Below are 71819 nucleotides of genomic sequence, written 5' to 3'. Positions count from 1 at the left end.
GCAGGCTTCACTCCTGTAGCAGCGTCTCCAGAGGGATGCGGAGGGAAATGTCCAGTGCATTACACTCACCTCTATGAACGTACACATGCATACCCTACCCTTATGAGCACCTCCGAGAGATTGAGCCGGCGTATCATCTTAAAATTTTACGAAGTCATCGTAGGCGCCTCGTAGTCGACGGGAACGTCTCCTCCCACTGAAAGCGTATCGCCAGAAAACCCTGAAATAAATCCAAGATAAATGCAAGCACCAAGAATTGAACCCTGGTGGGTTGGGAATACCACTGTCCACCTAACTATCTTAACCACAGGTTGGTTCGTGAAGATTATTGAATTATGAATATGTATTAGGGCCTCGAAGGGCTGTTTATATAAGATACAAAACTTGGGGGGCCAAGGATAGTAGAGATAGATTACAACTTGAACTACCAAATATACAAACCGAATATATACTCTAATACCCCCCCCCCCCTTGTCAACATCAGGTGTAATGATGTTGAGACTCAAGCGAATGCCAGTGAATGCTGCAGTGGGGAGCCCCTTGGTGAAAATATCAGCAAATTAAGCAGTGGTAGGAACATGAAGCACACGGACCTCGCCAAGAGCCACTTTTTCACGAACAAAATGAATATCAATCTCGATGTGTTTTGTGCGGTGATGCTGAACAGGATTGGATGCCATGTAGACTGCAGAAATATTGTCACAATAAACAATAGTTGCACGCTCGATTGGTCGATGGAGCTCAACCAGAAGCTGACGGAGCCACACCGCCTCGGCCACAGAATGAGCAACAGACCTATATTCAGCTTCTGCAGAAGATCTGGAAACTGTAACCTGCCTTTTAGAAGACCAAGAAACAAGATTGTCACCCAAATAAACACAAAAGCCGGATGTAGATCATCGAGTATCTGGACAACCCGTCCAGTCTACATCAGAATAAACTGTAAGCTTGTTGGAGAGAAAGAGTTAAGAAGAAGACCATGATCAATAGTACCTTTGAGATACCGAAGTATTCTCTTGACATGAGAAAAATGAGGAACACGGGGATCATGCATATATAAGCATGCTTGTTGAACAGAATAAGATATATCAGGACGAGTGAGAGTGGCATATTGGAGAGCACCAGTGATACTGCGATATAGAGTAGGATCAGAAAAAGGTTCACCGTCGGCCGACAACTTGGTACCAACGTCGACCGGCGTACGACAGGGTTGACAGTCAGTCATCCCCGCAAGAGAGAGCAAGTCAAGAAGGTACTGGCGTTGAGAGAGAAAGAGTGTAGATGAAGTGCGGGAGACAGTGATCCCAAGAAAGTGATGAAGAGGACTAAGATCAGTCATGGAAAATTCACGATTAAGAGAAGAGATAATATGTTGTAAAAAGGAATCAGAAGAGGCAGTGAGAATTATATCGTCAACATATAGGAGAAGATATGCAGTATGAGAGGAGGAACGAAAAATAAAGAGAGAGGAATCGGATTTAGATGAGGTAAAACCTAATGTGTGAATAAAGGTGGTGAAGCAATGAAACCAAGCACGAGGAGCTTGTTTAAAACCGTACAGAGATTTGTGAAGAAGACCAACAAAATCAGGAGAAGAGGAATTCTCAAAACCCGAAGGTTGTTGACAATAGACAGTTTCACTGAGAGTGCCATGTAGAAAAGCATTTTTAACATCTAATTGATGAATCGGCCAAGAGGAGGAGACAGCAAGACTGAGAACAACACGAATGGTACTAGGTTTTACAACCGGAGAAAAGGTCTCATCAAAATCAATACCGTGTTGCTGAGAAAAACCACGACATACCCAACGAGCTTTATAACGAGCAAGAGTACCATCAGCATGAAATTTGTGACGGAAAACCCATTTGCCGGAAACAACATTGACACCGGGTGGTTTGGGAACGGGAGTCCAGGTGTTATTTTGCTGAAGAGCATGAAACTCATCACGCATAGCAGAATGCCAGAGAGGATCGAGAAGAGCACGTTTATAAGAGGTAGGAATAGGGGAGACAGTGGGAATGGCTGTGAGATTAAGACGTCGTGTAGGGAGGTGAAAGCCACGCTTACCACGAGTGCACATGACATGATCGTTGGCCGGAGGTATTATAGGAACTGCATTGGACGGAAGAGGCGGTGTGGAGGAAGAAGAGGAAGAAGGAGAAGCGACAACAGGGGAGATAGGCGTGGGAGGAGAGGTAGCTGCCGTCAAGGGAGGAGTGGTGGGCGCGGAAGGCTGTGGTGAAGGAGGAGTGGGCGGCGCGGAAGGCTGCTGTGGAGTTATGGGAGGCTGCTATGGTGGCTGTTGCTCCGCGGCAATAGAGGTAGGAGTTAGACGAGGGAGGAGAGAAGATGAAGGATGGACAGGGTATGGTTGGGGCGTAGGTGATGATTTTGTGGCAGCGTAGGGAAAAGTGTGTTCGTCAAAGACAACGTGACGGGAAATAATGACACGACCGGATGAGGGATCGAAGCAGCGAGAGCCCTTATGATCATCGGAGAGACCAAGATAGATGCAGGGTAAAGATCGAGGCTCTAGTTTATGAGAGGTCGTAGAAGTGATGTTGGGAAAACAGAGACAACCAAAAACGCGGAGAGAAAGATAGTCGGGATGTGAAAGAAAGAGGGATTGAAAAGGAGTGTAGAGAGGACATGTTTTGGTTGGTCTAATATTTAGAAGAAGTGTGGCAGTACGTAGTGCTTCAACCCAAAAACGGGGAGGAAGAGAAGCTTGAATAAGCAAAGTGCGATGAATATCATTGATGGAGCAAAGAGAGCGTTCTGCTTTACCGTTTTGAGGGGATGTATAGGGGCAAGAAAAGCGAAGGAGTATGCCGTGAGAGAGAAAGAAAGTGCGATTGCGAGTATTATCAATTCACGTCCATTGTCACATTGAATAAAGCGTATTGGAAGACCAAAGTGGGTTAGAACATATTGCCAAAAATTGAGGAAAATTGGGTGTACGTCGGACTTGGCTCGTAGAGGAAAGGTCCAAACATAATGGGAATAATCATCAAGAATTACAAGATAGTATTTATAACCAGAAACACTAGGAATTGGAGAGGTCCATAGATCACAATGTAGTAATTCAAAAGGAAAAGTACTAATAGTAGAGGAGGTACCAAAAGGTAGTCTAACATGTTTGCCACATTGACAGGCATTACAAAGAGAGGAATCATGAGAGACACTAGAACTAGGGATACAAAATTCCTGTAGTAATGATGATAGTGTAGCTTTATGAGGATGACCAAGCCGACGATGCCATAGATCAACTGATGCAAGCATGGCGCGAGGAGTGGAAGTGGGGGCGCCATGAAGAGGATAAAGATCGCATGTGCTATTGTACCGAGCTAGAACCTCCCCTGTTTTCATATCCTTCACAGATAAACCAAAGGGGTCAAAGGCAAGAATAACTTGATTATCGATGGTAAACTGACGAACGGAGATAAGATTAGCAATTAAAGATGGGACTACAAGAATATTACGTAAAAGAAAATTGTTAGAAGAATAGGGGATGTAAGAGTCACCGGTGCAAGAGACAGGAATAGTGGAACCATCACCGATGGTGGAAGAAAAAGAAGAAGGAAAACAAGCTGACAAAAAATTCATATTTGAAGACATATGCGTGGATGCACCAGAATCGAAAATCCAATCCGTACCTTCGTTGTTGAGGGTGAAATTGTTCATGGCGGCGATGAAGTCAGCCTGATCCCAGCTTGGCGATGTTGTCGAAGGAGAGGGGGCAGGCACGTTCATTGGTGCATGCTGACCGTATGCATACGGTGACGGGGCCGAAAGAGCACCGGGCGCATAGGGAACCAGGGCGTAGCCGGGCGGAAGCACGGGGGCGCCGGGCGGGGTCGGTGTAGTGGTGGCGGTGTAGACGTGAGCCGGCGGTCGGGGTCCGAGGAGACCAGGAGAGCCGGTGGCAGGACGATGGCCCAGGCTCCAGGATCCCGTGTATGCTGGAGGAGCGCCGTAAGGAGATGGAGCAGACCAAGGCATGGGCCATGCCTGAACCAGCCCGGTCCAGGGATCTTGCTGCGGGTGCCATGTCGGTGGAGTAGATGCCGGTGTAGACGATGATGATGACGCTGAAGAGCTGGCGGAGCGAGGCTGGGGCGGCCGATAGACGGGATTCTTCCCGCGGTAGTTAGGGCTCGGGCGCCAGCCTGGAGGCGGCTGGGCAGGTGCCGGCGACAGAGTGGATGGAGCTGGCGCCGAAGACTTGGTGGTGGCGTGAAACACTTGCGGGCGAGTAGCCTTGCGAGCTTGGTTCTGAGCCTCGAGCTGAAGGAGAGAGCGGACCTCGCCGAAGGAAGGGTAGGGCCGCAACATGGGGATGAAGGCCACCTGTTTCTCAAACTGCTCACCGAGGCCGACGAGAAGAGCGTTTATGAGGACGCGGTCGTCGATGTGATCACCAAGCTGCCGGAGTTCATCACTGATCAACTTGATCCGCTGGCAGAAGACGGTGACCGGAGAGTCTCCTTGGGTGATGGTGCGGAGCTCGGTGTGGAGAGCGTTGATACGGGCGTCGGAGTTGTCTTGAAACAACTGTTGAAGAGAGGCCCAAAGCTCGGCTGCGGTGGCGTCGTCGTTGGAGACAAGATTGAAGAGCTCGGTTGAGATCCGAGTATAAATCCATTGGATGATCGTGAGATCGTCCTTCACCCAACGAGGATTGGCAGGCTGCGGGACAGAGGATGGATGTATATGGTGGCGTAGACCGCAACGACCAAGGTGGATGTGGAAGAGATGGCGCCAGTGGTAGAATTGTGGGCAGCGAGATCAAGTGAGATGGGTATGAACGGCGCAACATCGGCAATTGTATCTGCTAGAGAGATTTGTGGTGGCGGAAGGGTGTATTTGGTGGTGGGTAAGAGAACTAGGGTTGGAGGAGGAAGAAGAGACGGATGGCGATCTGGCGGCATTGAACTCAGCCGCGGTAAAGAGAGGCCACGCCGGGAGAGGTGGAGGGGCCGGCGGAGAGGCCATATCGAGGAGATAACCTAGGCGACGGATACCATGAAGATTTTTGAATTCTGAATATGTATTAGGGCCTCGAAGGGCTGTTTATATAAGATACAAAACTTAAGGGCCAAGGATAGTAGAGATAGATTACAACTTAAACTACCAAATATACCAACCGAATATATACTCTAATAGTTCGCCTGGCATTTTGTTCTGAGAGTACAAGTGTGTGTGTCTGGTACTTGCCAGGCGGCAGTGAAGAGGTAATGTCAATTCCATTGGGCAGGTTAGCTACTGAAGAAATCGGAGTCGTTAAGGCCCTTTGCGGAGACAAGCAGGACCTCTAGCTTCATGCATTGAATGAATAGAGCCTGGGGTAGGTGCACCCTTTAAAAAAATAAAAAGAAGTAATTGCAAATATTGTTGAAATCAAGATTATTTTAACAACAAACTTGGTCAAGTGTTACACTCGCGTGTTTCTTTACGAAGAAATGACTTACATGGTATTGTTGGCGGAAAATTGGTTTTCTCGCTCAGATTTTTCACGGGAGTTATTCTTGGTCGAAAGTTTTGTACGAGTGCACCAGTAGGACAAGTTTGTTTGAAAATGTTTCGAATATTTATTTACTTTTTCCTAAATTGCTAAAAAAAAATCTTGAAAACTCTTTTATCAGGTTCATCTACAATCAGGTGTATCAGGGTATTTTCAAATGTTTTACAACATTGTGCAAAGGACACCCAAAAAAGAGAACAATACATCCAAATCTAGCCATCTTGCAGAGGACCCCAAACCATACGAGTTAATTACATGGAAGTATCATAATTGGGGTATTACACGCAGATTGACACTAAGTTTCCTAATTTTTACATGTTAGTACCATATTTGAGGCGGTATGTTACAAAATAGTCTAAGCCGCGTATAACAACGCATTGACGGTGTATCCGACCGTCAGAGCCCGCCCATCGGGTGCTGATGTGGCATGTTCTTTTGCAGATAAGACCCTCATTTTTTTATTTAATCGCGCATCAAGGATTCGAACCCGCACATTGCGTTCGAGGCGTATGCGCGCTAATCACTGAGCCACTGCGGCCCTTGCTTTAATTTGCAGGCACATTGTTCTTATCCTCGCCAGAAAAAAATTGATAAAATTAAAAGCGCGTGGGCACACGCGAGTGGCGAGTAGCAACCCAAGACGTGGAGTTCACAGCGCAACGCCGCTGCCACCATGCTACCGTGTCGTTTGATTTACATAGCACGTGTATAAAATTTTATACTTTCAGTATTGTCGTTTTTTTATATGTTTTTTATGTATCTCTTTTATATTTTCTCAGATCCTGGGTATTCTTCGGACCTTACATAGTGTGCATATTGTATATAGAAAAATCACACACACACACACACACACACACACACACATACGCGAAAAAAGTTATAATACGAAAAAAGTTCCTCATATATTTAATAAATGTAATGCCGCAGTTGTGGTACTTCTATGCAATTAATTGAAACCATATGCATGCAACAAGAATGCAATTGGATCCTAACGGTAGAGACCTCGCCGGAGATGCGATGGCAACCGGGTGCGGCTATGTCTCGCTACAAACGAGACAGTGTCTGCTCTCGCTTGTCTCGCTACAAACGAGACAGAGTCTGCTCTCGCTTAAGCCACCGGCAATAAATGGGCCGGCCCAGCTCATGGGAGAAAATGGACTTTTTTTACCTTTTGTATTCTTTTTATAATTTCTTTTTGTAAACACTTCCAAAAATTCTATACATATATATTACAAAATATACTTTTCATAATGTTTTGAAAAATGTTAATCATGCATTTGAATTATTTTTAATGTGTATATAAATTTTTTTGATCATGTAAACGAAAAATGTATACAAAAAATATACAATGGGCGTGAAAAATGTTGATCATATATTTAAAATTAAACAAAAGTATTTGGAAAATGTTGACCATGTATTAGAAAATGATGAAATCTTTTGATCATGTGCATGAAAATATTAATAAATATTTTTAAAATGTTGAAAATTATTTCAAGAATGCTAATCAATCATTTAAAAGTGTTGTGTATAGAAAAAATGTTGGCCATGCATTAAAAAAAGTAAATCTTCTATTTGAAAAATGTTGATAAGCAATTGAAAAATGTGAAATGTTCATAGAAAAAATGTTGACTGTGTCTTAGAAAAATGTTAATCTTCTAGTTTAATTTTTTTGGAAATAGTTTAAAGTGTTTATAGAAGAAATGTTGACCATGCGTTCAAAAATATTAATCCTGTATTTCAAAAATGTTACTAAAGTATTTGAAAAATGTTAAAAGACGTGTATACAAAAATGTTGACTATTCATTAAAACAATGTTAAATTTGTATTGGAAAATGTTAAATGTGTATTAGAAAAATGTTGTTGACATATTAAAGAATGTAGAATAAAAACGAAATAATGAAAGAACACTGAAAAAATAAAACCCAAAAAAGAAACAAAATAAACAAGAAGAAAAAATAAAATGAAAATAAAATCAATGAAGCAAATGTAAGAAGAATTAAAAAAGGAGAAGAAAAAAGAAAAGAAACATCCTGGAGGAAACAAAAACCTGGGCTCCTTTCGCCTCAACTACATCCCGCCCTATTACATGATCAGAATCCCGACCCTATCTTGGTGGCTAGCACCATTGAAATCTATCTAAGCTCGCAGCGAGAGTTCCTACGGGATCACTTAATGCAAGAAATAGCATTCGCGATGGCACCCAGGGGCGGAGCCAGCCCAGCCCGGGCCACCTTTGTACACTGTAGCAGATGTGTACAGTAAATACTGAGTTTGGGCCTCACGCCCCAGGCCTGGGCCCTGGGGGCCTGGGCCTGGATCCGCCCCTGATGGCAACCATCTCAAGCCACGTCCATGCCATCGCATGGCAAAGCAAATAGGCCTCCCATCTGGAGGTTGAGGAATGTGATCAGAAGAACATGCCGGCAAAGCCACCGGAGGCTGGCTAACCACCAATCCACACGAACAGCTCCAATGTTGTTATAATATGAGGGGGCAATTTGTGCAGTTGTGCATCAGTGGATGATTCTATAAAGTCAATGAATCTTTTCATGGAATCTATTCATTTTAGCCAGCTTGGCGCGACAACATATTCTTTTTTTTTTGAACTGTACATTCTCTACCCGGTCTGTTAGTCATTATTCGAAAATTAGGAAGGATTAGTTGTCCTTGCGTGTCTAACTGATGGCCTAGCTAGAAATATGCACCTAAATATACTCCTTTGTTAAGCTCGCTGGAAGTAGTACACACATGATGCTCAAGGATAGGGAAAATATCAGGTCATAAAAGAGCTTTGGTGCTACCATGATATATGCTCAAGCGAGTCGTTGGATCTGAGATCTAAGGGTGCCAGTCATGCTCTTGGAGTTGCGTGTAGATATCAGATCCTTGGAGGGTTTTGCTGCAAGTTGCAGGAGCTCTGCCCTTGACCGTTGGATGTTGGATCTCAGATCCAACGGCTCGCGGGATCTCATATCACGAGAAAATCTAAGCTCTCGTATTACCTGATACTCACTCTTCCAGGATAGTCGCCGTGGCTGTTCCCGACAATCAATCAGTCAACACTGTATTCCCGAGCGTGGTCCGACCTTCTTGCAGCATGTGTGTTCCTGCTTGCGTCATGGTGTGTTTCGGTTGTTTGCTTGTCGTCGTTAGAGCTGATGTGAGAGCATTAACGACGGTTTCCCGCTTCATCGAGCTCAAGCACCGGAAAATCAACTGAGGCCTCAGGAGTTGGAGGGTAGGGAGTTTGTGAGGACGGCGGAGAGGAGTGGGTGGAAGAAACATGTGATGTTGGGCAGGTGGCGTCCCATCTCCAATAGGTCGAATGCCACTCTAACGGCTCGTCATAATCCGGACTGGACAGGCGAAGGCCGATGAAAAACTTGGGCACTGGAATGGGTGAACAATTCAAATAATGCAGACCAGTGTTAAGGGCAACGTCAAGGCGCCAACGTATTTTGTCCGCACGCGTCCGTTTGGGTCGAAACGGACAGAAATCACGGCCAACGAGCCGACACAAACGAACAACCGTTTTTCGTTCGCCCGTGACCCATTTCCGACCCAATTTGGGCCAGGTTTGCGTCGACGCGAACACTGCGTGAACACACACGACGCCCGCCCTTATCCTCCTACTGGCCTACCCGTCGGTGGCACAACACCCGTTCTTCCATCCCTCCTCCACACCCGCCACCTGCGGCCACATCGCCATCGCCCCCTGCCTCCCGCTTGGACACTGCACAGGCCGCCGCCCACATCGACACACTTCCCCCGCCTTGACGCCCCATCTGATGCCCACTCTTACCGTCGTTGGTGGTCTCCTTTCTCCGCCGTCATAGCACCTCCCCGGCCAACCTACCGCCTCGATTCCGCATGCCTCATTCCACGGCAGCCTCCACTTCGACAGTCCTGCTGCCTGTGCGGGGTTCTTCACTGGCCGACTTCTCCATCACATCCGCAAGATGTTAGACGCTTTGCCCGCAAGGTACCGTGGATAGTGGAGATGAGTTCTTTTTCAACAACTTTATGTGTTCATCGAACGATGAGGAATTTGTGGTTGTGACTATGGTTTGTCAGTGACCAAATTGCTAGGTAGCGGCGCTCCGGCTTTGAATCGCAATAGAGAGACCGGTCATTGCCTACTCTTCACCAATTACTTTCAGTGCACGTCACACTCTCCAATCCCAGGCTATTCCGGCGGCGATTCCGGATGGCTAGACATCTGTTCAACCATATTTTTATTTGGTTGTAAACTACTTGATTTATAAACTATGGGCAATGTTTATATTTAATGCAAAAAATATGTAAAAATATGGCCTCGCAGACGAAATGTGTTGGCCGGTTGGGTGCACTATAACTAGCAAAACGCGAACAGGCCCGGACGCCACCCCTACGGCTGACCCAAACAGACAAAAAAGAATCAAATCCATGTCATCTGCGACGACGCGTTGGACTTGCCTAAGGTCTACGTCACCAGCTACTTCTCCAGTTGAACTTGAATACAGGAGTGACTTATGTCCCTATCACTACTGATAAATATGACTGGAATTTTTATGTCACGTTATTCATATTACTGATCAAATTGATGATTAGGACTCACTCGTGAACCAAAAAACGTGAGCACCCATCACTCTTCCCGGCCGCCGTTGTTCTACTCGTCTTCTTTTCTCCGATGCAGCTGTTTTTGGAATAGTGGGAAATTTAAGAAAATAAATGGCAAGTGTGCTAGCAAAACTTACATGCCAAAATAACTAGACATGCAAGTCTATACCATGGAATATATTGTTAATACATATTGAATTTCATGCAAACACAAACACCAACGTGGAGATGATCAGAACACAAGAATTAAGTAACAAGAATGGGAAAAATATACTACCAACATCGAGATGATAAGAACATACTAAGAATTAAGAATATAAGGAATGAAAAAGCTAGATCATAATAAATATTATTAAGCCCCCGGTGAGGATCGAACTCACGACCTTTCCCTTACGAAGGGAACGCACTACCACTATGCTACGGAGGCATTGATGATGAGAATGAAAAATGCTTTAATTCAATTAAGAACACGGTCAACGTAGTGCGGCGAGGACTTGTAGTGGAGTTTGGTTTGTGCGATGTGGGTGAAAGAACGACCACAAATAACCAAAGGCAAAACGAAGATCAGAGGTACCCAAAGCAAATGGAAGTTGAAGTGCAGTAGCAGTAGCAGTACATATACATCTTTCTGTTTAGATATTGTCCGCGTGGATCGTAGGCGTTATCTACCCTACGGCTGTGCGACACGATAGCACGGCAACATTAACGTGTACACGTTATATAGTGTGACCTAGGAGGAGGGTAGGGTGCACGTTTGGGCCCTTTGACGTTGCGCGTCGGGCTCCTTCCCGTGGTTATCCATCGGCAGGGGTACATGCGCTGAACTGAAGCAACTAATGGAGTTGGCGCCGGTAGTTCCTCGATGGATGGTGATGAACACGACTTGGCCACTGGTATCGCGTGTTAGACGATTGTCTCTAGTGGGCATCAAATCGTATTAGGGTGATGGTTGAGGTGTGCCCCACATCAGTGCAGGCGTTAGAATGCTCGATCTTGTTTGTGATGGCAGATTTGGTGTCTTAGCAAACAGCCGATGTGTGGAATTCATCTTGATCTACGATTCCAGTGCTGATCGAGGCATTCTAGCTAAACTTCTTCTTCAACAAGTCGGTGACGAAAACAAAGAGGACTTCTTCTTTGGTGATGCTCTTGGAGTACTTGGTCCTGAGTTGTGGGGTGAAAACCCTAGGTTGTACATAGCAGTCACGGTTTACGCTCGCTAGTTGAAGACACTGTTAGAAGGGATAGAGAGGGATTGGTGGAATCCATGATTATTGTTTGAGCCTTGTGGGCATATATATAGCAGTACATGATCTACTTGGAGTACAAGACAGGGCAGAATACTTCCTAGTTTATCCTATGTTTCGAATACAATTGCGGTACTCAACATCCTCCCACAGTCACAACGGTAGCGACGCAAACGGTGAGACTGAAGAAGAATCCGAAGGCAAGCCGACGGACACCCCCTCACAGTCGTAACGGTTAATGCATCGCGGAAGTCGTGGCTGGAGTGTAAACCGACAAGGTTGCTTAAGCAAGGCGGTAGCCCTTTGTGCCGTTGTCGAGGTAGCCGAGAGCGTAGGGTGGTGTAGCCGTGGTCGAGGTAGCCATGCGAGCGACGCCATGGCCGATGTCGAGTCGGGATGGCCGGCATAAGAAAGGCTATGGGTGCCTTTTCTGCATGCAGTATTCGGTGTGTGAAGGGCCAGAGCAATTCCTTAGCGCATGAACTGGCTGCGTTAACCAGGAGCACAAGTGATCAGGTGGTAATCGCCGACGTCCCGCACAGCCTACGATCTCTGATGTTAGCTGAATGTAGTGTGTCCCCCTGAGCAGTTTTGCCCCACGTCGCCCCCGCTCGGGCGACTCGCACGGGATCGCAACCCTAGCCGCCGGGGGCTCCCAGTCCTTCCATCCCTCCCTCCGCCGCCGGCCTATAGCCCGGGGGCTGACGGCGGTGGCGGGGGTCTTCCCTCTCTCCTGCGCCATGGAGGCGGTGCGGAGCCCCGCGACGTGTGGTGGCACGGCCGATCTGGCCTTGGTGGCGTGGCGGGCCTGCCTTGACCGGCGGCGGCGCGGCGGCCGCCTCGGCCTAGGGCGGCGATGGTGGCGGGTGCGGCGGCCGGCCCTGCTTCGGGCAAGCGGCCTTGGCTGCGTTCGGCGCCGGCGACCGGGTCTGCGGCGACAGACCATCTGACCTCGGATCTGCGGTGGCGGCAATGGAGGGCCTGATGGTTGAGTCGGCGCCATGCGTGGTTTTCCCTCCGGACAGATCTGGCCTGGCCGGTGCGGCCTGCTCGATGTGCGGCGGCTCAGATCGGCGGCGACCTGTGCACATGATGCTTGATGGAGGTTCTTCGAGAGGATCTGGGTGAAAACCTCGTTCTCGGCTTGATGCCAAGACCGGTGTTGGCGGCACTCTTTTGTGTCATTACCTTTTTGAAGGCATCGCCATGGAGAAGCTCCAGACCTCTATCCGCTACCTACGGGGGAAACCCTAATCAGTAGATCGAATGACGGCGGCGCATTGGTGTCGTTTCCTCCTTGGGGGCGTCATTCTTGGAGGCGTACACAGGATCGAGGGACCAGTGGGCGGCTTTTTTGGCGGAGCGGTGCTTCATCCTACACATTGATGACGGCGGATCTTGGCGGCGTGGCGTAGTGGAGACTCGGCGCCCGATGCGCGGTGATGGACTCGCACAGGAGGAGGTAGTTGTCTAGCGTCATGGTAGCATCGATGACAGAGTGGCCTGACAAGGTAGAAGCCTCAATATGCTCTGAAGACGGACCTGTGGAAGATGGCGGCGACGACACATGTGAGTGCGTCAGACCAGTTTATGCCCTAGACCCGGTATGTGGCTCGGCTGGGGCTTCTGGCTTTTGATGATAGGCTTAGGTGAGTGGTCTGGGTATTTGGCCCAGCTAGCACCCCTTTATCATATGGATAGGAGTAGTGGCATATGTTGCCAAGATGGCGGATTCAGACATATTGTTGTAATACTTTGTAAGGTCCTCGAGAATAATCAATAAAGTGGCCGCATGCATTTCCTAGATGCAGAGGCCGGGGGTCATCCTCCTTTTTTTTAAAGAAGAAGAAAAAAGAAAGGGGAGAGATCGAGGAAGAGAAAGGAGGGGAGGGGCGACCCTTCTTGGCGACGTTGTAGGAGAACTATTCTTTAAGAAGGCCATCGTGGCTAGATTTATTGATTTAAGAAAGGCATTACATCATCCACAAGTGTCGAGACCAGGCAGCTCGGAGGCTTCCATTCCAACTAAGAGAGGTCTTATTACAATAAAAATAGTTAGCTAGAACATACGCTGCTTTATTAAAGGGCTGCTTTATTAAGGGGCAAATGACGTTTGGGCCTGGATAGACAAAGTGAGGCGAAATCTCAATTTATTGTATTTTATCCAACTATGAACAAAAGTTTGCTATTTAATCAAATAAAAAGAAAGATGTGCTGTAGGAGCAAACGGGGCAAAGTGCCAAGGAAAGTGTGGCATTTTCTCAAATTGTTCAATCTATAACATGCAAGTATAACCTCACACAGAAAATATCCATCACACGAACCTTAAGCCCTGAACAAGCAATTAAAGCTGCTATAGCTGACTCGCAGAAAACAATATTACAGATCTCTGAATGGTTTCTGGTGGGCTGACCTGAAGCAAAAGCTTTCATACACCCATAATAACAACGCTTGCTGGTCACAGTTCAGTTTGATGTATCAGTTCTCTCTTTCGAACCTGGCACTGGCTTGATTGAATCCCGCGTTGCTGGAACTGGCACACCGCTTTCTTGTTCCTCCAAATCTAAGCATGATCCATTTTCTCCGCTACCTCCTTGCTTGCAGAGAGCTACTTGCTCTATTCTCTTCCCCCAGAGAACATTGTACAGGCCAGCAACCATGAGCGCGCCACTTATTACACTGTTAATCAGTAGAAGAAAATATGAAGATATTCTTGGGTGTAATACTTCTGGCTAACAAGCAAACATTAAGAAATGCACCTTCCAAGGGTAACAGCTTCTCCTATGAGAAGTGATAGAATGATTGTGATAACCAAAGTTAGGGGTACTGTCATGGCCAGGAATACTGGGCCGCACCTACCAATCACCCAGATTTGCAGGTAGTTTGCCAATGTAGTAACAAGTACGCCCTACAATGTAAAGTAATTTCACAGGGTCAGGATTTTATGTTCTACTTCCACGCTACCATTCTTCTTAAAAACACCATGTATGGTTTTCGGGTCCGGTTTCCCTCATTAACTGGCCCAACTCTTTTCTTCTTAATGCAACGCGGCTGGTCCCTCCCCTTTGACAAGGTTCCGAAAAAAAAAATCAAGGATTTGCTGCTGCTGAGGGGCTTCTTATACTTACACAATAGATGATCGCCACAAGACCTACATCCAATCCCAACTTCCATCTTGAAAAGTCTCTCTCCATCACTAGAGCCATAAAAAATGATTGAACAGTCGCAAAGACAATCTGAAGGCTCGTGTTAAGCAGCATGGACGGATACTCCTCCAGCAAAGGGCCCTAGAAGCAACATGGAATAAATAAGCATCTGAACATGCACACACACCTGAATCTGTAACCTGTGCACACAGCAAGATGCATACCTGAAACACTGTCCAAAGGGCAAACATTACAGTCGCAAGAGACTGCAGGAGAATTCCCAATATCCAGCTCCTTGAGGGATGTGTATCAACTCGACTTGGGTGACGAAAAATAGGGTGATGGACGATAGATTTGAGCTCCGGTCCTTGGTATAACGCTAGTACAGTAACACCAGCCGCACAAATCACTATACCAGAAACTTTCACAATCCCATGGAAGCTCTTTAATTGCAAAGACTCCATTCTATCATAAGTAGAACAATAAATCACTCACTTATCCACCACTTTTTTATCATAATATTGTGTATAAAGCAAGTTTAACCTATTTTCAGTCCCACTGTCGTTACTACACTATGTTCATCAAAGCACTCACATCTACACAAAAGTAGGTTTACACTACTAAATATTGGTGGTAAAGATCAGAGTTGGCGGTGGTGCGTTCACTTCTTAAGTTATTTGAATCACCACAGTTGTCGTCCATTTTCCAGAGGTTATACATATGGTTGATTTGACTAATGTATATTTCGAGATGATGTTTTTAAAAAGAATTATGAACGCATGGGCTATGTGTCACACGTTTAACCAGCCGACAATAATATGTAGCAAAAAATAACTTCAGTAGCAGCACATGAGCATTTAGCTAGCTAGTATTTTTTTATTAAGTTCAAAGAAGCGCACGTAAACAAATTTCACAATGGTACTTAATTAGTGTCAGTTAGTGCAGAGAAATAAATAGGTATACCCTAATAAGTATCAGCACCCTAGTAAGTATCGCGTAACCATGCAATGCGACTACATACTCGGTAAGGCCGGAGAACTAAGGGTTGTTGCTCAAATTTCACACGAACGTAAACAATAGCGACTGATTAGCACTCTCACTATAAATAAATTACCACTCAAAGGTTTTATCTCCACCCTTTATAACACTCAAAGGTGTTTTCTCCAACCATTGCACACACAACTCAGCTAGTGATATCATCCGCTCTACTTGTAACTCGGCTGGACCCCTAGCTTGCCTAACTCATCCAAGCTAGGGGCCTCCTCAAAGTTATCCGGTCAAAAAAAGGATATGCAAGCTTGAGCGTGGTTTAGAACCAGCCAGGTTGGGTTTGGTAGGGCCTGGGAAGATGTGCTATAAATAGAACATATAGAATAGAATGAAGTACTTATTAAATTTCTTTCTCTGAACAAATGTAGTTTCCCTTTGCCAAAGAAAATTTATTTATATCCTTCATCAAACATGAAGAGTTATTAACACCACAATATAACCATTTTGTTCGGCTGTAAACATCTCTAAATTTTAATCTTCTATTTTTAAATAGTTGCAACCCAGTAACTATTTTTCCTAAGCATGCAACACTTCTACATCAACAAATCATGCATGTCTGCCAAATCATTTTCCATCACAGCATATTTCTCACAATTATTCACGTCATCAACCTAATATCAATGTTTTCGTCCTACCATCTGGCGGCAACGCGCAGGTTATCTTCTAGTATCAACTATCAACTATGTATGTCACAGGGTCTTCCTCTCATAATCACATATTTGTGCAAAGCTATTCTTCTGTATTCAATGCAAATAGATTATATATAGATATATTCATGGAATTTATGTGTGGATATCACAAGTACTCCCTCCATCCCATAATATAAGACTGTTTTTGACACTACACTAGTGTAAAAAATATGGGACCGAGGGAGTACAAATTTGCTGAGCTTAGTTTGATACATATTTAAATTTTAGTTACAACAAGGCAAGATAAAAATGTTCTACCCTAGGATGTAATGCAATTATTATTAAAAGCACATACCCCAACAGAAGAGCCAAAAAGAAAGTTAACACTGGTAGGAGATTTAGTACTGCAGAAGCAGAAGTTGCTGAAGCATAATTGAGGCCAACACATGATATGTTAAGGGAAGCAGACATCCTGGGAAAATGAAACAAAGGAAAATTATTACTAAGTGATTTGCATACTTAAAGAATAAGATGTGTAGCATTTATGAAAGAAAAACTCAGTAAAAGATAGCTAAGAAACACCAAGGGTCTGTTGTAAGAAAAAAAATGCATGAGATGATTCTACACTAACTATTTACATCATTCTTAGCTTTGTGCAACGCTCCTATAGAACGTTAATTAGTTAACCTGATTAAATAGCTGCTTTCTGCCCACAAGGATGAGCAATAATTTTCACAGTTAGTCAAACAATTAGAAATATATATTAATCTAGATTGCCATTGATGAAAGCGATGGCTATAATACACTGAAACCAAAAGGTCCAAGCAAGAAATTAATGAAAACTAAGTACATTTTTATATTGCAAGGGTACACATGGATGCACATACAAGAGCTTCAAACATAAGTTTCGATAAGAACCAATAGATTGATACACTATAGGTTAGGTTAGTGTCACCATTTCACACATGTATACTCCCCCCCCCCCCCCCCCCCCCCGGCAAAATAATATACAAAAAAGAGTGAAAAAATAACACATTGTTGCAAATAATGTTTTTATCTAACAGTGAGATTTGATAGACAAGAAGGTCAAGTGTAGAACAGCACTTCTGCCTTATACGTTGACCTACCCATATAATGCATGCACAAATAGTTTCAGACAGACTTTGTATGACAGTCGCGGGGCCGTTTTCCTGCAAAAATAAATCTCTGTGAAAATTGCCCAGATGACATCCAGATCCAGGTAAATAAGCTGCAAAAATCTTCGTACCTTTCAATTGCAAAAGCAATGGGCAGTAAGAACATGGTACCTATTAAATGCCTGTAGAAAACGAGAACGTATGTACTTGTACCTTGGTTAAAAGCAACTTTGGTAAGTATCTGCATAACTGCATAGATAAACCTTAAGAGAAATGAAACAGCATAAGGTGCTCTGTTTCCCATGACTCCCGTTTGTTAGAACTTCAAAGATGGTTGCTTAAATACTACTACTTGCCCACTGCAACACTTCGTCAAGCATTTGCCATCAGGATACTTAATCAAACCTTCGCTGTCATAAGGTTTGTTCAGAGATGACTTATAGGTATCCACTGAAGAAAAAATACATTGTACTTATGCTTTACTATCAACATGCCACACTAGCCTCTCACTTTAAAAAGGTTAAAAAACGGCAGAAAACTCCTTTTAGGTCTTACAAGTTGGTTACATCATACTTCACAACATCAAAACTTTACACTGCAAAAGAAACATTAATTGCAACTAATTAGGTATGTCAGTAACAAGGTGCTTGTGTACTTATTAGAATGGATGATGCATCCACACCCAACGCACAACTATGTTGGCTTAAATGAAAAGTCATGTGCACTGACAGTATTATTCATCATAGGTTGTTCATCTTCCTAGAGAAAAATGTCACTCAGTGACTAATGCTCAGTGAGTCATTTGCAATTGTATATTCTATAGACTTTATTCTGTTTGAAGAGGTCTTTTAGTGGTTGCAGGATACAAATGCGTCTTATGACGGGGGAGTGAGTGGCAAAAGTGACACATGATGTGGGAAAGGAAAAGGGCAACAGTAAACAAATGCATCTCTATGAACGGTGGAGAGATTAGTGGCAAAAGTGACGCATGTTGTGGAAAAGAATAAGGCAGCAGTTATGGACGACAAGGAGTAAAATCATAATAGGACAAGCTGTATTAGTGTCTATTGCCATGTAAACGGCACTAAATCCAGAGTAGCTCTTTTTTTCGAAAAGGAGGATAGCCCCCGGCCTCTACATCAAGTGATGCATACAACCATTTTTATTAGATATTAAGTAGAGTACAGGCAACCAATGCCTGAACCATTACAAGATATTAAAGAAACACCTACGACTAAGTCGACTTTTTCCGCGGCAATGCCTTCAAGAAGGAACAAACGCCCTTGTGCCATCGTCATCACGTCCGACCAAAGATGGCCTAGACAAGGATTTTCATTCTGGTTGCCGAGATCAGTCAATGAAGACCCGTACAACAGCAAGTAGTAGATAACGCCCTCGACGAGGCAATGACGCAAGTTCGTCGCTACTTCGCCCAACCAACAAAGGTAGAAACAAGAGCTTTTATACACCTATAATAACAACGCTTGTTGGGTCACAATTCTGCTTGATGTGTCAGTTCTCTCTTTCGAAACTGGCACTGGCTTGATTGAATCCCGCGTTGCGGGAACTGGCTCACCGCTTTCTTGCTCCTCAGAATCAAAGCATGATCCATTTTCTCTACTACCTCCTTGCTGGCCCACAGCCAGTTGCTCTATTCTCTTCCCCCAGAGAACATTGTACAGACCACCAACCATCAGCGCTCCACTTATTACACTGTTATCAGACAAAAAAATTCAAGAGATTTTTTGGTGTACTTCTTCTGTCTAACGATCAAACAACCTTCCAAGGGTGACTGCTTCTCCTATGAGAAGTGACAGAATGATCGTGATAACCAAAGTTAGGGGTACTGTCATGGCCAGGAATACCGGGCCACGCCTGTCAATTTTGCAGCACCCATGTGGAAGAAGAAATCTATATTTTGATACCTACCCTACTGGAAAGACCTAGATATAAAGTAATTTACCAATACGGAAACAAATACGCCCTACAATATAAAGTAATTTGACAGAGATCAGGAATTTTTGTATTCTACGTCCAGGGTAACAGTCTTCTAATGAATCAATGATTTGCTTCTGCTAAGGGGATTTTAGTACTTACACAATGGATGATCGCGACAAGACGTACATCCAATCTCAGCTTCCACCTTGAAAAGTCTCTCTCCTTCACTAGAGCCATAAAAAAGACTGAACAGTCGCAAAAACAATCTGAAGGCTCGTGTTAAGCAGCATGGATGGATACTCCTCCAGCAAAGGGCCCTAGAAAGTACCATGCAGGCTAAACTTAGGGTGAATAAATTAGCATTTGAACATGTACGCACACCTAAATATGTAACAGCTTGTGCACAAAGCAAGATGCATACCTGAAACACTATCCAAACACTAGTAGAAAAAGGACCTTGCGTGAGACACATTAGTCCCGGTTCGATTTTGGCCAGGTACTAATGGTACCATTAGTCCCGGTTCGACGGCTATGCATTAGTCCCGGTTCGTGTTGAACCATTAGTACCGGTTCGTGCCACGAACCGGTACTAAAAGGGTGGTGGCAGGCTGGCATCAGGCCGGGGCCCCACGAGCCCCTTTAGTCCCGGTTTGTGACACAAACCGGGACTAAAGGGCAATTTTCAAACTCTACCCTCCTGTATCGCCATTTCAATTTTGAAAAAACCAAAAGAAAATAATAAAAACTTTAAAAATTAAAATCCTTTGAGATGTAGTTATGTTACTACATCTACTAGTTAGAAAAATTTAAAAACTTAAATTTGGACATGTTTTACAAAAAAATGTGATGAAAAAGTTAAACGACTATATTTTTTGGTATAATATATCAAACTAAACTCCAGAGGGTTAATATGATTGACAGCTTACTATTGTCAGGAAAACAACAAGTGCAGACTTGGAAACTAAGGGGAATATAACTCAGAAGTTAAGCGTGCTTAGGCTGGAGTAGTGAGAGGATGGGTGACCGGCCGGGAAGTTAGACGATTTGGAATGAGTGATCCACACTTGAGCAGTTATGAGGGGTGATTAGAGACTAAATCGTCAAATAATTCAGAAAATTAAAAATCAGAAGAAAAAAATCAATTTTTTTCTAAAAATTCAAAAAAAAAATCTTTCGTCCCGGTTGGTGTTACCAACCGGGACTAAAGGCCCCCCATACCACGGCGCGGGCTCGTGCCACGTGGTGGGCCTTTAGTGGCGGTTGTTGAACCGGGATTAGGGGGGGCTTTAGTCTCCACCTTTAGTGCCGGTTTCAGAACCGACACTAAAGACCCTTACGAACCTGTATTAAAGCTCCATTTTCTACTAGTGAAAGAGCAAACATTATAGTCGCAAGAGACTGCAAAAGAACTCCCAATATCCAGCTCCTTGTGGGATGAGTATCAACTTGACTTGCATGGTGAAAAAGTGGGTGATGGACGATTGAGTTGAGCTCCGGTCCTTGGTATAATGCTAGTAAAGTAACACCTGCTGCACAAAGAACTATACCACAAACTTCCGCAATCCCATGGAAGCTCTTTAATTGCAAAGATTCCACACTACCATATGTAGAACAACAAATAATTCACTGATCCACATAATTTGATCATAAAAGTTAACATTGCATAAAAAGCTGCTAGTGAACCTATTTTTCAGTCCCACTACTGTTACTACACTGTGCTCATCACAGCACTCATATCTATACAATAGTAGGTTTACACTACGAAATACTTAATTGGTAAAGAGTTGGTGGTGGTGCGTTCACTTCTTAAGTTGTTAGGAATCACCACGGTTGTCATCCATTTTCCCGAGGATATACATATGGTTGATTTGACTAATGTATATTTTTAAGATGATGTTTTAAATTCTGTGCGAACTCATGGACCATGTAGCACAATTTAAACAACTGATAATATATGACAAAAATTAACTTCCATAGTGACGCACAAGCATTTAGCCATTAGTTTTTACTAAATTCGAAGAAGCGCTCATAAACAAATTTCACAATGGTACTCAATTAGTGCGGAAAATAAAATGGTACACCATAATAAGTGAGGGATGCTGGACAAATTTCACATGAACATAACCAATAGCAACTGATTAGCACTCCCATTATAAATACATATAAATCTCTATAACTATTTTATCACAAGAAAGTTAATGAGATAAAAAGTTACAACTCAAAGGTTACACCATAATAACTATTTTATCTCCACCCTTTATCATACTTGAAGATGCTATCTTCAACCGTTGCACATTTACTCAGCTAGTGATATCATCTACTCCACTCGCAATTGGGCTAGGCCAGGGCCCCTAGCTTGCCTAACCTAGCCAAGCAACGAGCCTAGGTGGATATGGGCCTCGCCCCACAGTTTCTCACTCAAAAAACAAGGTTGGTCAAGCTTGTGCCTGGTTTAGGACTGGACAAGTTTGGTTTGGTAGGGCCCTAGAAGATCTTTCTATAAATAGAACATATAAAACTACATGATTTATTAAATTTATTTCTCTGAACAATTGTAGTTCCCTTTGCAAAAGAAAATAAATTTCTTTCATGTTAGCTAAACATGAAGAGTTATTAACATCGCAATATAAATGCCTTTGGATATATAATTTAAATAGCTGATTTATATTTTGTTTGTATCTAAACATCTCTAAACTTTAAATCAACTATGCCCGTGACAAACTTAAACTTATCATAATTCACACATTTATGCAAGATATATGTATTCTTTTGTATTCATTGCAAATAAATATATATGATGTCATATTCATGCAATTGATGTAAGGATATTACAATACAAATTAAGTAAGCTTAGTTTGATAACATATTTAAATTTTGGTTACCACAAGGAAAAGATAAAAATGTTCTATCATTAGGAAGTAATGCGTTTATCATTAAAACACATACCCCAACAAAAGAGCCATAAAGAAAGTTAAAACTGGCAGGAGATTTAGTACTGCTGAAGCATAATTGGCCAACACATGATATGTTAAGAGAAGCTGACATCCTGGGAAAATGAAAGAAATGAAGATTATTAGTAAAATAATATGTATAAATTTTATTAAAAAAAGAATCAATTAAGATAACTAAGAAATACCAAAGGTTTGTTGTAAGATAGAAAATTTATGATATGATTCTACACAATAACTATTTAGTACATAATTCTTGGTTGTGCACAACACTTCCGTTGGAAGTTAATCAATTAACCTAAGTAAATAGCTACTTTCCCCGCAAAGATGAACCACAATTGTCACAATTAGTTGAATCAGATAAACTAAAATTATCTGTCGGAAAGGCCGGATTGCCATTGATGAAGGTGATGGGTATAGTACACTGAAACCGAAACGACCAAGCGATGAATTAATGTAAATAAAATAAATTTATATATTGCAAAGGGTAAGAACCAAAAGAATGATACAATTATGGTATTAGGTATATGTCTAACAACTCCATGTCACCATTCCTCACATGATACTTTAATCCCTATAAAATACAAAAATTATGATAAAAGAATACATTGTTGCAAACAATTTTTGTAATCCAATAGTGGCATTTGATAGAAAGAAATTCAAGTGTACTACAACACATCTTCCTTGTACTTTTACCTACCCATATAATGCATGCACAAATAGCTTCAGACAAACTTTGTGTGAAAGTTGTGGGGCGGTTTTCCTGCAAAAATAGATCTCAGTGCATGCTTCCTAGATGACATTAAGATCTAGCTAACTAAGCAGCCAAAAATATGCGTACCTTTCAATCGCAAAAGCAATGGGCAATAAGAACATGGTGGCTATTACATGCCTGTAGAAATTAAGGACGTATGTACTTGTACCTTGGTTAAAAGCAGCTTTGGTAAGTATTTGCATAACCCCATAGATAAACCTTAAGAGAAATGAAACAGCATATGGTGATGTGTTTCCCATTACTCTCGTCGTTAGAACTTCAAAGACGATTGCCAAGATATGTTGGGTTTCGTCCATGGACCTATCGCATAAAAATAGACGAACAAACAGGATAAGAAACTTTTATCCAAGGGATCGTATCGTGCGCTCCTTTTCTTGTCTTCATTTCTCATTTTCTGGTGTTTCTTACACGGTGCAGCTTTCATGTGTGTATATACACAACACAGCTAGGTCCAAGACGCAAACCCATCACGTTCGGTAATGAAGTTTAGCACTACACGAACTAGTACACGTACACACCAGATGGCTACATGTCTTAATCTGACTAGTGCTAATCCTACTCATGCTAGGACACGGCCAATTCATGGCATGCAAGCCATCACACAAACGGACACGATTGCTACGTGGAAAGTAAACTGATTTAATCTAAACTTTCCTACTTTGTTAGTGCTATAATACACGTAGGCGTGTTTGGATTACTCCAACAAAATACCAGTACTTGCCCACACGTCAAATATCCGGCATCAGAAAAAAAAATTGAGGGGGCATCGGGGCGTTTAATCAAGGCTTTCCAAGTTACATAAATAGATCTAGTTGGCTTAGCGGCTCTTCTCTTGTATATCATAGTCTAGATCAATGATGAAACATGTGTATGTGACCATGTAATTGCATGTATTCGAGACTTGTAATAACTTGTACCGCTATTTTGAGACGATGATGAGAAATTTGTGTTGGATCATTATGATGATGATGATGATGATGAGACTATGTTGTAGCACATAATGATGATGATGATGACGATAACACATTCTTGTCTCATATAGTTTCAATGTATGTGTATGTTGCTACCATATAAAACATGTATAAATACTGCATAAATACACACACAAAAAAATATATATAGAAAACTTAGCAGTGGCACGAGGTAAGAGGGTAGCAGCAGTGCCAGGGCAGCGCTACTGCTACACAGAGTTAGCAGTAGCGCGAGGTTCAAACCATTGCTGCAGCTAGTTAGCAGTAGCACTTGGTGGACCCGCGCTACTGCTAACTCTATACTGCCAGAATAGTTGCAGCGTGCCCCTGCGCTACTGCTAGGCTTTTTCCTAGTAGTGGTAGTAGATGCATTTCCATGATTTGAGGGGCAAGGCGCATTTTCAAGGGGGCACGAGTTATTTTTAAACTAGGGGGTACGAGTGTAACACCCGTACTAGTTGAGAGTCTGGGTCTGTAGATAGTCGGCCTTGGGCCATGTGGACACAATGTACAAAATGCAGGCATCATTGGCTAAAGTCCCAATGGCGCGCTAGCGGCCCCTGAGTTCTTCTTTCGGTTCCCTGGCGGTGGGGGTGGTAGAGGTTGGTTGCGCGATCTCTATGATGAAGACCACCGCAGCGAGGGTTGGTCGCTCCCTTGAACCCCGTCCCTGCCCTGTCTCTGCCGACAAAGAGTTGCGCCGACGATCCCGCTCACGCCTGACCTCATCCTCGCCCGCCGGCTCTTCATCGCGTGGCCTCTTGCCATTGTTGTCGGAGAAGCACATCCTCTCCTTCTCCATCTTCTCCAACCTATCGGCGAGACCCTCCGCCCCTCTGCAAAAATGTCCGTGCGCCCGACCTCACCCTCTAATATCGCGTTTGGCAGCAGGAAACACTAGTGTGGCCTCGCTCACCGCCCTTCTATATCCACGGTCGTCGCTTTATATGCAAGCATCGCACCGGCTGCACGAGGCTGATTGAAGCTATTTGACTCACCTCCTGCACCGCGTCGGATGGTATACTAGGTCGGGTAACCAGATAAGTGAAGCTAAACCTGAAACGTAGGCCAATCGACTCCCCCCCCCCGCCCATCTCCACACCTTCGCCTCCATCAACATATTGTGCCAACCCGCACGACCCATTTTGCACCTCCATGGGTAAGACCAACGAAAATATATTTTAGAGCAGGTGCGCCCCGGCCCGCTTATCTGGTGCGTACATACGCCTCGTGATATGTGCCAGCCGCTACCGTAAGTTTGCCAGGCCACGGTTATATCGGTCGGGTTAGCAGGTCCTTCGTCCGTGATCTCGCCTACTACATAGCGTAGGGTACTGTTCATCAGCTAGAAACGAGACAAACAGCTATGGGACACGGCCCGTGACTCTGGTCTATATGCGCCCCCCTTTATCTCTAGGAGCAGGCTAGCCGGCGGGGGAGGGGGATTCAGCAGGGGCAGAGAGGCCGAGGGGACCCGATCCTGAGCGAGACGCAGGAGGTTCTGGTGCGGCGAGGAGGCACCGGGACGGGCGGGCCGCCGGGGAAACCCAGCGCCGGGGCGGCAGCGGGCACCGCCGCCCTCGACATCTCGCCCAGCCGGCCATTGTACGGATCTATCGAAGGTAAATACCTCACTTCAGCCGTGCGCATGGTTTCTCTGGTTGTCGGGATGTACTTTGCCATTGGGCGCATAGCAGGATGGTGATCATTCATGGATCTATTTGCGCTGCAGGCCAGATTGGAAACGGAGTTGGGGCAGCAATAGATCTCAGGTGTTCATCTGCAATCCGTCATCATATGCAGGTAAGATGGCAGGCTGGCTTGATCTGTATTTATCGAACGGGGTTGGGGCACGTTTACTCTGGCTGTCTTGACTAGTCTTGGTAAGGTGGATCGAATGGACATATTAGCTGATACGTTCCTATCGTGGATGAATCAATGTTTACAGTTAGGCTTTTTGGGTGTATGGGATGGGCCAAGGTGCAAGTCTGAATTTCGACAATATGTAAAGCTCACCAATACATAAGGGCTATTAACAGACTAAGGTGTGCGAATAAGGTGATCTGACTTGACCGCGCCATTGCTATATTTGACTCTGGATACAAATCCTGTACAGCTTCCGATTTATCTATCCAGGGTTCTTCTGACGTGAGGCAGAGAGCAGACCAGAGTCAGTCCAACCTGGATAATCATGCAGGTACTGTATTCTTGCCCCAGTATCAGTCGCAGTGTACATGGGCTTGGTTGTGAAAGGTGTACAGAAAGTGGGTAGTTCTTGGCGCAGATGACTAGATTTTGCAGATTGCATTTATGATGTGCAAAGTACAGCCATGTACTCCTTGGATGCAAGATACAACATTGGTTGTTTTTGTTCAGTGGAGAGTGCGACACGATTGATGATGTGTGTAGCACGATTGCGGCAGTACCTCCATGTCCATCTATTTTAATGTTTATGGAAATTATACTGATGTGGAGGTTGTTGGCTCTAATTGGGATTGAGGGGCTTAACCTGTCAGCAGTATCGTACTTGGAAGTACCACAAAAATGCATGTTTCATCGTATCTGCCAGCGGCTCCGTTTATGCTATTCACGGCATATTGTTGATTTATCTCTGTTTTGTTTTTGCCCAGAATTACAGCAAAATCAACAAACTGCCCACGACCTTGTAAAAAAACTGCCCACGATACCTGAAGAATACGAATCAGACAGGGGAGATGGCTACATATAATGGTCCTACTTACTGATGTTCAGTACATTTTCACTCTTCACTATGTGAAATAAGCAGAAAAGAGTGAAACTGATTATTACAAACTGAAATATTTCTACATATTTTAAAATACTTGAAATAAGAACAGAAGAGTGAAAGTGATTATTTCACAAACTGACTACTTTGGAATAATAATTTTCATAAGAAAGAAATGCAAAACACCGATCATGTGCTTGGCACATAATGGTCATGTAGATTCAACGTTTATGGGAAAGGTACACGATGCTCACACATGCCAGAGATAGGTTACTTGTGCGAGGTACAAAGTCGGGGGTTTATCATGTACACTAGTACTTGGTACAGCACGGGATCCATTTTCAAACGTTCATGGGTAAGGTACATGATGAAGTGATCGTGTACTTGGCACGTTGTACATGTTCGAGATGCTTATGACGCCTCTGGTTTGTACAATGCCCATTATTCTTATTAAATACTCCATCCGTCCGGAAATACTTGTCCTAGAAATGGTTGTATCTAGACTTATTTTAGTTATAGATACATTCATTTTCAACCATTTCTAAGACAAGTATTTCTGGACAGAGGGAGTATTATATATATGCGATCACACTTTTTCTATGGGGGTAAGAGCATCTACAACCGGACGTCTCAAACTGTTCAGCCTTATCCTACATGGCCACATCCACTTTCCCCCTTTCCGTGCCGCTAGCCTGATCCCATCATCCACTTCCCTCCCTCTCGCCATCCGCCTCTCCGCCATGGCCCGGCAAAATAAGACCACCTATGCTATGCTATTTTTTTAATATTTAGAACGAAGGCTCAAGAAGAGCCCGGCTTTGAATTAGCAAAGCGGCTGATACAAGGAGCAAAGCGAAACACACTCAAAGGCAGCAACGATAGCAAGCAGATGCAACGCCATGCTGCGGCCATCACCCTACAAGACAACCTACACCAACAGGACTAACTACGGACTTGAGAGGATGCACCACTTCTTCCACCTCCAACTCCTCCTCCGGATCCACTCCATCCGGAGGTAGCCCCGCGGCGATCCGGGCTTCGCACCTTGCCAGGATCTGCTCAAGGAGTTGTAACCGGCGCTCCGGCGATAGAAATGGGTGGGTCCCTTATCCGGTGACGTGGGGGCATGGCTATTACTGGTGGCGGATGGGGAGTGGAAAGTGGTGGCGGCGGCGGACGGGCGGAGGAAAATGTGGAGGGGTAGGGTTTCGGTGCCGACGGTCGGCTTAAATAGTCGGGCTAGGCACTACGCGGCACGCCGGAGCAGCGCCACACGACAACATCGGTCCGACGGAGGAGACAAGTTTCAGACCGTCGGTTTTCCGGGCGATTCCGCATGGGACCCCGACGTCAGTCCGACCTGGCGGATGCGCCCAGGCGCCCCCCATATTCGCCCCATATTTGGGCTGAATATGAGGATGCCGGTCAGCCCGAACGTTTGAGACCCGTTTGGTGCTCGGCCGGGTCGAAATTTTGTGATCGGTCGGTGACCGGGCGGGCGGCCCATCCGGGCGTTTATGGCGGGTTTAGAATTCCCGGATGTAGATGCTCTAACAGGAGTCCGTGTACATCTCTCATTTTGTTTTAAGTACACGTACGCATAGCTCAAAATAGAGTAGATTTAACTGTACGATAATAGCAATACATGAACCGCAAATGCTCAACAAAGGTTTTTTTTTTCATGATAGGAAACAAACACGTGACACGCCTGACATTGGCGACATGGAAGACTACGCATATTACCCTGTCCGGCCGGGCGTTGGAAAAAAGTTGTCTCAGCTACATCTCGTTTCACATGCAGCTTTATTTGATGCGGGATTCTCTATGACAAAAATTACGAATATGATGTACAAATGACCACAGAAGATCACCAACGACTCACTGCACGCATCACGGGCCCACGGCCTCACGGGCATGGCTCCGCATACCTTGTGAGCGGAAACGACCAAACCTGTGCAGAGCCTAGGCTCGCGTCGATTCAGCCTGTCGCTTAGGCTCGTAACAGCCATCTGCCACGGTAATAGGAGTAGAGGTAATAGCACCCCCGGTACCCTAACTTGCATCCAACGTGATGATTTAGTACCAAAGTTGCAAAATTTGATCAAACCATACCTCAACTTGCAACCAATGTGATGATTTAGTCCCAGGCCAATCAGAGCTCGCCAATTGGCTGCCAAGTGGCTGGACCGGTCAGCGCGCGCAGTTTTGCACAACCCCCTGCCGTTTCACTGAATCAACCCGCAGTATAGCACACCTGAATTAAATCTGTCGGAATCGAGTTCATGTCCGGGCGAGAGCTGGTCGCTGTCGGGCCGACAGAGCTCACGGGCTGGCGGGGCGATGGTGACGTCATCGACGGAGGCGTCGTCGCCGCCGTTTGCCGGCGGCGTGGAGATGCCGGCATCTGCTCATCTCGTCCGGCCGTTGGGTGCATTCCCTCCTGATTACTGTGAGCTCGACGCCCCGTCTCTGCTCCTCTCCTCTCCTCTGCTCTGCTTTGCTCCGCTGGGCTCGTCGCCCCGCCGTTTGCAGCTCGAATCGCGTCCATTTGTGCTCGAATCGGGGTCTACTAGTGGTGTTTTCTGAGGAGGGTAATGTATGGCGAAGTGGAGCTAGGGTTTCGGCCTAGGAATTTAGGTTTGGGTTCGACACGATAGCTCGGGTTTATGGCGGACAAATTAGATGTTAATGCCTTTGTAGTTGGCTTTTTGTTCTGCTTTAGCATGTTCTGTACTCAAGCATCTGTTCGTGTTGTGAAATTTAACTCCTTTTTGCTGTTGAAGTTGTTTTGTACAGAATATAAACTTGGCTATTTTGTTACACCATTTAGTGATTGTTTTGGTAATGCTAATGGTATGTGCAGCTAAGTTTCAGTGAATTGAATGGTTTGTGTTAATGTTGTGCTAATCTTGTATTTCATTTATGGTTAGTTTATATAAGTTCACTGAATATGTTCAGTTATCTGTAGTTCAGTTACTACAGTTACTGAAAACATTCAGTTAACTACAGTAACTGAATATGCTCAGTTAATGTTGCACTAGCTGTGATAATGTTCAGTTTGTGTAGTTAACTGAATATGTTCAGTTAACTGAATGTTTTCAGTTACTGTAATTAACCATGTTCAGTTACTGTAGTTAACTGAATATTTTCAGTTACTGTAGTTATCAGAATTTTGTCAAGTACTGTAGTTAACTGAATCTTCTTGAGCTTACTGTAAGTTAACTGAATATTTGTTTCTCAGCTGATGCATGTTTGTTTTGAATACAGTGTGTGATGCAGCAAATGGAGAAAGGGTGGACAGTCCATTTTTTACACTGGAACTTGAGCATGGAGGAATTTTCTGTGGCCCAATCACAAACCTGGAGTACTGGAACCCTTCTGTTGAGGTGCTAGACTTTGTTGACTCTGGCACTTTCTCTTATGCATTCCTTGAACAACACTTGGTTTGGTTGGGATATCCTGTGAGTGAGCACATCATTTACTTCAGCAAACCAAATAAACCAATCTCAGATGGTTTGATCAGAATTAGCAGTGATGATGATGTGCAGCATATTATCAGAGCTAGTGCTGAGCATAAGATGCTTGTAGTCATGGTTGACCATACAGATTTCATCAGCAACTTCAGGTCTGACTTGGTGTGCACATTGCCCCTATCTTTCATAACATCAACAACAAGTTTTGCAGCAGGAAGTGCATCCCCTTCCCATAGCCTAGTTTCAGTCTTTGTAGAAGATCCTTTGTCAGAGATTGCAGCAAATGCAACAGACCCAGAGAGTTTGCTTATTGAGGGTGCTGAGCAGAACATGCTAACTGAAGATCCCTTGTTAGAGATTGCACCAATTGGAACAGACCCACATAGTTTGCTTATTGAGGGTGCTGAGCAGAACATGCTAACTGAAGATGGAGAAACAGTTATTGAAGATGTAGTTGTTTCAGATTCTGATTTCAGTGACAGTGACTATGACATAGATGATGGTGATGATGATCTTTATGATGACAACATTGACTTTGATGTTGATGAAGAAGCTGATCAGGATGAGGATGATGTGGAGCCTGAATACTTGCTTGAGGATGAAGATCTCAACCTATCAACTGAGTAAGCAGATGAACTTAGGTACAAGTTTAAAGCTTTCAATGCAAAGGTGGACATGATTTCCCCTGTGTTTAAAGTAGGGATGGTATTTGCTGATGTGGTTGAGCTAAGACATGCACTGACTGCATATTCAGTTAGAAAAAGAGTGCAGATCAAGAAGATAAAGAATGACAAGAGGAGACTTGAAGCAGTTTGTGAAAATGGTTGCCCATGGTTTCTGTATGCTGGCAATGACAATAGGACAGGGGGGTTTGTCATCAAGACTTACTATGGAGAACATATATGTCAGAAGAAATGGAAGATAAGGTCACTGACAGCAAAATTCCTGTGCAAGTATTTCATAAATGAGTTCAGAGATGACCAGAAGATGTCACTAGGTACATTTTCAAGAAAGAGCACCAATGAATTTCATGTCACCCCTAACAGATGGAAGCTAGCTAGGGCAAGAACTGCAGCACTTAAGGAGATCCATGGTGATGAAGAAGAGCAGTTCAGTAGGCTTAGGGACTATGGTCATGAATTGAGGAATACCAACCCTGGGTCTACATTTCTTCTGTCAACTGATGTTGTTAGAGACAAAGATTTCCCACAGGGCAGGAAATGTCTGAAAACTCTATATTGGTCTTATGATGCATGCAAAAGGGGTTGGCTCAAGGGATGCAGGCCTATTATTTTCATTGATGGTTGTCACATGAAAAATAGGTTTAAAGGAGTGTTGCTTAGTGCAGTGGGTATTGATCCTAATGACTGCATTTTCCCCATTGCAATGGGTTGGGTGGAAGTAGAGTGCACCAGTTCTTGGGAGTGGTTTCTCACTACATTGAGAGATGACCTTAACATCACAAATAGTGCTCCTTTCACTATTATGAGTGACAAGCAGAAAGGTTTGATCAATGCTGTGCAAAAAATCTGGCCAGATGCTGAGCATAGGTTTTGTGTTATGCATATTTATCAGAATTTCAATGAGAAGCACAAAGGAGAGCAACTGAAGCAAGATATGTGGGCCATTGCAAGAGCACCAAACAGGGTTAAGTGGAGCCAAAACTGTGAGAAAATGGATGGACACAGTGCAGCTGCCTTCCACTGGACTGAAAGACTTGATCCAAAGACATGGTGTAAATCATTTTTAGTGTCTTTCCCAAGTGTGATATTCTGCTGAACAATAACTCTGAAGTTTTTAACAGCTACATTCTGGAGGGCAGAGAGATGCCAGTGCTGTCCATGCTGGAATACATTTTTTACAAGATCATGCAAAGGCTAGTGAGTAAACAGAGAGAGGCCATAGATAAGTGGGCAGGGCAGAGAATATGCCCAAAGATCAAGAAGAAACTAGACAAGAACACTGAGTTTGCTGCTAATTGCCATGTCTCTGAAGCTGGCCAACAATTGTTCAGAGTTCAGTCTGGTAACTCTAGTTATACAGTTGACTTGTGCTTGCACACTTGTGACTGCAAGAGATGGCAGCTCTCTGGAGTACCATGTGGCCATAGCATGCTGCAGGGAGGAGAGAATTGACCCAGTGACAATGGTTCATGACTGCTACAGTGTGGAGAATTATCTGAAAGCATATGGATACACTCTGGTTCCACTTAAAGATCCAAAGCATTGGGAGAAACAGAATGGAGACAAAGTATATCCACCAGTTTTCACTAAACAGTTGGGAAGGCCAAAGAAAAACAGGAAGAAAACACCAGAAGAGAAGAGAAGCAGGAATGGTGTTAGATATTTGAACAAAAAAGGTGTGACAATGCACTGCTCAATTTGTGGCAGAGCTGACCACAACAGGAAAGGGCACTACAGGTGGCAGGAAGCACTAGTTGCAGAAGGAGTAGAGCTTGTTGATGATAACTATGATGATCCAACATTTCTTCAGGTATGCTTCTGTTGCATCTCATTTTGCACAGTTGGCTCTAATGCATGAACTCCCAAAAATGAGCTTATCTGAACATCTTTCTTTGCAAAACATCTTTCCAAACAGGCCAGATCCTAGGTTGGATCCTACTGAGTCACCAACTAGTATGGTTTTTAACATGGCCAGCAGGGAAAGAGCAAGAAGACCTTCTCAAAGGGTCCATGGCCCACTGCCTGAGCTCTCTTCATTTGTTGCTACTGCTGGGGCTAAAATACCACAACCCAGGGTGACTACAGAAATGAATATTGCTAGGCAGACCAGGGCAAGAACTACAACTGACATTGCAAGAGGAAAGAAAAGGAGAGGCGGAGGAGAGGTACATCCAAATGCAAGAAGAGGAAGGGGAGCAAGTGGAGTTTCAGCTCTAGGAAGAGGTGCCAGTGCAGATGCAGGGTCAGTGGAGGGAGCAAGTGCAGGTACTGGGAGAGGGAGAGGAGCAAATGCAGGTGCTGAGAGAGGAAGAGGAGCAAATGCAGGTGCTGAGAGAGGGAGAGGAGCAAATGCAGGTGCTGGGAGAGGGAGAGGAGCAAATGCAGGTGCTGGGAGAGGGAGAGGAGGTAGTAATGTGAATGCATGGAGAGGAGAAAATTCAGATGCAGGGAGAGGAAGAGGAGGCCAAGCAGGTGAGAGGGCATGGTGGCTGATGTTTGGAGATGACATTGCCAGTCATATTCCTGACCTAAATGCTCCTCCTGATGATTTTCCTGCTGCCTGATCTAGTGGCAGTTCTCAGGCACCATTTTTTGATAAGGCCTATACTTATGTAACTCATAAACTGGCCTTTTTTGTTATGTCAAACTATGGCATATATTGCCTCCTTGTTGATGGCAAAATGTGGCATATATTGCCTAATTTCTGGATGGCAAACCATGGCATACATTGCCCTTTTTGTAATTAAATATTATAATTAGGAGTTAACTGAATGCTGGAATACATTTGAATCTTGGAAGATAACTGAATGTTGCAACATATCTGAATTTTGTTGTTCACTGAATTTAACTGAATTCTGTGGTGTTATCTGAAGTGAATTTTGGTGCTATTGACTGAAAAAAACTTTAAAAATTGTTTTGGAATCAATACTGTTGTTGTTAAGTGAGTACTGGAGTGAATACTGCTGTTGTTAATTAAAAATATTTTTTGAAAAAAATTGTTTGTCCTGGGTATCGAACCCAGGAACTGTGAATAGCAAACCTAACTGCATTGCCAGTGTGATAGTAGTAGTGATTTATTTAGATAGTACCACACACTATAGTTAAGCACACCCACCGTTCCACTAGCTCGGTCGCTCCGCCGATTCGGTTTCCTAGGCCTTTAAAGCCAACCACCTCAACTCCACTAGCTCAACTCCACTCAACTCCACCTCGCTCCCAGTCCACCCACGTCGCAGCTCGCTCCTCGGTCTCCCCGCCACCCCGCTCCACCAAGAAAACCCTCGCCGCCGAGCTCCACGCCGCCGCCGCCACCATGGACAACACCCCCGCATGGCAGAGGGCCATCGAGGATCTGGCCGGCGACGACGACGCGCTCCGCACGGACCTGAAGGAGATTGCGCGGTGGTTCCCCTCCGGCGAGATGCTCCTCCACCACGCGCGTGGCCTCGTAAAGGTCATGACTGACGACGAGAAGCGTCGCGCCATGCCCGCACCCGGCGTAGCTCCGGTCCTGGTCTTGCGCTTCGCGATGGCCGAGACGCGGTCCGACGATCCGAGGCAGCGCGCGCGGTGGTGGATGTACCGCTCCGCCACCACGCCGTCGCCGCACCCGGATCCGTTCCGTGTTGCCTCCAGAATGCAGCGCGTCGACGACTTCGTCCTCGCCCTCCCCGCGCCGGTCAACACCGCCTACTGGGACCGCTTCAAGCCCGACATGCTAGTCCACGACGACGTCTCCGACGTCCAACCCTCCTCCGACGATGAATCCTACTCCGACGACTCCGACTCTGACTCTGGCTACAAGCCGGATAGCGAGTCTTCAGGCGAGGAGGAGATAGAGGTGGTGGTGCTATCTGACGACGAGCCAGACGACGTCGTCATGCTGCCTCCCGTCGTCGCCGGCAACGAGGGCGACAGAGACCTCCCCATTGACGTGGACCTGCTACCAGAGGTGCCTGGCGGGCAAGCACGGGATGGCTCGAAGAAGAGGAAGAAGCCGACGAAGATTCAAGTTGCAGGGGAGGTGCGCCGCTCCCAGCGTCTGAAGGAGCTCAAGAACTGAAGAACTGAAGACTGCAGAATGTAGTTAGGTATGCTGAGTAGCATATAAGTTAGCATATCAGTATGGGTTGAACTTTTGGTATGTGTTGAACTACTGCTGCAACTGCCTATGGGTTGAACTTATGCTGCAACTACCTAAGTTATATGTATATGTTGCCATCTGTTGCTTTCATATGTTGTTGGTGCTGTTGTTAGTTGTATATGCTGCTACAAAATGTTGCTGTTCAGTTAAAATGAGTTTACTGAAACAAATTCAGTTAAGCTTACTGAATACAAATACAAATTCAGTTAAAATGAGTTTACTGAAACAATTCAGTTAAGCTTACTAAATACAAATACAAATTAAGTTAAAATTAGTGTACTGAATACAAATTAAGTTATACTTACTGAATACAAATTAGCTAAATTTAGCCAGTAACTAATATTAGCCAGTAACTAATATTAGCCAGTAACTAATATTAGTCAGTAACTAAATTGGCTTGTTTTTAATTCCCTGCCTAATATTTACCTCTGCCTACCTACCACCCACCCCTCTTACTTCTATATAAAGCATACCCAATTGGCACAAACACCAGTCAAAGCCAAATCCCTCACTTCTCCTTCCCCCAGCCGCCAGAGAGAACCCTAGGAGGACATGGATCCTGGAGAGGTAGTAGATGCAGAAGAGGTACCCAGTGGAGCTAGGCGTAGAGAGGCAAGAAGGTTGCAAAGAAGGGAACTGGCAGAGAGGATCCTTGCAGCACGCAACCGCAAGGATGTACAGCAGTTCCTGGAGGCATTCCCACCTGGATCAAACCCTAGTGATGATGATATCATCTACTGGGCAAGGAGGAGGGCTAATCTCCATCCTTTTTAGGTCACTAGGATGAGGTGGACTAGGATTCTCTACCCAGATGATTGAGCTCTTAAACACCCCATTGCTCCTGGCTCTTCTATCTATGTATGAATGCACTGCATGTCAATGCAACTCTATCTATGTATGAGTGAGTGTTTTATCTATGTATGAGTGAGTGTGTTTTATCTATGTATGAGTCAGAGTTTTATCTATATATGAGTCAGTGTTCTATCTATGTATGAGTCAGTATACTCTTATTGCAATGTACTAAATCTATACTACTTATTCTCTGTTTAGTTCCAATTCTGCACATTTTTTACTAGAGTTCAGTTAAACTCATGTTAACTGAAACAAATACAGTTAAATAACTTATCTTCAGTTAAAGTCATGTTAACTGAAACAAATACAGTTAACTCTATAGTTAACTGATACAGTTAACTAGAATTCAGTTAGACTCATAATCCATTTAACTATAAATTCAGGAAACTGGACATGCAAACAGAGAGAGAAAATTGAGTTAACTAAAAGCAAATTCAGTCTAATAACACCTTGCAACAACATAACTTGGGCAGTCATACAAATTCAGTTAACTAAAAGCAGTCATACAAATTCAGTGCCTTAGATGATACTGGCATACAAATCAACCAAGTTCAATAAAGAAGTACAACTAATTAATAGCTCCAACTTAAGGCAGCATTGCACCAACAATGAATTACTCAAATTCATCTAAGATCTCCTTCAACCTCTTTATCTTGCTCTTGGTCTCCTCCTTGTGCCTGAATAGATCACCAATCATGTACTCTAGTTTCTTCTTCTCCTTCTTCAGCTCATCCCTCTGTGACACCACTTTGTCCAACTTTTCTTTCATGTTGTCCATCTGTTGCTTCATCTCATCCCTCTCTTTGTCTGCCTTAGCCCTCAGAACCTGATGAATGCTAGTGGTAGATTTATCAGACATCTTCTTCTTCTCAAGCTCTTCCTTTAGGTCAGAAAGAGCAAGTCTTGCATTGCCCAATTCAGTAATTGCCTGCTCCTTGTCACCCACCATCTTAGCAAAATCTAGTTTAAAAAACCTCAGATCATTTTCCATCTTTTCCTTCTCTTTCACAACCCTAAAATTTTCTTCAGCAAGAACTACACTTTCCCTGAGCCTTAGCTTGTTCTCATCATCATACATGCCCCAAACCCTGGCTAAACTCATCTTCAGAGTGGCAGGCCATTCAGGGTCAATCCACTCCACAAACTTGCATTTAGGTATTTCCTAACAGATAAGAATAGAATTCAGTTAGTTCATTTGAATTCAGTTAAGTTCAGTTAACTGAATTTAAATTCAGATAAGTTCAGCTATTTCATTCTAATTCAGTTAAGTTATGTTATTTCATTTAAATTCATTTCAGTTCACTAACAAGATGCTGTTAACTCAAAGATTCAATTAAGTTCACAAACTAGATGCTCTTAACTGAAAATGCACTCCTCCACATTTACATGGCACACTCTTATACAGATCAAAGTAAGATGACACATTGCAAGTTTTGGTACATCTACTGACCTTTTGTGCACAAGCAAGATACCTCCTTCCACTATCAACTGATTCAAAGCACACAAACTTCTCACACACACACTGGTGTTCACATCTAGCTGCAAGATCTGGAGCAAGGCCTATCCACTCAGAGCAGAAAACGGTGGCAGGAGCAGGAGCCTACAACATTGTTTACAACATATTCTAGTCAGCAAGGAGGCAGGCATCATCTATGCTGAAATTTTGCTACTCAAGAACATACACCCTTCCCCATTTTTGCTCAATCCCTAACTGCAACAGAACTAACCTCACTTGTCACAGAGTAGCCGTCGGACGACGAGCTCGATCCTTCACTCCAAGATACCATGGGGGCGACCTGGACGGCGGCGGCGAGCTTGCTGGCGGCGTCGAGAAGCTGATGCTGGAGCTGAGGGGGCAAGGGGGCAGATGGGGAACGAGTGGAGCTGGATCTTGGCCGGACGTGAACTCGATTCCGACAGATTTAATTCAGGTGTGCTATACTGCGGGTTGATTCAGTGAAACGGCAGGGGGTTTTGTGCAAAACTGCGCGCGCTGACCGGTCCAGCCAATTGGCGAGCTCTGATTGGCCTGGGACTAAATCATCACATTGGCTGCAAGTTGAGGTATGGTTTGGTCAAGTTTTGCAACTTTGATACTAAATCATCACGTTGGGTGCAAGTTAGGGTACCTGGGGTGCTATTACCTCATAGGAGTACGTAAAACTGGATTCTGTGACGGACATCTCGAGGTACAGCACAACAATTCAACCGCTGAGATAACGCGGCCCCGGTGCAGATGTTGTAAAAATCCGCATCCGTAAGACCAACCAGAAGCCAAAGCTGCCACCATCGAATACCCTAGATATCACCTTGGCTCAACTCTTCCGACACTGCCAACAGCATGCCAACGTTCGTGGCCAGCACCCCGTCCGACTTCGAGATCTGATGAGTAGCACTCCCTGCCAAATACCACCTAGTTGTTGCATCTGCCACAACACCAGCACGACAAGGCGGCGTCTGCCTCCCTCCTGTGGCGGCCAGGCTCAGGTCAACATCCGGCCGCAAATCTTCCTCCGTCCAAGACACTAGCCAGCGCCCAAAAACGGCTAACTCGTGGCTCCGTCCCACATGTCTCCCCGCCGGTGGCCATCCCAGCTCCGGCAGACCCTCCCCACCATCACCACATGGGGACACCGCCCCAGGGAGCACCTTTCTCGGGGTCACCAGTCGCGTCACCACGGAGTCGCGAGAGCACGCGTTTGCAACGGTCAGAATCTCCTTTCCTCTACAACAGGAGCTCAAAAGCAAAGACTTTCTTGAAGCCGTGAACAAGCAATTAAAGCTGCTATATATAGCTGACCGGCAGTAAACAGTAGTCCCTCCGTTTTCATTTACTCTACATATTAGCTTTGTCTCAACTCAAACTTTGTGAACTTCGATCAAATTTATACAAACAATTATTAATCCAAATACCAAACCAGTACCATTAGAATTAACATTGAACATATATTTATTATTATGAAAGTTTATACTATTTTCTATAAACTTGATCAGATCTTATAAAGTTTGACTTTGGTCAAAGCTAATGTGCGGAGTAAATAAAAATGGACGCAGTATTACAGATGTGTCAACAGCTTCTGGTGGGCAGACCCAAGGCAAAAGCTCTTCTACACCTAACAACGTTTGCTGCTCACCGTTTCATTTGGGTCTTTCGAATCAGGCACTGGCTTGATTGAATCCTGCGTTGATGGAACTGGTGCGCCGCTTTCTTGTTCCTCCAAATCAAAGCATGCTGCATGTTCTCTGCCACCTCCTTGCTTGCAGAGAGCTACTTGCTCTATTCTCTTCCCCCAGAGAACATTGTACAGACCACCAACCATCAGCGCTCCACTAATTACACTGTTTATCAGAGGAAAAATTTCAAGAGAATTTCATTTTTGGTGTAGTTTTTCTGTCTAACAAGAAAACATTAAGAAATGAACCTTCCAAGGCTAACCGGTTCTCCCATGAGTAGCGACAGAATGACCGTGATAACCAAAGTTAGGGGTACTGTCATGGACAGGAATACTGGGCCGCACCGGCCGATTACCCAGATTTGCAGGTAATTTACCAATGCGGAAACAAATACGCCCTACAAGTGAAGTAATTTCACAGAGATTAGGATTTTTGTTTTCTACTTCCACGGTAACAGTCTTCTAATGAATCAATGATTTGCTGCTCCTGAGGGGATTCTTGTACTTACACAATAGACGATAGCGACAAGACCTACATCCAAGCTCAGCTTCCATCTTGAAAAGTCTCTCTCCATCACTAGAGCCATAAAAAAAGATTGAACAGTCGCAAAGACAATCTGAAGGCTAGTGTTAAGCAGTATGGATGGATACTCCTCCAGCAATGGGCCCTAGAAAGCAACATGCAGGCTAAATTTAGGATGAATAAATTAGCATCGCAACATGCCCGCACACACTTGATTGTGTAACCTGTGCACACAGCGAGATGCATACCTGAAACACTGTCCAAAGAGCAAACAATACAGTCGCAAGAGACTGCAGGAGAATTCCCAATATCCAGCTCCTTGAGGGATGAGTATCAACTTGACTCGCGTGATGAAAAAGAGCATAATGGACAACAGATTTGAGCTCCGGTCCTTGGTATAACGTTAGTACAGTAACACCAGCCGCACAAAACACTATACCAGAAACCTTCATAATCCCATGGAAGCGCCTTAATTGCAAAGACTCCATTCTACCATAAGGAGAAGAACAAATCACTCCCTATTACACGGAATTTTTATCATAAAAGTTCACATTGTATATAAAGCAAGTCAAACTAATTTTCAGTCCCACTATCTTTACTACACCATGTTCATCAATGCACTCACATCTACACTAAAGTATATATGTTTAGACTACTAAATACTAATGGTAATGATCAGAGTTGGTGGCCGTGCATTCACTTCTTAAGTTATTAGTAATTACCACAGCTGTCATCCATTTTTCAGAGGATGTACATACGGTTGATTTGACTAATGCATATTTTTTAGATGATGTTTCTAAAGTTTGTACGAACTCATGGACTATCTTGCAGAAGCATTTAACAACTGTAATATATAACAGAAAATAACTTCCGTAGCAGCACAAGCATTTAGCTAATAGTTTTTACTAAATTCAAAGAAGCGCAATAAACAAATTTCACAATGGTACTCAATTAGTGCGGATAAAAAAATTGGTACACCCTAATAAGTTAGGGATGTTGGTCAAATGTCAGATGAACATAACCAATAGGAACTGATTAGCACTCCTACTATATATAATTAAATATAAATCACTGTACTATTTTATGGCAGCAAAATTAATGAGAGAGAAAGTTACCACTCAAAGGTGTTATCTCCACCCTTTACAACACTTATAGGTGATACTTCCAATCGTTCCACACACATAACTCAGTTAGTGATATCATCTGCTCCCACTCACACTTAGTTTGATGACATATTTAAATTGTACTCCCTCCGTCTCACAATATAAGACATTTTTGCAAGCTAACATATCTTGCAAAAACATCTTATATTGTGGGACGGAAGGAGTATTTACCAAAAGGCAAAGAAAAAACTAGCCTTAGGAAGTAATTCAGTTATCATTAATAACACATACCCCAACAGAAGAGCCAAAATAAAAGTTAAAACTGGCAGGAGATTTATTACTGCAGAAGCAGAAGCTGCTGAAGCATATTTGAGGCCAACACATGATATGTTAAAAGGAGCAGACATCCTGGGGAAATGAAACAAGAGTATAAGATGTATAACATTAATAAAAGAAATGAAACAGTTTAACTAAGAAATACCAAAGGGTCTATTGTACGATGGAAAAAAGATGGTATGGTTAATACAATAACTATTTCCATAATTCTGAGCTTTGCACAACACTTCCGTAGAAAGTTGATCAGTTAACCTAAGAAAATACCTACTTTCCCCACAAAAATGAACAACAATTTTTGCAATTAGTGTAACAATTGGAAGTATATATTAAATCTGGTAAAACTGAAATTCTCTGCCGGAAAGGACAGATTGCCATTGATGAAGGTGATGAGTATACTACACTAAAACCAAAATGACCGAGCAAGGAATTAATGAAATAAAGGAAGTTTGTATATTGCAAAGGCACACAAAAGAGTTTCAAGCATATAAAGTTTGGATAAGAACAAACATAATGATACAGTTATGGTATTGGATAGATATGTAACAACTTCATGTCACCATTCTCACACTAATACTCTCATCCCAATAAAACAGAAAAAATATGAGAAAATAATGCACTGTTGCAAATAATATTTTAATCTAACAGTGCCATTTGATAAACAAGAATAACAAATGTATAAAAACATTTCTGGCTCGTACTTTGACCTACCCATATAATGCATGCACAAATAGCTTCAGACAGACTTTGTATGACATTTGTGGGGCAGTTTTCCTACAAAATAAATCTCAGTGCATGCTTCCTAGATGACATCCAGATCTAGGTAACTAAGAAACCAAAACTCTGCATACCTTTCAATCGCAAAAGCAATGGGCAGTAAGAACATTGTGGCTATTGCATGCCTGTAGAAATTAAGAACGTATGTACTTGTACCTTGGTTAAAAGCAGCTTTGGTAAGTATATGCATAACTCCATAGATAAACCTTAAGAGAAATGAAACAGCATAAGGTGCTGTGTTGCCCATTACTATCGTTTGTTAGAACTTCAAAGATGATTGCTTATATACCACTACTTGCCCATCAAGACACGTCAAACATTCAGCATCAGGATAATTAATCAAACCCTCACTGTCATAAGGTTAGTTCAGATAGGACCCATAATCCACTTAAGCAAAATATATTTTATGTATGCTTTACTATGTACATACCACACAAGTCACTCACTTTAATCAAGGTTAAAAAATGGCATCAAACTCTTTTTAGGTCTAACAAGTTGGTTACATCATACCAGCAGAGCATATATTTCAACAAATTAGGTATATCAGTCACAAGGTGCTTGTGTACTTATTAGAATGCATGATGCATCCACTCAAAGCATATATTGGCATTTATTTGAATAATCCAGCACTTGAACATTATTATGGCACGAATGGAAAGTCATGTATACTGGTAGTATTATTCATCTCAGGTTGTTCATCTCTCTAGAGAAAAGGAAGTAGGAACTTCAAAGTACTTCAGTTGCAGTTAAAAACTAAAGCATATTCATATTTGTAAAGGAGAAAGGATTCAACAGTTCCAACTTTCAATCCCAAGGTGACTCGGATGCTTTTTGGACATTCCCTGCAAAAATTATACTCGGTGACTAATGCTCAGTGAGTCATTTCGCATTGTATATTTCTGTAGACATTATTATATTTGAAAGAGATCTTTTAGTAGACACATTATACAATGCATCTTTGGAGGGATCAGTGGCAAAAGTGATACGATGTGGAAAAGGAAGAGGACAGTATAGTAAATACATGCATCTTTATGAAGTGTGGAGTGATTAGTGGCATAAGTGGCACATGATGTTGAAAAGGAAAAGGGCAGCAGCTAAGGACCAGTAAAATGGTCATAGGAGAAGTTGCATTAGTGTCTACCAGCAAAAGGGCTCGTGCATTGCAACGGGAGAAAAAAAATCATAATCTCCAAAGGCCTTGACAACATTTTGTTGCGTCACAGATAAAATTTCGGCGAACATTTTGTTCAATTTCATCACCATTGTTTAATGCACGAACTTTAAAAAAACATGAACATTTTTGCATTTCCAAACATTTGTTTCCAAAATTGCAAACATTTTTTAAATCCACAAAAAAATTATGACTTATCAAACATTTTATATAAAAAATCGTTTTTAAATATTTGAATCTCTTTTGATGTACCAAATTATTTAAAGAATGAAAAAAGAAAGCGGAAAATTTTAAAAAGTAAGAAAAAAAATAAAAAAACAGGCTGCCCGCACATGGGCCGGCCCAAACGGGCGCGCTGCGTCTTCTCCAAGTACAGAGAGTGCAGCATAGGAGGACCTATTCCGTGGGCCGGTTGGGAATTCCTATGTGTGAAACATTTTTTGTCATTTATAGGTGGCATCGATGGTAATATTTGCAACTTTGGTGTGAAGATGCACTAATGAATTTATTATTAGATATAGATTGCCATGTAAACGGCACTAAATCTAGAACAACGCTTTCATTATGTTTAAAGAATAAACTGCCATGCTTCTAGAAAAATTGGTTTAGAGTAACAGTGTCCGTATATTTAGCCTTTTAGAAGTTATGCTGTTCAAATGGAGCATTTCTTCCTGCAGCGCCTCCGGCCCGCCCCCTCCTTCTCCCGCAGGCCACCTCTCTGATCGTCCTGCCCCGGCCCCTCCCTCGAAGCCGTGCACTACTCGGGGTCGACCCCTCCTACCGCCAGGACCCCGATCTACTCCATCCATACTCGCTGCTACATGAGGACGGCATCGGGCAAGCCCGAGGAGCAGCCAGGGATTACGGTGGCGGGGACTAGGATGCTCCCAATGCGCCCGAGACTCCGAGTGCGGAGTTCGACAGTGGGTTTCCTCCTAATGCGCCGAACCCATTTCCATTAAATTCCCCCTTTTCCTTATTACTTTCTGGGTGTGGACTTTTTTTGCGGTCCAAAAAATCTAGCCTTGACGTGAACAAAATGGTACAATGAATTCCTTAAGCAGTATTGATATGCATTGCAAAATGATGCGGTGAATTGCTTAATTAGTATCGATACATAATTCCCCCATTTTGACGCATTTTTCTGAATGTAATACACATCAAGGAGATCGGAAGCCTTTCTATCCATTATGAATTGCGTAAGTATTGTTGATATGCATTACAAAATGATGCGGTGAATTGCTTGATTAGTACTTCATGCATCGATACATATTTCCCCTATTTTTACTCGTTTTTTCTGAATGCCCTGTCTGTCATACACATCAAGGAGATCGAAAGCCTTTCTATCCATTATGACAGACATACAGCACCATCTTGCTGGCTCGCTAGCCTTTCTCAGGTGGACTGATTCCAGCCGCCGTAGCTCTCCTCCTCCTCGTTTTCCTGCAGACGACAGAATTGCAGTCAGATCATGGCGGCCACGACGACGATGCGCCAAGGGCAAACATGTAGGAGTATGTTCGATTACCTCTGCCGGGGTGAAGGTGAGCGCGATCTTGATCTCTCCGCGGTACTCCTCGTCCTTGACGACCCGGTGCACGGCCGGCGGCAGGCTGCCTTCCTGAAGCACCGCCTCCAGCGGGATGCTGAAGAAAATTCAGTTAAAGTTCAGAACCAGCAGGCAGCAGCTGAAACGGGTGTTCTGAATTTCTGCAGGAATAATAATGTGCCAGGTTGGATCCGAGAGTACAGGAGGTGTGTTTGTATGGTAGTACTTGCCATGCTTCTCCGACGAGGTCGTCGGCCGAGAGGGCGTCGCTGTCCATGATCTTGACCCTGAGCTCCGGAGCGTCGCCGGAGATGGCGAAGAAGAAGGTCTCATTCCACTCAGGCTCGCTCCCTGCTCCTGTAATAAGTAAGTTCCACGACGAGTGAATTTCTGACGAGAGGAGATGACAGTGATTTCTCATGGACGATCTATGCATAGGTGCATATGTATACCTGATGCGACGGTGCTCTTCTGCTCGTGGCTGCGGCAGGTGAGGATCACGTACGGGTCCATGCTATCTGATCCATCAGCAGTTAAGCAATCAGATCGGAGATCTAGTCATGAAGATCAAGCAGACGCTGACGAACTAAAAATTAATTCCTGAATAGGACAACATGATAATCAGGTGCTTAATTTTGACGATCGGTGCAGATCCTTCTCCCATAGATATTCAATCCTCTGCCGGGACGAACAAAAGAACACGCAGGCAGAGACAGATTCAGTAGTGACTGAATTCACCGCGGTCAGCTACATAGGTATGCTATCTACTAATTAACAGGAGCAGCAGAGATCATCATACATGCAACCAAGAAAGGGATGAAGGTCCGATGATGATCTACATGACGGCGACGCGCCGACGCCGGCGGATAGGTTCGATGGTTACTTACTGAAGAAATCGGAGTCGTCGAGGCCCTTGGCGGAGACGAGCAGCACCTCCAGCTTCCCGCGCACCATGTCTCCTCCTCCTTCTCGATCTCCTCCGGCCGGCCGGCCAAGTCTTGGATCTCTCTCTTGGTCTGGGTGAATGTCGCCTTCACCAACCCACCACGGCACCACCGTATATAGAGGAGTGTATGTGAAGTCAAGGAAGCCTTCCACGGAATCTATTAATTTTCGCCAGCTTGGTGCCAGACTGCATATTCTCTGGCCAGTCTTCCGGTTATTATTGAAAGAGAAACGGAAAGGTTTGTTGCGCCCGCGCGTCTGACCAATGGCCTAGCCTGGCCAGGAACATGCATGCACCCAAATAATGCACACGGCAAGCTGGTTCACCAGCTTTTGCATTTGAATATACTCCGTCCTGACTATGACTCGGTCGACTTAAATATAGTTATTTCTCGATTAATAACATACTCATCCTCATGTGTAGTTATTTCTCGATTTTCTTGTCATCTTTGCACCTGCACAAACTCATCTTTGCACCTGCACAAACTTATCTTCAGGTGTTTACTCTCTGTGACAGTCTGATGCGGCCGCGAAATGTGCGGGCTACTATGTGGGATCATTGGCTTGATTGGTTACAGGTACGACCAAGAAAATCAACAATTCATCAATAGTGGCTACCAGCGTATTTGAAGGTGCAAAAATAAAACAATAGTACTGTTTGCCATTCTAAGACCACATAGATGACCTCCTCATTACTCCGAGGAACACCACGCGAGAATAGAGGAGTCTAGAGTGGAAAACAACCGTGAGATACCAGTCTTGGTAGGAGCAAAGCACGGCTTGCTATCAAGGTTTTGGTTACCGGTCGAAATTTCGAGATTTCCCATGGTTACCGCGTATTTCCGTGCCCCTCGGTAAATCTCCATACCAAGCAAAAACGCTTGATTTATAGTAAAGTACGTAGGGTCTAATTAATGCCATGAGAGTTGGTTCTGACGTGTTGATAGAAACCTAGTTCTTGTTTTGAGAGGTCTCTGGTTCGAATGTTCGTTCATTCACTTATTTGAATTTAAATTTTAACTATAAAATTCGTTCGAAATATTCTCGGTATTCCTTGGTAGCCGTGGTAACCATGTTTACCAGCCCCCTTGGGTAAAATTGCCTCATTCGGTAACCAAAACCTTGCTTGCTATAACACCCTGCCAAGTCGATCTCCACCGCTTTTTCGGGAACTTTCTTGTCATTTGTTCAATTAAACCTCGGAGAGGCAACAAAGCTTGCTCTAAAAAACATCATACCAAGAGGTATGTGTATCTTGTGCGGTGGTTGGTTCTATACTTGCTCGCACCAATGACAAGGCGTAGTCGCGTGACCTACGTCATGGTTTTTCTGTCTTCTCTATTTTTGTCAAAGTTTTAAACGGTGGCTCCTTGGTGTGTTTGCAGGTCCAAACACAATGACAAACGTGTCCTTTGTCATTGGAGGACGACATAGCGGAAGAGTCATTCAAATTGTCTGGAAAATGTTGGGAATTAGCACGCAAGCACACTTATGCTGATATGAAAACTGCAGTGGACCAAAGTAAATTTTAGCTTCATATTTATGCACCTATTCAAGGATCGTTGGTAAACACAGAAGGAAACCCATGAAGTAGCATAGAAAGAGATGCATATCTTACTCGATTTTGTTAATTATAGGTTGACCAAGATTTTCTAATGTCTCGGTTGACTAAGAGATGTGTAACTTCAGTTTAGTAAAAAGTGTATCTTACACTTTTCTAGTTGCACTTTCCATTGAACGAAAATTGCACATATCTTAGGAGTTAGATAGGAAAGGGTTACTTGTCGTGCATTGCCGGTATCAACATTCACCCTTAGAGCAACTCCAACAAGCAGACTCATACATACACACGTTTAGTCCAATTTTTCGCCGTTTGGTTCTTCTCGACCGCCCCCGTGCGCCCAACGAGTATAAGCATTTTCATCCTCGCGGCCGGCTTTCGTCCTCGTTCCTCTCCGATACCAGGTAGTAGGCTTGTCGGCGTTCGGCGAGTGTGGCGGCATCCGGAGAGCAAGGTTGCCGCGCTTGAGTGCGGCAGGCAGGCGGGGAGGGGGACGAGAGGGTGGTGGCGCCGACGTCGGGGTGCGGCGGCGGTGAAACGGTCTACCAAACGCCAGAGTATGTGACCGTTGGGAGGTGGCGTCCTACTGGGGGAGGTATGTGGGTGCAGACGGCTGACCTAGGCACCGGAATTGGGCGGCGGCGGTGGGTGGGACGGTCGGGTGTGCTCAACGTTGTCAGAGTCATGATTCTGAATCGGATCGGAGCCCTAATGATAGGGTCGCAAATCGTAGAATCTTCACTACCAGAATCAAAGAAATGTAGATTTTACTAACTAGAATCGTAGAATCATATGAGTCAATATGGATCGTAAAGTCGTAGAATCGTACAATAGAATCACAAACCTTGGGTGTGCTAGTTGTCGATGGAAGGAAGAGGGAATGGCCAATATACCACCGACTAAAGGGCCAAAGGAGGATAAGGGTGGGTGTCTGTCCGTTTTGTGTCCGTGCACATGCAAACGCGGCCCATATTTGGGACTGAAATGGGTCACGCAGATAAGAAGCGGACGCTTGTCCATTTGAGTCGCCACGTTGACTTTTATGTTTGTTTTGACTTAAACAGACACGCGCGGACAGTTTTGGTGCGCGTTGGAGTTGCTCTTGCATGCCCAATCAACGGTGAATATAAGGGGCATGCTTGGATGAGCTCAAGCCTGCCCTCCAAAATTGGCATTTTTTTAGTCATTACCACAACCCAGTCAAAAAAGAAAGAAAAAAAAGTCCATTAGGCCATGTAAATGCAACAAGGCTGGCGAGACACACGTTCAGTCGTTCTCGTTCTCCTCCCTTGTTCCAGGCTCGAGCCACAAGTGGGTCCCGCATGCAACGCTAGTCGCCGCCGGAGCTCCACGCCATGGCGACGCCTGAGCTCGAGCACGCCGGCACGCATCAACACCGCAGCTCCAGGCCTCCAGCACGTCATTCCGGAGTCATGGCAAAATGGGAAGGCTGGGAGCACGCGGGCGGCTCGTCGGCTGTTTGTGGGCCGCCCGTCGCCACACTTCTTGCTCTTGTCTAACCGCCACAGCCTAGAGGGAAGATTCCACGGCGCACGCCGGACAGTCTCAGAGGTTATTTTTCCTTCTGTTGGGCTTGGTCCCGACGTCGACGCAGCGATCCGCTGTTGACTTTCCGGCGGAACGACGGACGGCAAACAGATTTCTTTCCGGGCGATACACTAGTGTAGAACTCCCAAACAGATCGATCTCACGGCATTCTGGATAACAATCATGTAGTACGTGCCAAGCTAGCTAGCTCGCTAGCTGCTGGATGGACTTTGAGGCTAGCTAGCACAGGCACGTTCCTAACACTTGAGCCTTTAATGAAACGCACGCGAGAACACACGAGGCGACTTTGATGGCTAAAGGCCCGTATCAAGCCTTTGATGTTTATTGCTGTGTGATCTGGTGTTACAGGGGAACGTACAAGTAGCAATACTAGAGAGTAACACGCGCTTTGCTGCCCCCTTTTTCACTTGTTATTAGGGGGCAACTCATTTCAGCTTTGTTTGTCTTGGGTTAGGCTTTAGTTGTCTTGGAGCTGGAAGTGTTTTTGTTATCTATTATCGATCTGCTTCGTTCATGTAGGTGACAGTCTGGGCCATCACCGGAAACGGCCATCGGTGATATTTTTTTGGTTCATTACCTAAAATGCAATCTTGTGTGGCGAAAAAAGTGGTACCGTCAATTTTTTTTCCTTTTTTATGATGACGTTTCGGTGACGGCTGGAAAACGTCACCGGGGTATTTCCATGACGAAAAGGTTATACATGACACAAGTGAATCGTCGGAAAATAGAGCAAATTTTATAGTGTAACTTTGAGACTCCGCTCCATTTTCTTCATGGATTTGGGCATTGTGCCCTATTAGGGAAACAAAATATCAATTGTAGTGGTGTTGCTTCATAGGTCCCGGATAGAAATATTGAACTAGACAAACCACTGCCCTCAAATTCAAAGGAGAGAGGGTACCTATACTTGGTAGTTTATGATAAGGATGTGGTGTTCATATCGACAACCGCCTACATCTGCATGATCCATCTTGAGTCATTCCAGTCCAAGAAACTACACAATGTCACCTACAATAATTGTAAAATGTGTAACTTACACTTTTCTAGAATGTGTAGCAGGTGAAAGAGGTGAGAGTACAGTTTGCACTTTTTATTAAATGTAAATTGCATTTATCTTAACAACGAGATAGGAAAACGTGGATATCTTGGTTCGAATGAAATATATCGGTTTAAACTTAGCTTAGAGGAGTATGAAATAACACTCATTAGTCAATAGCACCCGTATTTGGAAATTAGGGTTATGCTCTACATGGAATTTTGTTGTCTAAATGGAGGCGTGAGCATATTTTGAGCTCCATTCTCTCACCTTAAATCCATTCATTGAGCAATTCTGAGCGGTATTACTTAGTTGTTAGATTGATTGGTGGGTTGTGTTGGCTAGGTGCTAAAACATCAGTGTTATTTGATTGATGATTATACTGACCCACTCATTTAATGGTCGTAATATGCTGAATATTTTGAAAAATTACTCTTTAAATGTGCTACTGATGCTTTCCATTTGGGACTGAACGTGTGAAAGGTTGGAAGACTGTCGTAGCTTGTCCTGCTGGCGCCCGTAAATCTGCTCCTCCCCTCCCCCACATGTCTTATCAAAAACCCCAAATTTAATGCCTTAAGCCCACAACAATTCGAGCCCCCTCCCATCTCGCATCCCTTATCTAGCCTCCGCAATCTTAAGGAACCTATGACCCCTATTGTCGCTCAGTAAATCATGTAGAGCTATCTAGTTTGGAAACTTTCTCTGTAAATGTGCTGAGTATATTTTGATAATTTGCTCTTTAAATGTGCTGCTGCCACTGCTGCTGCTTTCCATTTGAGAATGGACGACTATAGGTTTGACGTTTTGTCATAGTTTGTCCCGCTGGCGCTTGTAAATCTACCCATCCACTACCGTTCCCTCTTTCTCTTATCAAAAGAGCCCAATTTATCAGCCTAAACCCGCGACAATTCCAGGTCCCTCGCCCCTCTACTTCTCCCATATCTGGCCATCACAATCTTGCGGAACCTCTAACCCCTATTGCCGCCCAACGAATCTTGTAGAGTTGTCTAGTTTTTTCTCTTTCTTCTTTGGTGCCAGGGAACATGTCGGCCATGGTGACTGAGGAGGGGACAGGGTGGATGTGGCAGTAGGACATGGTCTTCGAGAATGCTCTGGTGTTGGTGGATCTGCAAGACAGTGAGGCCGTCTAGAACAACATAGCCGACGGCGTTGAGGGGAAGAAGGGGTTGAGATTCGGGTCTGGGCCTAGAGGGTGAACGCAGGAGCACGAGAAGACGTTCGAGAATGCGCTAGCTATGGTGGATCTGGAGAAGGATGAGCCCATGCGGAACAAATCTTACGGCGTTATTGAGGTGAAAAAGGCGTCTGGATCCATGTCCGGGCCTCATGGGTGGATGCTGGAGAAGGACAAGGCATTTGAGAATTTGCTTGTGTTGGTGGATCTAATGGAGGGTGTGGACGTGTGGAACAAGATATATGATATTGTTGGGGGGACAGCTGAGGAGGTCAAGTGGCAGTCTGAACTATTGGTGGACATGTGGGCACGATTGACGCGGGCTGGGTGCCGATGCCCGTGTACAGTGACAACGAGAGTACCGAGGAGGGAGGTTCCAATGGGAAGAAGGGTAGTGGTAGGATGATGGGGAGGGCATGGGCAAAAGGGGTCATCCAAATCTATCGAGCAGGACCAATAGAAGGGATCCTCTGGACTGAGGATGAGCATACGTTTATGCCTCCAGCCTTCGTTTCCATGCACTAGAAAGATATATTGCTGCTCTAGATGCTTGATTGCTTGCTTCCGATGACTAATCTATGCATAGGGCGGATATTGGAAATCTGATGCTCAAGTAGTTTACCTAATATCATGGCAATGGGGTGTGAATATGTTAGTAGTGCTTCCATTTGTGTGTATTGACAGATTAATGCTATTGCCTTTGTTTTCGTCGATCATAAAGTTGGGCTCGTGCTCTAGATGGTTGATTGGTTGCTTCGGATGCTTAATCCGTGTAAACGTCATATAATATCGGGTTGGATAATGCAAATCTGATGCTTAAGTAGTTTACCTACTCTCATGGCACTGGGTGTGAATATCTTAGTAGAGCTTCCATTTGTATCTATTGGGAGATTAATGCTCTTACCTTTGTTTTCGATCACCAGAAAGTTGTGCTCGTGCTCTAGATGCTAGATTGGTAGCTTCGGATGATTAATATTTGTAAACATCATATGGTATTAGGGAGTATATTGCAAGTCTTGTGCTCACGTAGTTTACCAACTTTCATGGCACTCGGGTGTGAATACGTCAATGGAGCATATTTTGGTGTGTATTGGGAAATTAATGTTATTGCCTTTGTTTCTGTTGACAAGAATGTTACACAGGTGCTCTAGATGCTTGATTGGTTGCTTCGGATGATTGATCCGTCTAATCATCATATGTTGTTCGGGAGGATATTGCAAATCTGATGCTCATGTTGTTTACCTCCTCTCACGGCACCATGGTGTGAATACATTAGTTGAGCCACCTTTTGTTTACTCACTGTTAACTTTGAGACTGCCATCCATTTTGTTCCTAGATTTGGGCATTGGGCCCTATCATGGAAGATAAATATTTTTTTAATGGTGTTCCTTCATGGGTCCATGTAAGAAATATTGAACTAGACAATCTACTACCCTCGAATTCACGGGGGAGAGGTTGCCTATACTTGGTAGTTTATGCTGTGGATGTTGTGTTCATGTCGACAACTGCCTGCATCTTCTTGATCCATCTTGAGTCATTCCAATCCAAGAAACTACACAATGCCAACTACAATGATTGTAAAAAGTGTAACTTGCACTTTTCTAGAATATGGAAAAAGTGCAAGTTGCACTTTTCATTGAATGTAAATTGCATTTATCTTACCAACAAGATATGAAAGCGTGGATATCTGGTTTTAATGAAATATATCGGTTTAAAATCCGGATAGAGGAGTGAGAAAATAACACTCATTAGTGCATATCACACATATTTGGGAATTAGAATTGTGCTCTACATGGAATTTTATTTTCAGCTCCACTGTCTCACCTTAAATCCGTTCATTGAGCAATTTTGAGTAGTACTACTTACCTGTCAGATTGCTTGGTGGGTTGGGTTGGCTAGGTGCTAAAACATCACTTCTATTAGATTGGCGATTCCGCTGACCCACTCATTTAATGCTCATAGCGTCCTCATTATTTTTAAAATTAGCTCTATAATGTGCTACTGTTTTTTTAGACTAGACATGTGTTGGTTTGACGATTCTTGTAGTTTGTCCTATTGGCGCTCGTAAATCTTCTCTTCCGCTCCCTGACCTCTCTTATCGAAACCCCCAAATTTATTACTCGAAACACACCGCAATTCGAGTCGCCCTCCCCCCTCTCATCCCATATCTAGCCTCCATAGTCATAAGGAACCTATGGCCCCTATTGCTGCTCGGAGAATCCTGTAGATCTATATAGTTTGGACATTTTCTCTTTATATGTGCTGATTAAATTTTAGAAATTTCCTTTTTTAAATGTGCTTCTGCCACAATTGTTGCTTTCCATTTGAGAATGGACATGTGTAGGTTTAACGTTTTGTCATAGTTTGCCCCGGTCGCGCCCGTAAAATCTACTCCTCCACTACCAAGCCCTCTTTCTCTTGTCAAAACAGCCCAAATTTTCAGCCTAAACCCACAGGAATTCTAGGCCCCTCAACCCTCTCCTTTTCCCATATCTCGCCACCGCAATCCTGTGGAACCTCTGACCCCTATTTTTGCCCGTGGAATAGAGTTTTCTAGTTTCTTCTCTTTCTTCTTCGGGGCCGGGGAACATGTCAGCCATTGTGACTGGGGAGGGGTCTGGGTCCCAGTCCGAAGGGTGGATGTGGGAGTAGGACATGTTTTTTGAGAATGAATAGGTCTTGGTGGATCCGGAGGACGGTGAGGCTGTGTGGAACAACATAGCCAACGCCGTTGATGGAAAGTAGGGTCGAGATCCAGGTCTGGGCCTGGAGGGTGGACGCGGGAGCACGATAAGGTGTTCGAGAATGCGTTGGATATGGTGGATCTGGAGGGGGTGAGCTCATGTGGAACAAATATAACCAGCATTGTTGAATTGAAAAGGGGGTCTGGATCTAGTCCAGGCCTCGAGAGTGGTCGCGGGAGAAGGACAAGGCATTCGAGAATGTAATTGTGTTGGTGGATCTAGTGGAGGGTGAGGCCGTGTGGAACAGGATAGAGGGTGTTGTTCGGGAGAAGAGAGCCGAGTAGTTCAAGCGTCACTATGAACTTTTGGTCGAGGATGTGGGCGCAATCGAGGGTGGCTAGGTGTCGCTGCCCAAGTACAGTGACGACGGGAGTACTGAGGAGAGAGGTTCTGGCGGGAAGAAGGGCAGTGGCAGGGTAGGAGGAGGATGGGCATGACATGGGCAGAAGGGGTCATTCAATTATGTCGAGTACCGGAAGAGATCCTTTGGACTTAGGATGGGAATAGGTTTGTGCCTCCAGCCTTCGTTTTCATGCACTAGAAAGATATATTGCTGCTATAGATGCTTGATTCCGATGATTAATCTACGCAATCATATGGTATTAGGGTGGATATTGCAAATGTGATGCTTATGTAGTTTACCTATTCTCATGGTACTATCATGTCAATATGTTAGGAGAGCTTCCATTTTTTGTATTGGGAGATTAATGATGTTGCCTTTGTTTCGTTGACTAGAAAGTTGCGCTCGTGGACTAGAAATATTGAACTAGACAAACTACTGCCGTCAAATTCAAATGAGAGGGGGTACCTATACTTGGTAGTTTATGATGAGGATGTGGTGTTCATGTCGACAACTGCCTACATGATCATCTTGAGTCATTCCAGTTCAAGAAACTACACAATGTCAACTACAATGATTGTATGTGTAACTTACGCTTTTCTAGAATGTGTAGCAGGTGAAAGAGGTGAGAGTGCAATTTGCACTTTTCATTGAATGGAAATTGCATTTATCTTCACAACGAGATAGGAAATCGTCGATATCTCAGTTTCAATGTAATATATCAGTGTAAACTTAGGTTAGAGGAGTATGAAAATAACACTCAATAGTAAATAGCACCCATATTTGGAAATTAGGGTTATGCTCTACATGGAATTTTATTGTCTACATTGAGGCGTGAGCATATTTTGAGCTCCATTGTCTCACCTTCAATCCATTCATTGAGCAATTCTGAGCGGTATTACTTAGCTTTAGATTGATTGGTGGGTTGTGTTGGCTAGGTGCTAAAACATCGCTGCTATTTGATTGGTGATTATGCTGACCCACTCATTTAATGGTCATAATGTGATGAGTATTTTGAAAATTTGCTCTTTAAATGTGCTACTGCTGCTTTCCATTTGAGACTGGACGTGTGTAGGTTTGAAGACTGTCGTAGCTTGTCCTGCTGGCGCCCGTAAATCTGCTCCTCCACTCCCCAACCTGTCTTATCGAAACCCCCCAATTTAATACCATAAACCCACAGCAATTCGTGCCCCCTCCCACCTCTCATTCCATATCTAGCCTCCGCAATCCTAGGGAACCTATGACCCCTATTGTCGCTCGGTAAATCATGTAGAGTTATCTAGTTTGGAAATTTGCTTTGTGAATGTGTTGAGTATATTTTGATAATTTGCTCTTTAAATGTGTTGCTGCCACTGCTGCCACTACTGGAAAAGGGCTTATAGGTGAACCCCAATGACTGGCGGGCGAGATGGGGCACCCGCCATAGCTATTTTTGAAAACATGCAGTGGCGGGTAACAAAACCTACCCGCCACAGTAAAATGACAAACTGTGAATGGCGCAGAGGACCACCCGCCACACATATGTTTACCTGGGCGGGACTCGTGTGCATAACTCAGCTGCCATGGGCGGTTGCTAATGCTCGCCACTAGCAGATGCCATAGCAGTGGTGGGCAACTCCTAGCAACCGCCACTAGTTATCCTTGCCAGTCATCCTGTTTTGTCAGAACATAGCTGTGGCGGTCGCTAGTTGCCGCCCGTCGCAGCACGGACACGTTTTATCCCCACGCGCACCCCATCATCCCCTCACTTCACTCGCACTGTCCCATGGATCTCGCTCTGGGCGCCGTCGTCGCCTCTGCCTCACCGTCCTCTTCGTCGGCCCCGTAACCCGTCGTCTTCTCGGCCACCCCCGTCGGCGGCGCCGTCCTGTTCCCCGGCCCCGCTGTCGTGTTCGCCGTCCATGTCGGCCCCGCCATCATGTTCGCCGCCCCCGTTGGCCCCGCCATCGCCATGGGAACCGGTACGATCTCGTCGCCCCCGCCGTCGCCGTCACCCACACCAACGGCCGCAGTCGTGGCCGCCATCCACATTGGTAGGGTAGCTAGAGTTAGAGTTAGAGTACGTGGGTTAGGGGCCGGGTTACGGCTATGGTTTGTAGATCGTGGATTGTAGTTACATTCTTTGTTCGTAGATTGTAGAAATTTTCTTATTCATATTCGTAGATCGTACACCGTAGATTATATGAACTTTAAAGCATTGTTCATGCCCAAATTTCTATGTAGTGATGTTGATATTGTCAGTAGACCATAGACTGTAGATTATAGGAACTTTATCATTCATATTCGGAGAACGTAGACCGTATATTATAGGAACTTTCTTTACAGGAATTCATAATAAGAGATAATGTTTTGGCGAAACGTTGATTTATTTCCGTTTCACCAAATTTCTAGCACTTAATATGTCCATTTTAAAGCATAGTTCATGCCCAAATTTCTATGTAGTGATGTTGATATTGTTAGTTACACTCTTTGTTCGTAAAGTATAGGAACTTTTTTATTCATACTCGCATATCGTAGACCATAGATTATAGGAACTTTCTTCACAGGGATTCATAATAAGAGCTAATGTTTTGGCGAAACGTTGATTTATTTCCGTTCCGCCAAATTTCTAGCACTTCATATGTCCATTTTAAAAGCATAGTTCATGCCCAAATCTCTATGTAGTGATGTTGATATTGTTAGTTACACTCTTTGTTTGTAGATTATAGGAACTTTTTTATTCATATTCATAGACCGTAGACCGTAGATTATAGGAACTTCTTTACAGGGATTCATAATAAGAGCTAATGTTTTGGCGAAATGTTGATTTATTTCCGTTTCGCCAAATTTCTAGCACTTAATACGTCCATTTTAAAGCATAGTTCATGCCCAAATTTTAATATAGTGATGTTAATATTGTTATGTAGCTATTTAATGTTTTTTATAGGTAATACTTAATTAGTCTGCTGATATTGTTAGATACATTCTTTGTTCATGGGGGGTCGGGGCAATTATCACTCAAAATCCACATACTGAGATAGAGTTGTTTTGAGAGGAGGATGCCGACTGTTGTCGTAGGGGCCGTCCTTCCTCTTCTCCTCCTCTGAGAACTTGGTAAAGCAGAGGAGAAGGTGAAGGACGACCTTCACAATTGGTCGAAATAACATTGAGTGTACATCATATATACAACCACTTGGGAGATGAACCGTCTGTTGTCGTACATGGTCGTTCTGGCCTCTCCTCTTCCTATGATACATTGATATAGGAGGAGAAGGTGAAGAATGACCATCACCGACAGTCAAAGTACCAGCCGAAGAAATATGTCGAGGGTTTTCGTACAAATTGCTTTCTTATAAATGTGGTTTATCTAACTATCAACTTTTTGCGATTTAGATGAAGGAGCCGACTCCTACAACCCTGGACGCTGTCTCGAGGCTGGTTGGATACTTGGTGTTCGCACTCTGCTATGTGGAGAGGACCCTAGTAGACACACAGAAGGCTCTACTACGCCAAGAGCGCTGACGAATCTCCTGATCTTGCGAGGGTAGCCAGAAGCCGCAAAGCTGTTGCACAGAGTGCGCAAGGAGCCGTCGAGGCCATCGAGACAGTTTTTGAAACTGCCAAGTCCGCCCCAGACAAGGTGAAGAAGATGATTGGAGAAGAGGACAATTCTTCACAGAGTTGAGCTTAACTGCAAGTTGCTATGATGAAGCTGAGTTTTTTTGTCAACTATTTCTGTATTGGCGTAATGTGTTCTCTATGATCGATACTCTCATATTAGTTTCTATGAAAATTTCTACATGCTTTGTCATATGCAGTTGGGCAACTTATTGTTAGCTTGTTGATTTAACTATGATAAAATGTGGTACTAAACTGTGATACATCGTAATGCATGTGATGGAATATGTAAATAATTGCTGGTTATATGGTCCCAACTCCAACGTCTAGCTATGGTAGGCGAGGAATGTGGGTTTCCACAACCACTACTGGAATTAGCTTATTTGCCGTCTGCCAGGAAGATTCAGATACCGAAAGCAATAGGAATGGGAAAGCGGAGCGGGCAATAGGTTTATGACTGAGCACTAGAGCCTGGAATAGCAGGAGGTTGGGAAATATGCCAGGCAAATTTGGTTTTGCCACCTGCATACGATGTTACCTGGTTTTGATTACAGAAAACAGACGGCAAAGAAAAGGCTGATGGCAAATAAGGTCTTTGCCATCAGCCTTTTCTTTGCCGTCCGCTGGCTGACGGCAAAGAGAGAGCTGGCCCCACTAAACAAGCTAATTGGGAAAAACTTAACGGCCCCCCTCTTTGTCGTCTGCTAGCAGACGGCAAAGAGGAAACAAAGCGGACGGCAAAGGGTGGGCGGACGGCAAAGAACTGACCTAACTAACGGCCGAGCCCCACCCCGCCCCTTCTCTCTGTTTCTCTCCCTCTCTCCTCCCCGACGACCAGAGCAGCCCCCGCCGCCCGCCGCCGCCCGCCGCCGCCCCCACTACCCGCCGCTGCCCCCGCCACCCGCCGCCGCTTGCCCCGTCGACCCACCACCCCTCCGCCCCCACGCGCCGACGCCTCATCGCCCTACCACCCCGCCGCCCCGTCGCCCCGGCGCCCCACCACGTCGCCGCCCGACCGCCCCACCGCCCCGCCGCCCCCACCACCCGCCCACCACCCGGCGCCACCGCGGCCCCATCGCCCCACCACCTCGCCGCCCCATCGCCCCCGCCTCCCTGCCGGCTCGGCGCCGTCGCTCCGGTGAGTTTTTTTTGTTTTTTCTTTTTTTGCTGTTTAATTGTTAGTGTCAGATTTAGTGTTAGATTCAGTTTAGTTTTAGTGCTAGAATATGTAGAAGGGGAAGAAGAAGAAAAATAAGAAGAAGAAGAAGAAGAAGAAGAAGAAGAAGAAGAAGAGGGGAGAAGGGAGGAAGAGGAGGAGGGAGAAGAAGAAAGAAAAGAAGAGGAAGAGGAAACCCTAAACCCTAGTTTTAGTTATAGTTTTACTTTAGTTTTAGTTTCAGTTTAGTTTTAGTTTTTATTATTAGTTTAGTTTATTTTAGATTAGTTTTAGTTTTAGTTCAGAAGAAGAAGAAGAGTAGAAGGAGGAGGAGGAGGGAGAAGAAGAAAGAAAAGAAGAAGAAGAAAGAAAAGAAGAAGAAGAAAGAAGAAGAAGAAGAAAGAAAGAAGAGGAGGAGGAGGAGGAAGAGGAGGAAGGAGAAGAAGAAAGAAAAGAAGAAGAAAGAAGAAGAAGAAGAAGAAGAAGAAGAAGAAGAAGAAGAAGAAGAAGAAGAAGAAGAAGAAGAGGAGGAGGAGGAGGGAGGAAGAGGAGGAGGAAGAAGAGAAGAGGAGGAGGAGGAGGAGGAGGGAGGAAGAGGAGGAGGAGAAGAAGAGAAGAATAAAAGGCTGTCACGTGCCCCGACCCCGACCCCCGACCCCCGACACCCTGACACCACACCCCGACCTCGACACCCCGACAACCCGACCCCCGACACCCCGACCCCGAAACAGCACCCCGACCCCGACACGGCACCCCGACCCCGACACGCCACCCCGACACCCCGACACGCCACCCCGACACCCCGGCACGACACCCCGACCCCGACCCCAGACACCCTGGCACCCCGACCCCGACCCCCGACCCCCGACACCCTGGCACCCCGACCCCGACCCCCGACCCCCGACCCCTGACACCACACCCCGACCCCGACACCCCGACCCCCGACACCCAGACCCCGAAACAGCACCCCGACCCCGACACGGCACCCCGACCCCGACACGCCACCCCGACACCCCGGCACGACACCCCGACCCCGACCCCCGACAACCTGACACCACACCCCGACCCCGACCCCGATACCCCGACCCCGAAACAGCACCCCGACAGGGTCATATATTTGTGAATTATGAGTTAGGTCATATATTTTTTGATTTTTTTATGAGAAACATCATATATAATTGTGTTGATCGGGTAGATTTAAACATCATATATATTTTTTGATTTTGTTATGAAAAACATCATATATTATTATTCATGTCGGTATTTTTTATGATGTATTAATTTTGTTTACTCTTTGTCATGGCAGGTGTTGAAAGATGGTGGGCGCTGGTCCGGAGCGCTCCGAGGCCCCTTCTTCGTCGGCGCGTGGTGGGAGGTCTTCCATTCCACCCGCACAAATCCGCCGAGCGTTGCTGGACAGTATGGCGACACCGCCGGGCCCTTCTTCGTCAACCGCGGTGCCCAGCAGGGGACGAGGAAAGGGAGGGAAGAAGAGAGGAGCTGGAGCACGTGGTCGCGGGAGAGGAGGTAGGGTGACTGCTAGGGTGCCTTCCTCGCCGCCACCCCCAGCTGTTTCACCCGAGCACATGACTGCTAGGGTGCCTTCCTCGCCGCCACCCCCAGCTGTTTCACCCGAGCACGTGACTGCTAGGGTGGACTCGTCCGTGGAGGAGGCTACACGGACTCCGGTCCATGAGCCTTGGGTCCACAGGCCTTCGGCCCACGAGACCCCGGACGAGTACACGTCTGGATGGGGTACCTGGCCGGATCAGCCTGAGGGGCCGAGTGGCCATGTTGATGATGACGGGGAGCCGACTGATATTGAGGAGGAGGGGGGCACCGTCTACCAGCGTGGTTGTACACGGCTCCCGTCCGTGCCGGCGACCCGCGAGCAGAGGTGGTTGATTTTCCCTGATGGGGAGAGGTAAGTGCATTTAATATTTTTGTACCTTCTGCATTCACGTTTCTTCAAATATCTAATGCGTTGGCCTTGTCATGCTGAAGGGGTTGGGACCACCATGAGAAGGTCCGCCGGCCCAACTCTGTCATTGGAGTGCTTTGCCGGCAAAACTTCCCGGGGTTTGTCACGTTGCCTGGTGAGGGTTGGCTTCCAGAGCTTGGATTGAGCTGGGAGCACTACTTGGCTGCCCCGGCCCCGCCGGGTGAGATTATCGACGGTGTCTTGTGCGACACGAGGGCAGACGTGGTGATCAGAAAGTTCTGGGTAATTTCTCCTTTACATAATTAAAAATCTTCAACTAGCTAGTTATTAATTGTACTAATCAATATTGTCTCATTTGATTGCAGACATTCTACAGGTGTGAGGAGGGATACGAGGAGGAGGCGGCAAATGTTATCGAGAACGTCTGCAAGCGCCTACTACAGAACTTACGGCACGAGGCTCAGGTGCAGGCTGTTCGAGACTACTACGCCTTGCGTGGTATCAAGAAGCCCAAGCCGGCGTGCCGCGAGAAGTTCCTGAGTAAGGAGCAATATATACATGAAGGTAATTCTTAAGGCCTTGTACTTACTTCCTTCATTTAGTAATTCATAGCCGTAGCGCTCAAGTTTCTATTTGCTAACTTAGGCGCCTCCGAGATGGTGTGCGGATCGGATGGATTGTTGGGAGGTGTTGGTCAATGAGTGGTGCTCAAAAGAATGGCTAGCCGTCCACAACGCGGCCAAGGACAAACGTGCCCAAATGGAAGGTGTGCCACACCATCAAGGCAGCTCCAACTTATATCAGTTCGGGCGGAACTGGGTATGTGGTTTGCTTCATGATTCATGCAATTCATTCATCATGCTAGCTTGAGCCCTTTAATTACTAATTTACGTTGTTTCTCTCTTTCAGGCATGCTACAATAAGGCGGATAAGGTGCCAGAGGTGTGCGACCTCTATGCCATGGCCCATACTACCTCTTACAAGAAAGTCAAGGCATTCTCTCCGTCTGACCTCGATGATGCAAACAACTTCACCAACATCTCCTCCCACGACAAGCTCGTGAAATATAGAGATGAAGGGAAGGCGAGGAAAGGGGAGGACTTTAACCCGAGCCAGGATCCCATTGATCCAGAGCTGGTGATGATAGCTGGTGGCGGGAGGTCCCATGGCTCGATAGCCATTGGAGATGGACTTGTCCGTTGTCCTAGCACTCTCCCGGAGATCAAGGCACGCCAGTCGAGATCCGCTCCTGAGATAAGGCCTCGTGAACGGCCAGTCCAACTCGCCTTGAAGGTTAGTTATACGTACTCAGCTATCTTTCTCCATTACATTGTGTGCGCTTCCATCAATGATTACAAATGCTAACGAAGAGTGGTGTTGCAGGCTGCTATACAGAGTGAGAGAGATAGAACGGAGAAACTTCTGTCGGAGGCGGCGCAGAGGCAGCGGGAGTTGGAGGAGAGGACGACAAAGATGTTGGAGGAGGAGAGGGCACGGAATGACATGCAGGCAAGGGCAATGTACGAGCTCCTTGTGGGTAAGTTTCTTCTGCTGATTATCCAAAACATTCATGTAGTGTTTGTCTCATTACTAACTAGTATGACTGAGTCGTCAAAACCAAATGTGCAGTCTGTGTGCGAGAAGTCCGGTCAGACCGCTCCGCCGATGCCAGTGATTGCTCCTGGGACGACAGTGAGTTTAATTTTAATGGACACTACTTGCTAGTCTTAACATTTGAGTGTCATCATGCTAACGAGACATTGGAAATGATCTTTGTTGCGGCGTAACTCGAGACAAGCATCGCACGATCCTTCTCCAGGTACTGGCACGAGCCAGCCCGCTCCCACACCTCCATGATCACGGTAAGTTTCTCTAGTGTTTTGCTTAACAAATGCATAAAGACCTAGACTTAGCTTTACTTCCTCCAAAATGACTTAATAAGCTTACTGACCTCCAAAACCATCCATTTTACCTAAGTTAGCTCTAAAGCAATCTATACTTAGCTTTGTTTCCTCCAAAATGACCAAAGTTAGCTCTAATATGCTTAGTTAACTAGGTTTGCTCAATAATGACATGTAATTAGCTTACTTATGTCAAAAAGGGCATAATTAGCTTAGTTAGCTCATAAACAATCCATTTTACCTAAGTTAGTTCTAAAATGATCCATTTTACCTTAGTTAGCTCATAAACGATTCATTTAACCTAAGTTAGCTCTAAAATGACCCATTTTACCTTACTTAGCTCATAAATGATCCATTTTACCCAAGTTAGCTCTAAAATGACCCATCTTACCTAGGTTAGCTCCAAAATGATCCATCTTACCTAGGTTAGCTCTAAAATGATGCATTTTACCTAAGTTAGCTCATAAGCGATCCATTTCACCAAGGTTAGCTCATAAACGATCCATTTCACCTATGTTAGCTCACAAACAATCAATTTCACCTAAATTAGCTCATAAATGTCATATATTCTTCTTCTTCTTCTTCTTTTTCTAATCTTCTTCTTCTAACTTTCTTATTTCCCATTTTGCAGAATTCATTCGCTTCACGGAAGCTTGCATAGATGGAGTGCTTGTTTGGATGAACTATTTTTCTTTTGTATCGATGAACTATGCATGTATGGTAGGATGACACTATTATAATATGTATGGTTGGATGCATGTATGTGGAACTTGCTATGTATGGTTGATGGAACTATGCATGTATGATGAAATTATATGTGTTGGATATCTCATATGTTTGCTGTGAACTTGCCATGTGAAAAATATATGTGTATCATCTATTTGTTGTGAAAATGGTTGGGTATAAGAAAAAACAGAAAAAAAGAGGCAATGCAGGCTCTTTGCCGTCTGCCACCGACGGCAACGGGCTCTTTGTCGTCCGCCGCGGACGGCAAAGAAGCCACGTGGCAACCACCTGTTTTTCCTGGCAGCTGACCATTTGGTCAATTTGCCTACAGTGGCAGACGGCAAAGGCCTGATGCTCTTTGCCGTCAGCCACAGACGGCAAAGACTGCCATTAGCCACCTAACGGACTAACAGCGAATTTATTGCCATCGGCTTTCTTTGCCGTCCGCCGCTGATGGCAAAGGCTCCTTAGCCATCCGCGTCGGGAAGCAGACGGCAAAGAAGGTCTTTGCCGATCCTTTATTTGCCGGCGCCTTTTGCCGTCCGCGGCAGACGGCAAAGGCCTTTGCCGTCCGCCTTCCATGCCTTTGCCGGCTGCCTCGGCAGACGGCAAAGTAGCTGATTCCTGTAGTGAACTGCATCATCTAGTTGCGGCGATTGAGAGGATATGCCTGCCACTGGAGATGCGATACCAGTGGCGGGCGGGCTGATGGTGTATTGGCAGTGGCGGGTGCCCATGGGAGGCTTGCCCGCCACTGATGGCCTTTTTGCGCCCACCATTGCTAAGCATTCCTGCGGTAGTGTGCCGCTTTCCATTTGAGAATGGACACCTGTAAGTTTGACGTTTTGTCATAGTTTGTCCAGCTGGTGCCTGTAAATCTACCCCTCCACTACCATTCCCTCTTTCTCTTATCAAAAGGGCCCAATTATCAGCCTAAACCCATGACAATTCCAGGTCCCTCGTCCCTCTACTTCTCCCACATCTGGCCACTGCAATCTTGTGGAACCTCTGACCCCTATTGCCGCCCAGCAAATCTTGTATAGTTGTCTAGTTTTTATCTTTCTTCTTTGGGGCTAGGGAACATGTCGGCATGGTGACTGAGGAGGGGTCCTGGTCTAAAGGGTGGATGTGGGAGTAGGACATGGTGTTCGACAATGCTCTGGTATTGGTGGATCTGCAAGACAGTGAGGCCATCTGGAACAACATAGCCGGCGGCGTTGAGGGGAGGAAGGGGTTGAGAATTGGGTCTGGGCCTAGAGGGTGAACGCGGGAGCACGAGAAGACTTGAGAATGCGCTGGCTATGGTGGACCTAGAGAAGGGTAAGCCCATGTGGAACAAATCTAACCAGCGTTATTGAGGTGAAAAAGGCATCTGGACCCATGTATGGGCCTCATGTGGGTGGATGCGGGAGAAGGACAAGGCATTCGAGAATGTGCTTGTGTTGGTGGATCTAATGGAGGATGCGGCTGTGTGGAACAAGATAGACGATATTGTTGGGGGGGGGGGGGACAACCGAGGAGGTCAAGTGGCACTCTGAACTACTGGTGGAGGATGTGGGCGCAATTGAGGCGGGATGTGTGCCGATGCCCGTGTACACTACCAATGGGAGTACCAAGGAGGGAGGTTCCAGTGGGAAGAAGGATAGTGGCAGGACGACGGGGAGGGCATGAGCAGAAGGGGTCATCCAAATCTATCGAGCAGGACCAATGGAAGGGTTCCTCTGGACAGAGGATGAGCATAGGTTTGTGCCTGCGGCCTTCGTTTCCATGCACTAGAAAGATATATTGCTGCTCTAGATGCTTGATTGCTTGCTTCCGATGATTAATCTGTGGAATCATCATGTGGTATAGGGTGGATATTGAAAATCTGAGGCTCAAGTAGTTTACCTACTCTCATGGCACTCGGGTGTGAATACGTCAATAGATCATCTTTTTGTGTGTGTGTTGGGAAATTAATGTTATTGCCTTTTTTCCGTTGACGAGGAAGTTGCACCGGTGCTCTAGATGCTTGATTGGTTGCTTCAGATGCTTAATCCGTGTAAACGTCATATAGTATCGGGTTGGATATTAAAAATCTGATGCTTAAGTAGTTTACCTAGTCTCAGGCCACTGGGTGTCAATATGTTAGTAGAGCTTCCATTTGTGTCTATTGGGAGATAAATGCTCTTACCTTTGTTTTGGTTGACCAGAAAGTTGTACTCCTGCTGAAGATGCTAGATTGGTAGCTTCAGATGATTAATATTTGTAAACATCATATGGTATGAGGGAGGATATTGCAATTCTTCTGCTCACGTAGTTTACCTACTCTTATGGCACTTGTGTGTGAATATGTCAATAAAGCATGTTTTGTGTTTTATTGGGAAATTAATGTTATTGTTGTTGTTTCTGTTGACGAGAAAGTTGCACCGGTGCTCTAGATGATTGGTTCGTTACCTCGGATGATAGATCCGTGTAATCATCATATGGTGTTAGGGAGGATATTGCAAATCTGATGCTCATGTTGTTTACCCACTCTCACGGCACCATGGTGTGAATACATTAGTTGAAATATTGAACTAGACAAACAACTGCCATCGAATTTAAAGCGGAGGGGGTACCTATACTTGGTAGTTTATGATGAGGATGTGGTGTCATGTCAACAACTGCCTACACATCATGATCTATCTTGAGTCATTCCAGTCCAAGAAACTACACAACGTCAACTACAATGATTGTAAAATGTGTAACTTACACTTTTCTAGAATGTGTAGCAGGTGAAAGAGGTGAGAGTGCAATTTGCACTTTTCATTGAATGAAAATTGCATTTATCTTAAGAACGAGATAGGAAAGCATGGATATCTTGGTTTGAATGAAATATATCCGTTAAAGTTAGGTTAGAGGAGTACGAAAATAACACTCATTAGTGAATAGCACCCGTATTTGGAAATTAGGGTTATGCTCTACATTGAATTTTATTGTCTACATGGAGGCTTGAGCATATTTTGAGCTCCATTGTCTCACCTTAAACCGTTCATTGCCTAATTCGGAGCTGTATTACTTAGCTATTAGATTGATTGGTGGGTTGTGTTGGCTAGGTGCTAAAACATCGTTTCTATTTGATTGGTGATTATGTTGACCCACTAATTTAATGGTCGTAATGTGTTGCGTATTTTGAAAATTTGCTCTATAAATGTGCTACTGCTGCTCTCCATTTGAGACTGGACGTGTGTAGGTTTGAAGACTGTCGTAGCTTGTCTTGCTGGCGCCCCTAAATCTGCTCCTCCACTCCCCCACCTATCTTATCGAAACCCCCCAATTTAATACCCTAAATCCACAGCAATTCAAGCCCCCTCCCACCTCTCATCCCATATCTAGCCTCTGCAATCCTAAGGAACCTGTAACCCCTATTGTCGCTCGGTAAATCCTGTAGAGCTATCTAGTTTAGAAATTTGCTCTGTAAATATGTTGCGTATATTTTGATAATTTGCTCTTTAGAAGTGTTGCTGCCACTGCTCCTGCTTTCCATTTGAGAATGTACTCCTGTAGGTTTGACATTTTGTCATAGTTTGTGCCGTTGGCGCCTGTATATCTACCCCTCCACTACCATTCCCTCTTTATCTTATCAAAAGGACCCAACTATCAGCCTAAACCCGCGACAATTCCTAGTCGCTCGCCCCTCTACTTCTCCCATATCTGGCCACTGCAATCTTGCGGAACCTCTGACCCCTATTGTCACCCAACGAATCTTTTAGAGTTGTCTAGTTTTTTCTCTTTCTTCTTTGGGGCCAGGGAACATGTCGGCCATGGTGATTGAGGAGGGGTCCTGGTTTAAAGGGTGGATGTGGGAGTAGGACATGGTGTTCAAGAATGCTCTGGTGTTGGTGGATCTCCAAGACAATGAGGTCATCTGGAACAACATAGCCGATGGCGCTGAGGGGAAGAAGGAGTTGAGAACCGGGTCTGGGCATAGAGGGTGAACGCAGGAGCACGAGAAGACGTTCAAGAATGCACTGCATATGGTGGATCTGGAGACAGGTGAGCCCATGTGGAACAAATCTAACTAGCGTTGTTGAGTTGAAAAGGCGTCTGGATCCATGTCCGGGCCTCATGGGAGGATGCGGGAGAAGGACAAGGCATTCGAGAATGTTCTTGTGTTGGTGGATCTAATGGAGGGTGAGGCCATGTCGAACAAGACAGACGATGTTGTTGGGGGAGCCAAGGAGGTCAAGTGGCACTCTGAACTGTTGGTGGAGGATGTGGGCGTAATTGAGGTGGGCTGGATGTCGATGCCCGTGTGTAGTGACAACGGGACTACCTAGGAGGGAGGTTCCAGTGGGGAGAAGGGTAGTGCCAGGACGACGGGGAGGGCATGGGCAGAAGGGGTTATCTAAATCTATAGAGCAAGGCCAATTGAAGGGATCCTCTGGACTGAGGATGAGCATAGGTTTACCTGCACTAGAAAGATATATTGCTTCTCTATATGCTTGATTGCTTTCTTCCGATGATTAATCTATGAAATCATAATGTGGTATAGGGTGGATATTCAAAATTTGATGCTCAATTTGTTTACATACTATCATGGCACTGGGGTGTGAATATGTTAGTAGTGCTTCCATATGTGTGTATTGGCAGATTAATGCTATTGCCTTTGTTTTTGTTGACCAGAATGTTGGGCTTGTGCTTTAGATGTTTGATTGGTTGCTTCAAATGCTTAATCCGTTTGAACGTCATATATTATCGGGTTGGATATTGAAAATTTGATGCTTAAGTAGTTTACCTAGTCTCATGGCACTGGGTGTGAATATGTTCGTAGAGCTTCCATTTGTGTCTATTGGGAGATTAATGCTCTTACCTTTGTTTTCGTTGACCAGAAAGTCGTGTTCGTGCTCTAGATGCTAGATTTGTAGCTTCGGATAATTAATATTTGTAAACGTCATATGGTATTTGGGAGGATATTGGAGTTCTTGTGCTCACATAGTTTACCAACTCTCATGGCACTCCGGTGTGAATACATCAATGGCGCATATTTTTGTGTGTATTGGGAAATTTATGTTATTGTCTTTGTCTCTGTTGATGAGAAAGTTACACCGGTGCTCTAGATGCTTGATTGGTTGCTTCGGATGATTGATCCGTGTAATTCTCATATGGTGTTAGGGAGGATATTGCAAATCTGATGCTCACGTTGTTTACCTACTCTTGCGGCACCATAATGTGAATACATTAGTTGAAATATTGAACTAGACAAACTACTGCCCCCGAATTCAAAGTAGATGGGGTACCTATACTTGGTAGTTTATATGAGGATTTGGTGTTCATGTTGACAAGATACTTGGTAGTTTATCATGAGGATCTGGTGTTCATGTTGACAATTGCCTACATCTTCATGATGCATCTTGAGTCATTCCAGTCCAAGAAACTACACAATGTCAACTACAATGATTGTAAAATGTGTAACTTACACTTTTCTAGAATGTGTAGCAGGTGAAAGAGGTGAGAGTGCAATTTGCACTCTTCATTGAATGGAAATTACATTTATCTTAACAACGAGATAGGAAAGCGTGGATATCTTGGTTTGAATGAAATATATCAGTTTAAACTTAGGTTAGAGGATTATGAAAATAACACTCATTAGTGAATAACACCCGTATTTGGAAATTAGGGTTATGCTCTGCATGGACTTTTATTGTCTACATGGAGGCATCAACATATTTTGAGCTCCATGGTCTCACCTTAAATCCGTTCATTGAGAAATTATGAGTGGTATTACTTAGCTGTTAGATTGATTGGTGGGTTGTGTTGGCTAGGTGCTAAAACATCGCTGCTATTTGATTGGTGATTTTGCTGACCCACTCGTTTATTGGTCGTAATGTGCCATGTATTTTGAAAATTTGCTCTTTAAATGTGCTACTGTTGCTTTCCATTTGAGATTGGACGTGCGTAGGTTTGAAGACTGTCGTAGCTTGTCTTATTGGCGCCCGTAAATCTGCTCCTCCACTCTCCCACCTAACTTATCGAAACCCCCCAATTTATTACCATAAAACCACAGAAATTCAAGCCCCCTCCCACCTCTCATCCCATATCTAGCCTCCACTATCCTAAGGAACATGTGAAAGGATCGAGATGGACCTAGAGGGGGGTGAATAGGTACAATTACAAATTTTAATTGTTACTTAGCAATTTTAGGCACTAATGCGGAATATGAGAGTGAGCCTAACAATTGCAAGTGTAGTACTAGGTGCTAAGCAAGATAAACAAGTAACACAAGTACGTAAGTAAACAAGCACAATATGATATAAATAAGTGCTAAGAGACAAGTAACCACAAGTAGAGAGTTAGGGTTAGGAATAACCACAACTCCGGGAGACGAGGATGTATACCGATGTTCACTTCCTTGGAGGGAAGCTACGTCACCGTTAGAGAGGTGGATGTTACCACGAAGGCACACCAACGCCACGAAGGCTCACCCTATTCTCCCTTTGAGACAACACCACGAAGGCGTTTCTCAACCACTAGTGGTAGACCTTGGGGTGGTCTCCAAACCCTCACAAACTTTCCGGGGGGTAATCAAAAAGGTCGATTCCTCTCCGAAAGACTAATACCACCTAGGAGTCTCCAACCTCCAAGAGTAATAAGAACAATGGGGAAAAGCTCAAGACTTGCTCAAATCACGAATTCCTTGGGTGCAAAGAAGGGGAAGGAGTGGATCTATCACTTGATCGGACAACTTCTCTCAAATGCTCTCAAATCCCTTTGGGATCTAAGATTTGGTGTGGAGGAGTGAGAGAGAGAGAGTGAGAGGTGTTCTAGGGTTTGTTCAAAGTGAATGGTCAGTCCTCTCCCGTGGGGAAGAAGGGCTATATATAGTGTGAGCACAAATGTGGCCGTTATAGCATAAGTGAATGGGCAGGCCGGACATCCGGGCAGGGTGGCCGGACATCCGGGCTGCCTAGGCAAAAGAAGAACAGAGGAGAAGCCAGGAGAAAAACAGAGGGGCCGGACATCCGGAGCAAGGCCCGGACATCCGATGACACGGGAAGGCCCGGACATCCGGCAGCAACGTGCAAACCTACTGGAGTCGGGATGCCAGGGAGCCGGACATCCGGCGTGGCTGGGAGACCCGGACATCCGGGGTGCAGCCCGGACATCCGGCGTGAGCGTGCAGACTTACTGGTGTCTATACATCAGTGACCCGGACAACCGGCAGGTAGCCCGGACATCCGGCATGGGAGAAAACAAAACATGTGCACAGAGTATTTTTGTGTGACCCTAAGTTTTTACTGAAGCAAGGAATTAGTGTAACTTGAGCAAGTCTTTACTAACCCTACCGATCCCCTCTTAATAGTGCGGGATCCTATACTCAAGAAACCAAATATCAAATCAATTTTTATGCTTCATCCTTGAGTAAAATCACTTGTATGCCCTTGATCCACACACTTTGATGAGCCGGGGACTAACACCTGAGGTTTACTTAACAACCATTGTTAGTCCCCTACATGTATATTGTCATCAACATCAAAACATAATGTAAGGGCATGATTGCACTTTCAATCTCCCCCTTTTTGTTTGTTGATGACAATCACACATGTAGTATCACAGTTGACAAATATGAGAGCAAGAGTACAAAGTAACTTGATGTTTCTATTTGTATTTGGCTCCCCCTCATTATGAGCATGAGATGAATATGTTAACACATGGACAAAACAAAATCCATACCCACAAGGTAAACAACATAGACTCACATGATCAAGATAATAAGATAACAACATAGTCTCACTTGATCAAGACAATAGCATAGGTAGCAACATAACAAGTTCATAACAGGTTCGAATAATAGTAGGGCTAAGACAAATAGCTAATACATCAAGTATGACCACATTAAGATACTACTTCTCCCCCTTTGACAGCAACAAGTAAAAAGGGGCGAAGAACTAAACGGACTTGGTCACTCCTGGCGGATGTCATCATCATCAACAAAGAACTCAGGATACTCAGCGCGAGACGGGAAACCGAAGGTGGAAGTGGATGGAGCCGTGGGAATAGGATCATCCTCACTCACGGGGCTCCCACGGTCACGGAGACGCTGCTTGAGCTGATTCTTGGAGATGATGAGGCGCTTCTGAACATCATCATTCTGCTGACAGCTGAAGGTGATTGCTTTCATGATAGCAGACTGAGCCTTGCCGAAGAATGAGGCAAGGCGTCCACGAGGCGCATACGAGGAAGATGGAACAGAGGAACCACTGGGCTGAGTAGGAGCAGCTGTCTTCCCACCGGCAGACCTCCCAGGCTGAGTAGGAGCAGAAGCCACCACGAGCATATGAGGAGGAGGCTTCCAAATAGAATGCACAGCAGTCTTAACCACCTCAAAGGGAGCAGTGTGATCAATCAGAGCCTGAATAAATGGAGCATGAGGGAACTGGCGTGTCTGAATGAAACTGCAAAGACGGATCTCATGCCAAATAAAATTTGCTGTGTCCAGAGGCTCAGTGGGTTGGTCATGCATACGAACCATCAAGTCAATGCAATAGTTGTGAGCCCTCGAGCGATCTCCCTTCTTAGGGTAGAGAGTGCGAAGCACACACTGGTAGAGGATGTAGTAAGGAGCACGGAAGATGGATACCTCATTGACTGGATATCC

At 44.8% G+C, this 71819-nt stretch overlaps 2 protein-coding genes, 1 long non-coding RNA gene, 1 other non-coding gene and 2 pseudogenes across 6 annotated transcripts; 2 read left to right on the top strand and 4 right to left on the bottom strand.

The window, feature by feature from the left end:
* Nucleotides 1–10478: 10478 nt before the first annotated feature.
* TRNAT-CGU (transfer RNA threonine (anticodon CGU)) lies at nucleotides 10479–10550 on the bottom strand. The gene has a single exon. It is a non-coding gene; the product is annotated as a tRNA-Thr (tRNA).
* A 3024-nt stretch (nucleotides 10551–13574) lies between these two features.
* On the bottom strand, nucleotides 13575–19815 carry LOC123055259 (WAT1-related protein At5g64700). Of its 2 annotated transcripts, none has more exons than XM_044479248.1 (8): nucleotides 19429–19815; nucleotides 17463–19044; nucleotides 17323–17385; nucleotides 16551–16667; nucleotides 14741–14981; nucleotides 14499–14657; nucleotides 14130–14278; nucleotides 13575–14049 (listed from the first exon to the last, which is right to left on the bottom strand). In XM_044479248.1, exons 2-8 carry the CDS (start codon nucleotides 17633–17635, stop codon nucleotides 13836–13838), a joined length of 1116 nt encoding a protein of 371 aa, XP_044335183.1. In that variant the 5' UTR covers nucleotides 17636–19044; nucleotides 19429–19815; the 3' UTR covers nucleotides 13575–13835. The 2 variants fall into 2 exon arrangements, with proteins under 2 accessions (XP_044335183.1, XP_044335184.1); XM_044479249.1 differs by having other exon boundaries at nucleotides 17463–17513.
* Nucleotides 19816–25174: 5359 nt separating this feature from the next.
* LOC123050685 (uncharacterized) lies at nucleotides 25175–26524 on the top strand. Its single transcript, XR_006423815.1, has 2 exons — nucleotides 25175–25585; nucleotides 25696–26524. It is a non-coding gene; the product is annotated as an uncharacterized lncRNA (long non-coding RNA).
* Nucleotides 26525–38798: 12274 nt separating this feature from the next.
* On the bottom strand, nucleotides 38799–41935 carry LOC123050684 (WAT1-related protein At5g64700-like). The gene is made up of 6 exons (XM_044473442.1): nucleotides 41702–41935; nucleotides 40949–41065; nucleotides 39803–40043; nucleotides 39541–39699; nucleotides 39281–39429; nucleotides 38799–39197 (listed from the first exon to the last, which is right to left on the bottom strand). The coding sequence occupies exons 1-6, from the start codon at nucleotides 41746–41748 to the stop codon at nucleotides 38972–38974; spliced, it is 939 nt and encodes a 312-aa protein (XP_044329377.1). The 5' UTR covers nucleotides 41749–41935; the 3' UTR covers nucleotides 38799–38971.
* Nucleotides 41936–44103: 2168 nt separating this feature from the next.
* On the bottom strand, nucleotides 44104–45721 carry LOC123056129 (elicitor-responsive protein 3-like; annotated as a pseudogene). The gene is made up of 5 exons (XR_006426674.1): nucleotides 45375–45721; nucleotides 44940–45005; nucleotides 44718–44844; nucleotides 44467–44584; nucleotides 44104–44381 (listed from the first exon to the last, which is right to left on the bottom strand). The product of XR_006426674.1 is annotated as an elicitor-responsive protein 3-like (transcript).
* Nucleotides 45722–64292: 18571 nt separating this feature from the next.
* Nucleotides 64293–65084, top strand: LOC123056128 (transcription factor SRM1-like; annotated as a pseudogene).
* The last annotated feature ends 6735 nt before the right edge of the window (nucleotides 65085–71819 follow it).

The sequence above is a fragment of the Triticum aestivum genome, chromosome 2D (assembly GCF_018294505.1).
Source record: "Triticum aestivum cultivar Chinese Spring chromosome 2D, IWGSC CS RefSeq v2.1, whole genome shotgun sequence".
NCBI lineage: Eukaryota > Viridiplantae > Streptophyta > Magnoliopsida > Poales > Poaceae > Triticum > Triticum aestivum.
Note: the sequence above shows the minus strand (reverse complement) of the source record. Positions and strands in the feature narration are given on the sequence as shown.

Coding starts and splice junctions, on each gene's coding strand:
- LOC123055259 (XM_044479248.1), bottom strand. CDS start 17,635: ATGGGAAACAGAGCACCTTATGCTGTTTCATTTCTCTTAAGGTTTATC. Junction 14,279..14,498: donor TTGTGGCGATCATCTATTGT/GTAAGTATAAGA, acceptor TTTACATTGTAG/GGCGTACTTGTTACTACATT. Junction 14,050..14,129: donor GAAGCTGTTACCCTTGGAAG/GTGCATTTCTTA, acceptor ACTGATTAACAG/TGTAATAAGTGGCGCGCTCA.
- LOC123050684 (XM_044473442.1), bottom strand. CDS start 41,748: ATGTCATACAAAGTCTGTCTGAAGCTATTTGTGCATGCATTATATGG. Junction 39,700..39,802: donor CTCTTTGGACAGTGTTTCAG/GTATGCATCTCG, acceptor GTTGCTTTCTAG/GGCCCATTGCTGGAGGAGTA. Junction 39,430..39,540: donor TTGTCGCTATCGTCTATTGT/GTAAGTACAAGA, acceptor CTTCACTTGTAG/GGCGTATTTGTTTCCGCATT.